This window comes from Oncorhynchus clarkii, chromosome 1 (genome assembly GCF_045791955.1).
Source record: "Oncorhynchus clarkii lewisi isolate Uvic-CL-2024 chromosome 1, UVic_Ocla_1.0, whole genome shotgun sequence".
Taxonomy (NCBI): domain Eukaryota; kingdom Metazoa; phylum Chordata; class Actinopteri; order Salmoniformes; family Salmonidae; genus Oncorhynchus; species Oncorhynchus clarkii.
This window is the reverse complement of record NC_092147.1, coordinates 38368323-38440411: the sequence shown is the minus strand read 5'-3', so window position 1 is coordinate 38440411 and position 72089 is coordinate 38368323. Positions and strand designations below refer to the sequence as shown.

Here is a 72089-nt window from a genome sequence, read left to right as displayed (position 1 = left end):
TCTTCCAATCTGTATGCATTTCTCTAAACTGAGATCAGTCTCTCTGAGTAAGAGCTCTCTTAATGGCTCACATGTGCCACACACAATCCTGTCCCTGATATGAGAGTCTATGATTACTCAGAAGTTGCAGGTTTCCACTAGAGTCCTCAATTTAGTGAGATATTTGTCTAAGCTCTCATCTTGGCAGTGACTGCGTATGAAAAAATTATATCTCTCAATTGTTTAATTTTTCTTGTGATCACAAAATGCATCCAGTGCTGCATTTACTTCATCAACAAAGAGATTGTATTTTGTACTGCCCTCACAGAGGGTCTACAAATCTCTACCTTTTCCCCCAATGAGATAATACAGTAGCTTAACTTTGTAGTGATCAGGTTTTTCTTCCATTGTAAGAGCCATGTACAAATGTAATTCCTCTTTCCATCTTTTCCAGGTAAGTGCTAAATTACAATCATCAAAGGCAATTTTTCCCAGAGGTTTCAGTGCGTTTTCCATGGCCATTTATTTGTAGAATGGAACGTTAGCTTCTCACAAATCTACTTGTGTCCAATAGCCAGTTAGCTTTTAGCACAGAGTCACTCACAATAGCCAGGCAGCGTTGACGTTTGGTGCGATGACTAGCTTGTAAATGCGGCACTTTTCCAAACTGCCATCTGGGATGTATTGTTCATTTACATACATGAGATCCAGTTTATTTTGAGTACCGCTGCTACCATGTTTCAATATGCCTCGTGTTGTAGTCACGACAGACAAAGATATATAGTTAAGGAAACTTTACTATGTATGTTGTTAACCAATATGTGAAGACGGTAGGTAACAATTTCCATGTGTAACATCAACATGAGTACAATCAATATTGCTACGGCCTAGGTGTCTTTCTACTTCTCAAAGAAGTTGGCCACAGCAAAAAGATATGGAACTAATCAGGCTAAAGAATAAAACTTAACACAAAAAAGAAAGGGAGGGTGCATCAGGAGAGAGTCATCATGTGTTTATTTTCTTTACTGTCTTTGTTCACTCCAAGAATACCAGTACAACGCCTACAGGGAAAGGCGACCGGAAACATGACTGAATACAAACAGTAGCTATTCCCTCCGAAATTGTTAGGTTAGATTACTCGCTGGTTATTACTGCGATGTCGGAACTAGAAGCACAAGCATTTCGCTACACTCGCATTAACATCTGCTAACCATGTGTATGTGACAAATAAAATGTGATTTGATTTGAAGGCAATCAAACAAACTAAGCGTTAGAATAGAGACAGAGTAGAGTTGCAATTCAACAGCTCAGACACTAGAGGTATGTGGCAGGCTCTACAGTCAATCACGAACTACAAAAAGAAAACCAGCCCCGTATTCAATCCATCCCTATCCCAGTCTGCTGTTCCCACATGCTTCAAGAGGGACACCATTGTTCCTGTTCCCAAGAAAGCTAAGGTAACTGAGCTAAATGACTATCGCCTCGTAGCACTCACTTCTGTCATCATGAAGTGCTTTGAGAGACTAGTCAAGGATCATATCACCTCCACCCTACCTGACACCCTAGACCCACTCCAATTTGCTTACTGCCCCAATAGGTCCACAGACGATGCAGTCACAATCACACTGCACATTGCCCTAACCCATCGGGACAAGAGGAATACCTATGATAGAATGCTGTTCATCGACTACAGCTCAGCATTTAACACCATAATACCCTCCAAACTCGTCTTTAACCTGTCTCTCTTTAACACTTACCCTACAACTAGTCTCCTCTTCTTGTTTGCTGTGTGTGTGTACCCTTCTTTTTGTTGTGGCAATAAAGTGTGAATTGTATCCATGTCTCCTACTGGTCATTATCAGTCCTCTTACTGGGATTCTGGGACAGTTGCACCTATAATCGAAACCTGCACCTATATTGGAGGCCACGACATGGTGGCACTCTTTTTCAGACGGGGAGGATGTGGTCATTAAGACCCTGATCACGGCCCACCCGACCCTGAGGCAGAAATACAGCACAGGCTTCCCCAGCCAGCTAGGGCACAGCTCCAGAGATCCTGGACTTTGACATCCTGCTGGATGCCAAGCTCAAACCCTGGCTCCTGGAGGTGGGTGGTGTTATGCATGGATCTGGTAACCTAGCCAGGACCTTATCAAAACTCCTGACCTTAGGCTATACGGTATGACGTGATTAATCTGTTATACAGTGCCTTGCGAAAGTATTCGGCCCCCTTGAACTTTGCGACCTTTTGCCACATTTCAGGCTTCAAACATAAAGATATAAAACTGTGAAGAATCAACAACAAGTGGGACACAATCATGAAGTGGAACGACATTTATTGGATATTTCAAACTTTTTTAACAAATCAAAAACTGAAAAAATGGACGTGCAAAATTATTCAGCCCCTTTACTTTCAGTGCAGCAAACTCTCTCCAGAAGTTCAGTGAGGATCTCTGAATGATCCAATGTTGACCTAAATGACTAATGATGATAAATACAATCCACCTGTGTGTAATCAAGTCTCCGTATAAATGCACCTGCACTGTGATAGTCTCAGAGGTCCGTTAAAAGCACAGAGAGCATCATGAAGAACAAGGAACACACCAGGCAGGTCCGAGATACTGTTGTGAAGAAGGTTAAAGCCGGATTTGGATACAAAAAGATTTCCCAAGCTTTAAACATCCCAAAGAGCACTGTGCAAGCGATAATATTGAAATGGAAGGAGTATCAGACCACTGCAAATCTACCAAGACCTGGCCGTCCCTCTAAACTTTCAGCTCATACAAGGAGAAGACTGATCAGAGATGCAGCCAAGAGGCCCATGATCACTCTGGATGAACTGCAGAGATCTACAGCTGAGGTGGGAGACTCTGTCCATAGGACAACAATCCTATGTCGTATATTCGTATAGTCGTATATTGCACAAATCTGGCCTTTATGGAAGAGTGGCAAGAAGAAAGCCATTTCTTAAAGATATCCATAAAAAGTGTTGTTTAAAGTTTGCCACAAGCCACCTGGGAGACACACCAAACATGTGGAAGAAGGTACTCTGGTCAGATGAAACCAAAATTGAACTTTTTGGCAACAATGCAAAACGTTATGTTTGGCGTAAAAGCAACACAGCTCATCACCCTGAACACACCATCCCCACTGTCAAACATGGTGGTGGCAGCATCATGGTTTGGGCCTGCCTTTCTTCATCAGGGACAGGGAAGATGGTTAAAATTGATGGGAAGATGGATGGAGCCAAATACAGGACCATTCTGGAAGAAAACCTGATGGAGTCTGCAAAAGACCTGAGACTGGGACGGAGATTTGTCTTCCAACAAGACAATGATCCAAAACATAAAGCAAAATCTACAATGGAATGGTTCAAAAATAAACATATCCAGGTGTTAGAATGGCCAAGTCAAAGTCCAGACCTGAATCCAATCGAGAATCTGTGGAAAGAACTGAAAACTGCTGTTCACAAATGCTCTCCATCCAACCTCACTGAGCTCGAGCTGTTTTGCAAGGAGGAATGGGAAAAAATGTCAGTCTCTCGATGTGCAAAACTGATAGAGACATACCCCAAGCGACTTACAGTTGTAATCGCAGCAAAAGGTGACGCTCCAAAGTATTAACTTAAGGGGGCTGAATAATTTTGCACGCCCAATTTTTCAGTTTTTGATTTGTTAAAAAAGTTTGAAATATCTAATAAATGTCGTTCCACTTCATGATTGTGTCCCACTTGTTGTTGATTCTTCACAAAAAAATACAGTTTTATATCTTTATGTTTGAAGCCTGAAATGTGGCAAAAGGTCGCAAAGTTCAAGGGGGCCGAATACTTTCGCAAGGCACTGTATTTAGGTTTAATATGGCCTTTGATGGGACCAGAGTTTTTCTAATCAGGTCACATGGTTTTTTCATACCGCCCCAATAGATCCAAAGACGATGCAATCGCCATCTCACTGCACACTGCCCTATCCCAAGTGGACAAGAGGAATACCTATGTAAGAATGCTGTTCATTGACTATAGCCCAGCATTCAACACCATAGTACCCTCCAAGCTCATCATTAAGCTCGGGGCCCTGGGTCTGAACCCTACCCTGTGCCACTGGGTCCTGGACTTTCTGACTGGATGGTGAGTGTAGGAAACAACATCTCCACCCCGCTGATCCTCAACACTGGGGCCCCACAAGGGTGTGTTCGCAGCCCTCTCCTGTACTCCCTATTCACCCATGACTGTGTGGCCATGCACACCTCCAACTCAATCATCAAGTTTGCAGACAACACAACAGTAGTAGGCCTGATTACCAACAATGACGAGACAGCCTACAGGGAGGAGGTGGGGGCACTGGGAGAGTGGTGCCAGGAAAATAACCTTTCACTCAAGCAGATCGGAGACAGGTTAAAGAAGGTTTGAGCCTTGAGACAATTGAGACATTGATTGTGTGTGCGTGCCATTTTGAGGGTGAATAGGCGAGACAAAAGATTTAAGTGCCTTTGAACAGGGTATGCTAGTAGGTGTCAGGTACACCGGTTTGAGTGTGTCAAGAACTGCAATGCTGCTGTGTTTTTCATGCTCAACAATTTCCGTGTGTGTCAAGAATGGTCCACCAACCAACTTGACACAACTGTGGGAAGAATTGGAGTTAACATGGGTCAGCATCCCTCTGGAACGCTTTCGACACCTTGTAGAGTCCATGCCCCGAAATAATTGAGGCTGTTATGAGGGCAAAAGAGGGTGCAACTCAATAGTAGGAAGGTGTTCCTAATGTTTTGTACACTCAATGTATATTCCTATTTCCTACACATCAACTATCTTCACTGCAGGTACAGTAATCACATCACACTCAATTGACTGCCCAATCAGCAGGGCAGTTCATATGGATGAGCAGGTAGCCATGCCTTGCATGTCTTGGAATGGTTACCTTGGAGATGTAGTTCTGGCAGATGATGTGCTCCTCAGGGTTGATATCCCGGGGCTGATGGTTGATGTGATTCCCTTTGCCCTGGCAACCATTTTCGAGTTTGCGGATAAAGGTCTTTTGCTTCCACACTCTTACAGTAACCTTTAAATTCAATGTACCTGCAATGCAAGGGATGTTGTGTGGTTTCAAATGATTACATTTTATAGCTTATTGGTATTTAAGGCTTTAGTTCCTTCATAATTTTCTCTTCAACCCTTGCACCCACAGTGTTGTGAACTTTGGTGCCTTTGGAAAATGTGTGTGTGTTTGCATGTGCGATTTACACAGTAGGCCAACATGCAGCTGTTCCACAGTCTCCCATGGTGAGCTCTTACCCTGCAAGGGGGCACCAGGTTTTGGGGGAGATGTTGTACTCTTTAGGGACGAGTCGAAGCATCCTATTCATGTTCCTAGCCAGTAGATCCTTCCTGCAGATCTCATTCATCCCTGGGCAAAACTGGGACTCAGGTGTAGATGTAACATAGTAAATGTAAATCCGAGACACTTCATTAGTATGATATGTTACGTTTTGTATGGTATGTACATATATTAATTTGTGGATGTCCATCGTCCATTTTGTATATGTTACAAATTACAATTCGTATGATATGTTACGAATTGTAATTTGTACATATTATAAATTGCAATTCGTATGAAATGTTACATTCCAATTTGTTGTGGCTAATGTTAGTTAGGTGGCTAATGCGAATGTTAGCTAGGTGGCTAATGTTAGTTAGGTGGCTAATGTTAGCTAGGTGGCTAATGCTAATGTTAGCTAGGTGGCTAACGTTTGCTTTTTTTTAACCTTTATTTAACTAGGCAAGTCAATTGAGAACAAATTCTTGTTTACAATGATGGCCTACCAAGAAGCAAAGGGCCTTCTGCAGGGACGGGGGTTGGGATAAAAAATGTAAAAAGTTAGACAAAACATACATCCCAACAAGAGAGACACCACAACACTACATAAAGAGGTACCTAAGACAACAACATAGCATGGCAGCAACACATGACAACACAGCATTGTAGCAAAACAACATGACAACAACACGGTAGCAACACAACATGGCAGCAGCACGACAGGGGCTAAGCTAGGGGATAGGGTTAGGGGTTAAGGTTAAAGTTAATGTTAGGGTTAGGAGTTAGGTTAGGGTTAGGGGAAGGGTTAGCTAATTAGCTAAGTAGTAGCTCAAAAGCACCATGTCTGGTGCAAAACGGCATCCAAGTGCCACTATGTTGCTGTGTCCCATCAATTGAACCTCTAGAGGGCACTCACACCTCAGCAATTCATGCAATAGGAGCTTTGAGTTAGGAGTTAAGACATAGTTAAGACATACACCACTGTAGCTCCCACAACTCATTACTTATCCTGACACCCACAGTACCAGTACATAAATGAAAACACCACACACATAGTGTGTGTGGATGTGTTTGTGTGTGTTTGGAGGGCTGTGTTATACATGATGTCCGACAGTCCATTCGTTATGAAACACTCTTGGTGTTTAAAAACACAGGACTAAATATGGCTAAGTGAATGGGTCTCAACTACTGTTTTGATGTTGCTGTGATTTATAGCACTACTGAAGACAGGGGAAGTATTTGACTAATCTAGGTGATAAATACACATATTCCTCTCTCAAAATAGCTGTCTTCTGGTGGAAATGAACGAGCTATCCGAGCTGGAAAATATGAACACAGACAAAGAACCACCCCACGAACTACATCACTGTGTCATTTCCCAGTAAGATCCAGTTTCACGGTGGTGAAAATTGTTGGTTGATGTGTCACCATGTTGAAAAGTGCTCTAAACCAATGTCTGTGATAAAGAAAGGACATTCAGTTTGACATATCATTTTGTATTTGTACCCAATTCAAAATACCTGTTGTGGTTAAATGTATGGAGTATGAATAAGCAGAACATGAGGAGGGGAGGGTAGAGGATCGGTAATGGGGAGCAAAGGGAGTTATATCATAATAGTTCAAGTTGTACAGCTACAGGGTTGGATAACAGATGTGGTTTAGCATGTTTCTTTATCGGTATATACAGTATACTCCTCTCCTCCCATAAGCACAGAAAGATACAGAGCCTTCAGAAAGTATTCATACCCCTTCCACATTTTGTTGTGTTACAACCTGAATATATATGTTTTTTCTCACCTGTCTACACACAATACCTCATAGTGACAAAGTGAAAACATGTTTTATAAATGTTTGCACATTCATAAATACAGAAATATCTTAATTTACATAAGTAATCACACCCCTGAGTCAATACATGTTAGAATCACCTTTGGCAGCGATTACAGCTATGAGTCTTTCTGGGTAAATGTCTAAGAGCTTTGCACAACTGCATTGCACAATATTTGCACAATGTTCTTTAAAAAATTCTTCAAGCTCTGTCAAGTTGGTTGTTGATCATTGCTAGACAGACATTTTCAAGTCTTGCCGTAGATTTTCAAGCCGATTTAAGTCAAAACTGTAACTAGGCCACTTAGGAACATTCAATGCAGTCTTTAGTAAGCAACTCCAGTGTATATTTGGCCTTGTGTTTTAGGTTATTGTCCTGCTGAAAGTTTTCCCAGTGTCCGATCCCTGATCAGTTTACGTCATCTCCGGCAATTGAATTTGGAAGGACTCCTGTATCTTTGTTGTGACTGGGTGTATTTATACACCATCCAAAGTGTAATTATTACCATCACCATGCTCAAAGGGATATTCAATGTCTGCTTATTTTATTTTTTACCCGTCTACCAATAGGTGTCCTTTGCGAGGCATTGAAACCTCCCTGGCCTTTGTGGTTGAATCTGTTTGTGAAATTCACTTGTGTAGGGTACAGAGATGAGATAGTCATAATACAAAATCATGTTAAATACTATTACTGCACACAGAGTGAGTCCATGCAACTTTTTATGTGACTTGTTAAGCACATTTGTATTTAGGCTTGTCATAATACATTGGTTGAATACTAACTGACAAAATTCATTTGTATTAATTTGTAAACATTTCTAAAAAACAAAGTCCACTTTGACATTATGGGGTATTGTGTGTAGGCCAGTGGAACAAAATCTCGATTTATCCCATTTTAAATTCAAGCTGTAACACAACAAAAGGTGGATAAAGTAAAGGGCTGTGAATACTTTCTGAAGGCCCTGTACATGTGCAGAAGCACGATGTGCGCAGACTCACTCACTGATACAGAACATGACCAGAGGTAGGTGGACATCTGCTCTTCGAACATCTGCAAACATGGGCATTAATATGTAGTTGCCACTACTCTGGGAAGACTTTCCACTAGATGTTGGATCATTCCTGCCGGGACCGTCTTCCATTCAGCCACAAGAGCATTAGTGAGGTCCACACTGATCTCGACAAACCATTTCTATATGGACCTCGCTTTGTGCACAGGATGTTGTCAAGCTGAAACAGGGAGAGAGCCTTCCCCAAACTATTGCCACAAAGTTGGAAGCACAGAATCATCTAGAATGTCATTGTATGCTGTAGCGTTAATATTTCCATTCACTGGAACTATGGGGCCTAGCCTGAGCCATGAAAAACAGCACAAGACCACGATTCCTCCTCCACCAAACTTTACAATTGGCACTATACATTTGGGGAGGTAGCGTTCTCTTGGCATCCGCCAAAACCAAATTTGTCCGTCGGACTGCCAGATGGTGAAGCGTGATTCATCACTCCAGCCGACACTTGGCATTGTCCATGGTGATCTTAGGCTTGTGTGTGGCTGCTGGGCCATGGAAACCGATTTCATTAAGGTCCCGACGAACAGTTTTTGTGCTGACGTTGCTTCCAGAGGCAGTTTGGAACTCGGTAGTGAGTTTTGCAACCAAGGACAGATGATTTTGACGCGCTTCAGCACTCGGCGGTCCCATCTGAGCCGTTGTTGCTCCTAGACAATTCCACTTCACAATAACAGCACTTACAGTTGACCGGGGCAGCTCTAGTAGGGCAGAAGTTTGACAAACTGACTTGTTGGAAAGGTGGCATCCTATGACGGTGCTACGTTGAAAGTCACTGAGCTCTTCAGTAAGGCCATTCTACTGCCAATGTTTGTCTATGGAGATTGCATGGCTGTGTCCTCGATTTTGTATACCTGTCAGCAATGGGTGTTGCTGAAATAGCCGAATCCACTAATTTGAAGGGTTGTCGACGTACTTTTGTATATACAGTGTAGTTACATACAGTACCAGTCATAAGTTTGGACACGCCTACTCATTCCAGGTTTTTTATTTTTTTATCCTATTTTCTGCATTGTAGAATAATACTGAAGATATAAAAACTATGAAATAACACATATGGAATCATGTGGTAACCAGAAAAGTGTTAAACAAATCAAAATATATTTTATATTAGAGATTCTTCAAAGTAGCCACCCTTTCCCTTGATGACAGCTTTGCACACTCTTGGCCTTCTCTCAATCAGGTTCAAAAGGCCTGGGATGCATTTCAATTAATAGGTGTGCCTTGTTAAAAGTTAATTTGTGGAATTTCTTTCCTTCCTAATATGTTTGAGCCAATTAGTGTTGTGACAAGGTAGAGTGGGTATACAGTAAATAGCCCTATTTGGTAAAAGACCAAGTCCATAATATGGCAAGAACAGCTCAAATAAGCAAAGAGAAACGACAGTCCATCATTACTTTAAGACATGAAGGTCAGTCAATCCAGAAAATTTGAAGAACTAAAAGTTTCTTCAAGTGCAGTCACAAAAACCATCAAGCCCTATGATGAAACTGACTCTCATGAGGACCACCACAGGAAAGGAAGACCGAAAGTTACTTCTGCTGCATAGGATAAGTTCATTCGAATGCACCTCAGATTGCAGCCCAAATAAATGCCTCACAAGTAACAGACACATCTCAACATCAACTGTTCAGAGGAGACTGCGTGAATCAGGCCTTCATTGTCGAAATGCTGCAACCACTACTAAAGGACACCAATAAGAAGAAGAGACTTTCTTGGGCCAAAAAACATGCGCAAAGGACATTAGACCGGTGGAAATCTGTCCAAATTTGCGATTTTTGGTTCCAACCGCCGTGTCTTTGTGAGACGCAGAGTAGGTGAACGGATGATCTCTGCATGTGTGGTTCCCACCGTGAAGCATGGATGAGGTGGTGTGATGGTGTGGGAGTGATTTGCTGGTGACACTGTCAGGGATTTATTTAGAATTTCAAGGCACACAACCAGCATGGCTACCACAGCATTCTGCAGCAATACGCCATCCCATCTGGTTTGCACTTAGTGGGACTATCATTTGTTTTTCAACAGGACAATGACCCCAAACACACCTCCAGGCTGTGTAATGGCTATTTGACCAAGAAGGAGAGACCTGACCTCCATAATCACCCGACCTCAACCCAATTGAGATGGTTTGGGATGAGTCGGACCGCAGAGTGAAGGAAAAGCAGCCAACAAGTGCTCCTTCAAGACTGTTGGAAAAGCATTCCAGTTGAAGCTAGTTGAGAGAATGCCAAGAGTGTGCAAAGCTGTCATCAAGGCAAAGGGTGGCTACTTTGAAGAATCTCTAATATAAAATGTTGAACACTTATTTGGTTACTACATGATTCCATGTGTAATTTCATAGTTGTTATGTCTTCACGATTATTCTACAATGTAGAAAATAGTCAAAAATGAAATCCTTGAATGAGTAGGTGTGTCCAAACTTTTGACTGGTACTGTATATTTACAGGTGTATTCGTAGTCTTATGTTTCTCTGAATCTGTTGGTTTTGGCTGTGCAGGAAATTCTCAGTCTTCTTTCTCTCTTCTCTCTCTTCCCTCTTCTTCTCCTAGATATATATCAACAGTACTAGTGTTTTTATGTTCTTTCTCAGAATACTTACACATCTTTTTTGAACAATCTAAACCTCATTTATACTTACAGTTGGAGTCTGAAGTTTACATACACTTAGGTTGGAGTCATTAAAACCCGTTTTTCAACTCCACAAATTTTCACTCCACAAATTTCTTGTTAACAAACTATAGTTTTGGCAAGTCGGTTAGGACATCTACTTTGTGCGTGACACACGTACTTTTTCCTACAATTGTTTACAGACTTCACTTATAATTCACTGTATCACAATTCCAGTGGGTCAGAGGTTTACATACACTAAGTTGACTGTGCCTTTAAACAGCTTGGAAAATTCCAGAAAATTATTTCATGGCTTTAGAAGCTTCTGATAGGCTAATTGAAATAATTTGAGTCAATTGGAGCTGTACTTGTGGATGTATTTAAAGGCCTACCTTCAAACTCAGTGCCTCTTTGCTTGGTATCATGGGAAAATCAAAAGAAATCAGCCAAGACCTCAGAAAAACAATTGTAGACCTCCACAAGTCTGGTTCATCCTTGGGAGCAATTTCCAAACGCCTGAAGGTACCTCGTTTATCTGTACAAACAATAGTACGGAATTAGAAAACACCATGGGCACACGTAGCCATCATACCGCTCAGGAAGAAGACGCATTCTGTCTCCTAGGAGGAATGAGCCATAATCCACCCAATTTATTGTGGGAAGCTTGTGGAAGGCTACCTGAAAAGTTTGATCCAAGTTAAAAGACAATGCTACCAAATACTAATTGTGTGTATGTAAACTTCTGACCCACTGGGAATGTGATGAAAGAAATAAAAGCTGAAATAAATCATTCTCTCTACTATTATTCTAAATGTCAGGAATTGTGAAAACTGAGTTTAAATGTATTTGGCTAAGGTGTATGTAAACTTCTGACTTCAACTGTACATAGGGGAACATCTATAACCATGTGTCATAGTATATCAGCAAACAAACCTTAAGTGTCTGAACAGTGCAGAAACAGCTCTGAGCAAACCTCTGCCACTGCACCTGTTTATCAAACAAGCACTGGACAACAAGCAATCACAAGACATCAGACAGAATCACCCAGACATACTCGATATATCCAAATTCATACCATAGAGTAGACATGTCACATACCCAAAACATAACATAGACAGCCATTATGTAAACTGAGTTTAGCCACCATGTTGAAACCAAACGTTTCATGAGAATAGCAGTCTAATTTGGAACCTACTCATATAAAACCACAACCAACATAGATAGATACACATCTGAGCTGCATTTCATTCTAAGAAGTTGTCTCCACTCTCCTTCTGCTCTGGTTCAGCCTCTGCACAGATCAAAGATGACTGGGTAGGTCTGAACAATAGCTTCACCTACTTTCACCTATCCGGTCCTATCAGATCTGTGAGTATCTGAGTGAATCAAGACAGCAGCTTCGCAGCCATGACCCCTGACCCCCTGGTCCTCATGACCTCATCGTGCGTATGTTCCTGTACTGGCAGAGCAGCAGCTGTCTGAAGGTGTTCTTGAAGGTGGTGTTGCACAGGGCGTAGCAGGCCGGGTTGACGGTGCTGTTGATGTAACACAGCCAGTAGCCAATGGTCCACAGCGAGTTGGGGATGCAGCTGGAGCAGAAGGTGTTGATGAGCACCATCACATTGTAAGGTGTCCACGTGGCCACGAACGCCACCAGAATGGCCATGATGGTGCGCGTCACCTTCTTCTCCCGGGACGGAGGGCCCTTTTTCTTCTTCGTCTTCCTCTTGGAGCTCTGCTTGGAGTTCCTCTTTGTCACCTGGAGACAGAAAAGTGATAGATTTTTTTAGCAGTATGAATGCATTTTTTTCATGATTCTACATTCTCCCCTACCACGTAAAATATCTTGTGCTTTTTGATTATGGTTATAAGTATACACTTAGTATACAAAACATTAGTAACACATACCTAATATTGAATTAGGTTGAGGACTACAAGGTATCGAAAGGGTTCCACAGGGATGCTGGCCCATGTTGACTAATGCTTCCCACAGTTGTATCAAGTTAGCTGGATGTCCTTTGGGTGGTGGACCATTCTTGATACAAAAGGGAAACTGTTGAGCGTGAAAAACCCAGTAGCGGTGTAGTTCTTGACACAAACCAGTACGCCTGGCACCTACTTCCATAACCCTTTCAAATGCACTTCAATCTTGTGTCTTGCCCATTTACCTTCTGAATGGCACACATACACAATCCATGTCTCAATTGTCTCAAGGCTTAAAAATCCATCTTTAACCTGTCTCTTCACTTTCATCTACACTAATTGAAGTGGATTTAACAAGTGACATAAATAAGGGACCATAGCTTTCACCTGGATTCACCTGGTCAGTCTATGTCATGGAAACAGCTGGTGTTCTTAATGTTTCGTATACTCAGTGTATATATCTTTTCACTTTACACATAATTCATATTATTATTTAATGGAAGTTGCTGTCTATTCTGTTGTGCATTATATACATATATATATCAACACCTTTAACAGCGTCCGTGTCACCAGGCTGTGTTTCTCTGTTGCAGGGGTGGAATCTGTGTTGCTGTGCGTGGCTTTGTATGTCTCTCCCTCAGGCTGGGAGTTGCTTCTGATACAGGAGAGTTTGGGCCCACAGCCTTTGGCCTGGTTCTGATAGCAACACAGCGTCTGGCTGGATTTGGCCTCACCGTTTGACCCCTTCTGTGATAGGCCAGGCTCTTTCTTTTGATTGGATGATGAGGCAAGGTTGCTGACTGTTGTGGTAGAGCTATCTCTGTCTGGCCCTTCCCCTCTGCAGGGCTCCCTGTCATTCTGCTGCTGGACCCCCTCCCCGACCTTCTCTCCATCCCCACCCTCCTCCTCCTCCTCCTCCCCAGTCACAGTGCAGTCATTGGGCTGGGCCCTGCACCCATCCTCCTGGCTCTGCGATGGGCCTTCTCCCAGGCTATTCCCTGAAGGTTTCCTGCTGTTCCTCCGTACCCGGCTGCGACTGGCCTTGGATATGCGCCAGTAGAGACTGATCATGATGGCCACAGGCAGGTAGAAGGCCGCGATGGCCGTGCCAAACGTCACCGTTGCGTTGGAGAAGAACTGGATGTAGCACTCGCCAGGCGGCACCGTCCGCCCACCCGCGAAGAACTGCCAGAACAAGATGGCAGGAGCCCATAGTACGAATGACAGCACCCAGGCCGCCGCAATCATCATCCCCGCCATCATGGTGCTGCGGCGCACCGGATAGCTGAGAGGCTTGGTGATGCAGAAGTAGCGGTCAAAGCTAATGATGAGGAGGTTCATAACTGAGGCGTTGCTGACCACGTAATCAATGGACAACCACAGGTCGCACACGACCGGGCCTAAGGGCCAGTGTCCAATCACAATGTAGACAGTGTAGAGGTTCATGGAGCACAGGCCAATAATGAGGTCAGCACAGGCTAGGCTGAACAGGAAATAGTTGTTGACAGTCTGGAGGTTCCTATTGACCTTCATGGAGAGCATACAGGAGAATATTAGAAAAGACAATGATATGTGTAGAACCAGGAGTTTTTCCTGACCATGTGATCTGGCCAAGGTCACATGGTCAGGAGTAACTCCTGACCCTAACAATGTGCAATGCATTTTGCCAATATCTTTCAATCACAACACTAAAGAATAACAGGTCTCCAGTATTTTAGGTGCACTGAATATTGGCTCTCCATTATGTGACCTTTTCAACTGTATCCTAAGAATATGATTAATTTAAAAAACTAAGTGACGGATCTTTAATCCAAACCTTTATGGAGAGCATAACCAGGATGTTGCCAATGATGGTGATGAGGCTGAGTGACCCGGCCACCAGGATGATGAGGACGATCTCTACCGTCTTATAGGGACTCCCAGAGAAGAGACTGCTGCTTTCATTGTCTGAGCTGAGGTTGGAGTAGTTGGTGAGGTTGAGCGTCTCCATCTTGTCTGGTCTTGGTTATCCTTTTCAAGTATGCTTTGGGGCCAATCTCAGAACTATAAGATACACCTGGTAATGACAAAGATTACATACGCTTTTGACAAGAGATTCTCCATTAAGCCTTCTTTTTAGTCCAGGATAAGGCTTAATCTGTGTCCAGGAAACCAGCATGAGTGCATCTCTTTTAGTGTGTGTGTGTGTGTGGGTGTAAGCATTTTCTCTGTACTCCTCACAATCAACTACCTGATGATGTTGTACTTGGTTCCTTTGTGATTTCCGACACCAGCTTCCTGACTGGTAGAGGAGAGAGCAGGTGTGTGTTCCTTTACCCAGGTGTGAAAAAAAATGGCCGGTGAGCAAATAAAGGCCCTTTCCCGTAGCTGCAGGGTTTAGAAGATCCACACAGTAGTGTCCTATATCTCAAAATGAATATGCAGTATCACCCCTGGATATTTTAGGACAGGCATGAAGGAAGAACATTCTCAGATCCAATTTACAAAGGATTATTGGTGAGCAGCAATGACCTGACTCCTAATATTTATCCACCTGCTGCTGTGTTTGTAGAAAGTAGATTTGACCTGACTGTTAACTGCTGAACACCACAGACTAAATTAAAAGTAAATAGTTGACCTAATAATTACCTAAATCACAAAATGAAATGTTTGTTTCCTTATCCTGTAAGCCTTTGGATAAGGAGGGACAGCAATCCTTTCTATGGTTTTGATTACCTGACTGCTGTCTACTAATGCTATCATTTCTGTCCAAAACCCAATGCAAGTCAATATCTCCCAAATAATTGTTTTAATTTGTTTTTTAATTTGTTTTTGTTTTGTTGATGAAACGTGTAGTACATATTCTGCTGTTCTATCGCGTCTGCAGTGAGGTCAGAGGGAAGAAGCAGTGTAGTGGTTTGCAGTAACCTCTTTGTTGTTGTAGTATCCCAAACGGACGCGGCACTTTCACCAAATAAGGATTCGATCTTAAAGTAACGTCATTGAGCTACACAGTCAATTCCAGTCACATTGGGATGATTTTGAAATATTGAAACCATTTTTTTGAATTTGGCCTTATTTGTACTGTATTTGGCTCATCTATGCTATGAGTTTGAATGCACTTTAACTGTATGGTTTCCTGGACAAGGCTCCCCTCCTGGCTCTTTGATGAACTGAAAGTACTCACTGGGATAGGAAGTGATCTGACAGGTCGAGTTAGAACACATTATTAGGTCACCCTAACCTCTAAGACAACTAATTTACATGTTCTGGTTTACCTGGAAACATACATGTTGACAGCTAATCTGATTATAAGAGCCAAGTTAATAATGTCAAGTTGTTCCCCTAATTCTATAGGCTTGTAGAAGTACAAGCAAGTAGCCTAGTGGTTAGAGCATTGGGCCTGTAACTGAAAAGTTGCTGGTTTGAATACCTGCGCCAACAAGGTAAAAACTTGTTGATATGCCCTTGAGCAAGGCACTTAACCCTAATTTGCTCCAGGGGTGCTTTACTACTATGGCTAACCCTGTAATCTTGAATCTGCACTGGCCAATAGCTAGCTACTGTCACAGCAAGAGACTACATTCATGCTGCCACTGTGGGCTAACTGTGAGGGGCAGACGTACAGATAGATAGAGGTCTATCAGCAAGCGCCTCCATGTCACGACAGCACAGATCCTATCAGGCTAAAGATGAGTAACTGGCTGTGGGAATAGGGAGGGATGCTGTCCACTTTGAGAGAGTGATGTTGGTGCAGTTGTTCATCTTCCTTGCTGTCTTTTATACTTTCTACGCTTTGTGAGACCCTAATCGCTCTCTGATCCTGTCTTGGCTCATCTCTAGCTCATCTCTGCACCAACCCAGCCCTCTTCTGTCTGACAGTAACAAAGCAGATAGCTCGATTTACAGGTATAGCAATTCCCTATGACACAAAACAAACAACACCATAACCACATTTAGCAAATGGAAGAACACCACTGTAATAGCTGCTAAGGAACGACGGCAAGAACAAAAAGTATCTACAGCACAAACATTACTCAGACAGCGATGTGATTACCTGATCTATTCGGATCTGAAAATCAATGGAAAGACACTCAGGAGAGACTTTTCAAGGATCCTTGCATGCTACTGAAGCAGCCCCATAAGCAACTCCATTAGACTATGTGATAAGATTGTACCTAATAGAGGCTTCCTTCCTGCTTTTAACATCAGCTCAAATATCATTACAGTATGAGTACCCCCATCTGTTATCCCTCAGATACCCCATTTGATTCAATTATGAAACAGTGCTGTGCTGCACTTACAGGGTCATAACCATAGAAATACAGTATAGTTATAACACTCAAAAGATCAGGAAGAGAGCCTGCTCTGCTCTATTGATATGTTTGTGTTTGAGTTGAAAGTAAGACAAACATGTTTCATATTCTTTCATTTTCTTATTATTCTGACAAACATATTTGCTCATGAATTATTCATGAAGCCCCCTCCCACTCATATGCACGTACAGTAGGTGGCCCTATGGAGAACCTCATATACAGACCTGGCATTAAATGTTACAATCGAACATTATGAATCAATCAGTGACCTGCTCGGAGTCATTGTTTTGCTTCAGGCATTAAGGGTTAATGCGGGGAGACCAAACAGCCGTTACACAACTGTCCAATTAGCTGCCTGAGTGGCAAACACATTTATTTATGAATCTACAATGAGGATAGGGGTCAGACCAATGATGTGTCTGAACATTATGCAATAATAATGTACATATGTATGTCTATGGGTCAGACAGAGCTCCTCTTTCCTCCCTCATACCATGTGCACATGTAGCCCCTCACACCCAGAGCCTCTGATTCAAACATAACAGGATGATAACAGGACAGCTCCTACTAATTGTTATGGATGGAATCTGGAGAGAAAAAAACGAAGCAGTTCCTTGACAGGCCCACTAGCTTATCTAGCGTAATCTGATTCAACAGCTGCTTGCCCCAACAGCTGGTTCCGGTAATGTGCTAGTATGACTGGCTGTCTGGCTGAGTTGGTTTTCAGGAAATAATTCTCTTCTCACTGGGACTCTGAGAAGGGCACCACATGCTGCTGCTACATTCTGTCTCACCATGTTACAGAGAATGAATCTGGGGCACTGGAACACAACTTGGAACATGTATTGGAACGTGTGTGTCCGTGTGTGTGATCTTTCTCTTTTAGACCCTCTTGTGTTCAGTCCACTCAAAGCAAGCTACTCTGTTTTTCCTTTGAGGGCCTGAATCACCTTTCTTCTCTCTGCACAGTCCATCGCAAATAAACAACGTGACAGTATACGAGGCCAATAAAATTGCCACCACTTGTTGTAACAATTTCTGGGAAGTCTGTGCTACACTGGGAGAGGTGGGAAATTTTACATCACTGTGTGCTCTGCATTGACGTAGGAGTGTAACAGAGTGTGGAAAAAACACACGCCACTCTGTATCACAGAGCCAAGCAGGAGAGACAGAAACAACCTGCTAACACCAGATTCTACCAAACAACACACCCTGAGAACAGAGGGGAGGAGGAGAGGAGAGGAGAAAGAGGAGGAGAAAACTATGGTACAGAGGAGAGGAGAAAGGGATGATCGCTGTACACACACAGGCAGAAAGACGGAGTCGGTCTATCTGAGCCAGGGCACCCTGGGGAGGAATATGAGATTTAATAGGAGAAGATTAGGAAACATAATCAGATCTACCATGTACAATTCCCAGGGAGGAGTCCGGCAGCAATCTAATTTAGCTGTTTAACACACACACAGTACAGCATGGGAGATTCCTGGTGAGAAACAATATAATTGTTCTGGCCTCACTTAACACTCTATCATTAAATCATGATATTAAAGGGTAATGGTACAGGACAAGAGTGAAGGGTTAGTCAAGGTTATATAAAGACTCGCGCCTCAGGGATATCGTGTGGAAGTCACAATGATAAGACCTGGGTGGAAAAAAGTTGTATTTTGTAGTTTATTTGAAAATACCAACTTTTCAAATACTGAGGTAGTGTAACAGTGTTTCAACTAAAAGGCAACTTTTTTATTTGATATTCAAATACAGGTCTCAGAAAAACAAATAATATTTTTAAGTATTTTGAATATCTCACAGAAAACCAAATAATACTGAAGGTATTTGAATATATACAAGTGACATTTAAAAAAACAAAAATATATTTATTTGATGGCTGCCAAATACTTGATGAAGAACCAAAAACTACAACAGTTCATTGAATTAGTCTAAATATTTGATCATAAGCACATGGTTTGGAGAACCCTTAGATATAAATCTTAATATAGCCTATAGCCTACAATGAAATACATGAGGGTCATGGAATCACCTCAACATTAGAGTAGACCACTTAGGCAGCTTCAAAATGACTAACAAATATATATTCATGAGTGAGACATCAGGAAATACAGTAGCACTTGACATCTAGTTCTTACACGTGTTGTAACCTTGGGATTATGACAATATCACATTGTTGTTACATAAGATGTTGGAAATTGCTTTATAATTGCATAATACTGGAGTTATTACACAAGTGATATAAGGAACAGTCACTATTATTCCTCTTGCAAAAACGTTCAGCTCATTGCTATCCAATTAAAATGCAATTACCAAAGTATTATGTAACAACATGCTAATATGATGTTTCTCCAATAGTACAGTTTTATTACACAAACACAAGAACAGTCATGTTCAAAAGGTCTATGCTCTCTTGAAACACTGTAAGCGACAAAGTTGTCACAAATCCATAATGTACAAGTTTATTTTTCCGACAGAAACATTGTGTTTGTACAGTCATTTTATTTCTGAGAACAGTCTCACTTCATTCAAGAAACGTAGCTACAAAACTCCACCCAAAATTGTACATGCACCCAACTTTTAAAATGATCTGTGCGTTTTTATTCTAACCCTAACCCTAACCACTTACAAACCAAACGCAGTTCGCGTAAATAATATAATATTTGATAGGATATGTTAAAGTTTGAACAGTCTCGCTGTGACAATGATTGTCCCGGACTTACCTTCGACCAGTTGAGTCAGGTGGTGGATGGATCCAGTTGTTATGCCCATATCACTGTAACCGTCCAGAAAATATAGCTTCAACAACCTGGAGAAATGTAATGGCAGATGTCGACATACTTCTCAGGCTGAAGGACAAAGGGCGACTTTGCGTGTTCGCCAGTAGCCATATGTGCGAGAGCGAGAGAGAGAGAGAGAGAGAGAGAGAGAGAGAGAGAGAGAGAGAGAGAGGGGGGGGGGGGGGGGGAGCTCGTGAATGAATCAAGACGCTGCACCATAAAATGAAATTGTATTTCGACAAGTTTATGAAGTTGAGGAAACATTGTCAACACTAAACATTCAACATTCAAGTGTAAGTTATTTTCCTTTGCAATAAGGTAGTAAAGTCTATTCCAGAACGCATTATTTGTGGCGCATGCAACATTTTGTTTAAGAACCATGGACAGTGCTCGCACGTGGTGCCAATATAAAGGCCGTGGGTAAACAACTTTGCATGCTTCACTGCATTAGCCATGACTTCATTTAAAGATAATATGACAAACAGAAAGCCTGCCAGTGCTTGAGAATCCAAGCGTGTGTGTTTACTGTGGAGTATTTATTCACAGGCATTCAAACACAGCAAGATTGTCGCGGCAGGTAGCCTAGGGGTTAGAGCCTTTTGGCCGGTAACCGAAAAGTTGCTAGATCGAATCCCCGAGCTGACAAGGTAAAGGTCTGTTGTTCTGCCCCTGAACAAGGCAGTTAACCCACTGTTCCTTGGCCGTCATTGTAAATAAGACGTTGTTCATAACTAGCTTGCCTATTTAAAAATATATATGTGAAGTTAGTTCCATTCCGTGTCCCTTGTAGATGTCTAATATCACGGCTTCTATACACATAACAGCCCTGACTTTTTAATAATTATTAAACATTCATTAATTAATTAAAGTGCCCGCTTTTTAACTTGAACAATGACAGTTAGGTGGAATATGGTGTTTGTTAAGTATACTCTATGTGACAATGCAAGCCTAGGAGTTGATTGTTATGGCTGAAAATGTACAAAATACCATTCAATAATGTACTATTCACTCAGTGGATGTAATCTGTCCCTGCATCCGTCCTATTTGCTGTATTAACCATGTATTCCATGTTAGTAGGCCTAGCTCACTTAATGCATCACAGTAATCAAATGAGGGGCTTTGCAAAAGTATTTAGAGCAAAGTTGTTATGGAAACTATATGAGGACCTAATAGTGAAAAATGATCCACAAAATGGATCCATGTAAAACAAATGGTTTTCCCTCTCAGCATAACGAGGGAACGAGATAACTCCATAGTTATTCTGTAGCCGGAGGATTTGAACCTTTATAACTCTGTCGTATTGACCTTCACCACACGTGACGTACACTGCCCCAGTCTGAGTGTGGCCTTACCCTGATGGAATTACTAGAGAGAATAACAGCCTCCACACTCAAACTATTACAGACGAGATGTGGATCTGTCATCTAACAGGCTCATACACGGCACTTAAATAGGATTCAGGCTGAGAATGTAAGAGCTCACATATAATTCTCATGTTATTCTTATCCCGAGTCATGGTTAATCGTAGCATAGTACATACTGTACATCAATGTATAACACAGTAATCTGAAATCCCACCAGATTGTGCCTCAGCTTTGGACATAAGTCGTTGTAGTTACAGTATGTCCAAAATATACACACATACAGTGTCCATAACAGATGTGTAGGATCATTATGAGTGTAGAATTAGTGTATATGGGTCATTACCATTTGTAAATTGGGTTTAGTGTTTCCATGCTGGAGTTTCTGCCTCAGACTACTACTGACCACAACACAAGCATGTCTGCAGCTTCCTCCCCATTAGACTCCATACACACATCCTTATTACCATATAATTAAATAGAAAATAATGTAGCAAAACATAATTGAATTGATCTCTATGATATGACTATGATATGATTATTACATTATGTTTATTGTTTGTGATCAGTCGTTATTACAATAAGCATCATGTTTAAAGACATGTGGACATCGTCTCTCCATGGCGAGAAACAATTCTAACGTTGGTGACGACTCTCACACTGGAAATAAATAATAATAGGAAATGAAGATTAGTGTAACGTGAGTCGGGCTAAAACTGATGGGGATTATGTCATTCAACCCTGATTAGCATTAGTGATTGGTGTTTTAGACACAGCGCATTGAGATGGTCACAAGCATCTGAAGCATAAACCAATTTTCAATGACAGTAGTACAACGGGATATGGGACCCACAACCATATATAGAGACATATGATGATGCCTATGTTCATCACTGTCATAATATCACTTGAGAGGGACAGCTTTATTGTATGCCTAAGAGGAGAGCCAGTGGATGGACGGTTCCTGGTTCGAATTCCAGGTCTGGCACGATTACCTGTAGGGGTGTGAGTGTGCAACCTGAGGGTTGCTGCTGATATCACTGTCTCAGATGTTATCTACTGCCAAGTAAGAAACGTAACCCATCAGCTGCTCCAGTGGAGCATCTCTGTGTCTGCTTCCAACTTTGTGTATGAGTAGGTTACGTTGTGTCCCAGGGTGTTGGGTATTGTATTGTGACAGGAAAAAGTAATTTATGTTTAACAATGAATAATAAATGCCAAAAGGTGCATCATGCTGTGTTTTCTGTTACAGTGCTTGTGTAACACAGGTAGTTTCTCTGATGATTCACCTTTGCCTGAGACCTGAAGTGTTAGCTCCCAGCTCTTACACCTAGGCTTCGGCTCAGTGTGTTAATACAGTCTTGAGTAACGTAGATTTCCTAGATTTGATAAATGGTTGGTTAGACTAGTGAGACGACTGAGCCAAGCCTCCCGATCAACTACATGTCAGGCCTTGGGTTTGTCGCCCTGTTATTCTCTGTTGGATTTCTATCTGGGATTTCCTTTCCATTATTGTGTGTATGCGACAGTGCCTTTATGTTGGGTGCTCTTTGATGAAGATGGTATGTGACTATGAGTGTGCAAATACCACAAAGTACCGTTTACTTTTGGAGGAAATCTGTTCCTGTATTAGTTCTATTGGCCATTGGGGCAATAGGCACTGGACTCATTCCATAATAAACCTGTGCGAGAGGGATATAGCCTTCAGTAATATTTTTGGGATAATAATACAGTGCTTCAGAAATTATTCATATATTAATAAATGTTGTTGTGTTACAGCCTGAATTCAAAATTGATTAAATTGTTGTTGTTTTTTCTCAGCCATCTACACAAAATACCCTATAATGTCAAAGGGAAAACATGTTTTTAGAATAATTTTTCTAAATGTATTTAAAATGAAGTACAGAAATATCTAATTTACATAAGTATTCACACTCCTTTGCTATGACACTCCAAATTGAGCTCAGGTGCATCCAATTTCCTTTGATCATTCTTGAGATGTCGTTACAACTTGATTGGAGTCCACCTGCGGCCAATTTAATTGTTTGGGTATGATTTAGAAAGTATCACACCTGTCTATACTGTATAAGGTCCCACAATTGACAGTGCATGTCAGTGTTACGGTGCGTGAATGAGGACCCAAAAGCGAATTAACTTAAACAGAGCTTCTTTAATTACCAAACATAGGTAGGCTCAGACGGACCGGCAGATTCCGACAGGACAAGACAAGGTTACAGCAAACATGACGACAGTCTGGTTCAGGCATGAAACACAACAAACAAGAATCCGACAAGGACAGGAGCAGGAACAGAGAGAGATATAGGGACCTAATCAGAGGGAAAAAGGGAACAGGTGGGAAAAGGGGTGACGAGGTGGTTAGGAGGAGACAAGGCACAGCTGGGGGAAAGAGGGGGAGAAAAGGTAACCTAACAACGACCAGCAGAGGGAGACAGGATGAAGGGAAAGGACAGAGACAAGACACAACATGACAGTACATGACAGTACCCCCCCACTCACCGAGCGCCTCCTGGCGCACTCGAGGAGGAAACCTGGCGGCAACGGAGGAAATCCTCGATCAGCGCACGGTCCAGCACGTCCCGAGAGGGAACCCAACTCCTCTCCTCAGGACCGTACCCCTCCCAATCTACGAGGTACTGGTGACCACGGCCCCGAGGACGCATGTCCAAAATTCTACGGACCCTGTAGATGGGTGCGCCCTCGACAAGGATGGGGGGGGGGGGGGGGAAGACGAGCGGGGGCGCGAAGGACGGGCTTGATGCAGGAGACATGGAAGACCGGGTGGACGCGACGAAGGTATCGCGGAAGAAGAAGTCGAACTGCGACAGGATTAATGACCCGAGAAATACGGAACGGACCAATGAACCGCGGGGTCAACTTGCGAGAAGCCGTCTTAAGGGGAAGGTTCTGAGTGGAGAGCCAAACTCTCTGACCGCGACAATATCTAGGACTCTTAGTTCTACGCTTATTAGCAGCCCTCACAGTCTGCGTCCTATAACGGCAAAGTGCAGACCTGACCCTCTTCCAGGTGCGCTCGCAACGTTGGACAAAAGCCTGAGCGGAGGGGACGCTGGACTCGGCGAACTGAGATGAGAACAGCGGAGGCTGGTACCCGAGGCTACTCTGAAAAGGAGATAGCCCGGTCGCAGACGAAGGAAGCGAGTTGTGGGCGTATTCTGCCCAGGGGAGCTGTTCTGACCAAGACGCAGGGTTGCGAAAAGAAAGACTGCGTAAGATGCGACCAATAGTCTGATTGGCCCGTTCTGCTTGACCGTTAGACTGGGGGTGAAAGCCGGAAGAGAGACTGACGGAAGCCCCAATCAAACGGCAAAACTCCCTCCAAAATTGAGACGTGAATTGCGGACCTCTGTCCGAAACGACGTCTGACGGAAGGCCATGAATTCTGAAAACATTCTCGATGATGATTTGTGCCGTCTCTTTAGCAGAAGGAAGCTTAGCAAGGGGAATGAAATGAGCCGCCTTAGAGAACCTATCGACAACCGTAAGAATAACAGTCTTCCCCGCTGACGAAGGCAGTCCGGTGACAAAATCTAAGGCGATGTGAGACCACGGTCGAGAGGGAATAGGAAGCGGCCTGAGACGGCCGGCAGGAGGAGAGTTACCGGACTTAGTCTGCGCGCAGACCGAACAAGCAGCCACGAAACGACGCGTGTCATGCTCCCGGGTGGGCCACCAAAAACGCTGGCGAATGGAAGCAAGCGTACCCCGAACGCCAGGGTGGCCGGCTAACTTGGCAGAGTGAGCCCACTGAAGAACGGCCAGACGAGTAGGAACGGGAACGAAAAGAAGGTTCCTAGGACAAGCGCGCGGCGACGGAGTGTGAGTGAGCGCTTGCTTTACCTGCCTCTCAATTCCCCAGACAGTCAACCCGACAACACGCCCCTCAGGGAGAATCCCCTCGGGGTCAGTGGAGGCTACTGAAGAACTGAAGAGACGAGACAAAGCATCAGGCTTGGTGTTCTTAGAGCCCGGACGATAAGAAATCACGAACTCGAAACGAGCGAAAAACAGCGCCCAACGCGCCTGACGCGCATTAAGTCGTTTGGCAGAACGGATGTACTCAAGGTTCCTATGGTCAGTCCAAACGACAAAAGGAACGGTCGCCCCCTCCAACCACTGTCGCCATTCGCCTAGGGCTAACCGGATGGCGAGCAGTTCGCGGTTACCCACATCATAGTTACGTTCCGACGGCGACAGGCGATGAGAAAAATACGCGCATGGGTGGACCTTGTCGTCAGAGAGGGAGCGCTGAGAAAGAATGGCTCCCACGCCCACCTCTGACGCGTCAACCTCGACAACGAACTGTCTAGAGACGTCAGGTGTAACAAGGATAGGAGCGGATGTAAAACGATTCTTGAGGAGATCAAAAGCTCCCTGGGCGGAAACGGACCACTTAAAGCACGTCTTGACAGAAGTAAGGGCTGTGAGAGGAGCTGCCACCTGACCGAAATTACGGATGAAACGACGATAGAAGTTCGCGAAGCCGAGAAAGCGCTGCAGCTCGACGCGTGACTTAGGGACGGGCCAATCAATGACAGCTTGGACCTTAGCGGGATCCATCTTAATGCCTTCAGCGGAAATAACAGAACCGAGAAATGTGACGGAGGAGGCATGAAAAGTGCACTTCTCAGCCTTCACAAAAAGACAATTCTCTAAAAGGCGCTGGAGGACACGTCGAACGTGCTGAACATGAATCTGGAGTGACGGTGAAAAAATCAGGATATCGTCAAGGTAAACGAAAACAAAGATGTTCAGCATGTCTCTCAGGACATCATTGACTAATGCCTGAAAGACAGCTGGAGCGTTAGCGAGGCCGAAAGGAAGAACCCGGTATTCAAAGTGCCCTAACGGAGTGTTAAACGCCGTCTTCCACTCGTCCCCCTCCCTGATGCGCACGAGATGGTAAGCGTTACGAAGGTCCAACTTAGTGAAAAACCTGGCTCCCTGCAGGATCTCGAAGGCTGAAGACATAAGAGGAAGCGGATAACGATTCTTCACTGTTATGTCATTCAGCCCTCGATAATCTATGCAGGGGCGCAGAGACCCGTCCTTCTTCTTGACAAAAAAAAACCCCGCTCCGGCGGGAGAGGAGGAGGGGACTATGGTACCGGCGTCAAGAGCTACAGACAAATAATCTTCGAGAGCCTTACGTTCGGGAGCCGACAGAGAGTATAGTCTACCCCGGGGGGGGGTGGTTCCCGGAAGGAGATCAATACTACAATCATACGACCGGTGTGGAGGAAGAGAGGTGGCCCTGGACCGACTGAACACCGTGCGCAGATCGTGATATTCCTCCGGCACCCCTGTCAAATCACCAGGCTCCTCCTGTGAAGAAGAGACAGAGGAAACAGGAGGGATAGCAGACATTAAACATTTCACATGACAAGAGACGTTCCAGGAGAGGATAGAATTACTAGACCAATTAATGGAAGGATTATGACAAACTAGCCAGGGATGGCCCAAAACAACAGGTGTAAAAGGTGAACGAAAAATTAAAAAAGAAATGGTTTCACTATGATTACCAGAAACAGTGAGGGTTAAAGGTAGCGTCTCACGCTGAATCCTGGGGAGAGGACTACCATCCAGGGCGAACAAGGCCGTGGGCTCCTTTAACTGTCTGAGAGGAATGTCATGTTCCCGAGCCCAGGTCTCGTCCATAAAACAGCCCTCCGCCCCAGAGTCTATTAAGGCACTGCAGGAAGCTGACGAACCGGTCCAGCGTAGATGGACCGACAAGGTAGTGCAGGATCTTGAAGGAGAGACAGGAGTAGTAGCGCTCACCAGTAGCCCTCCGCTTACTGATGAGCTCTGGCTTTTACTGGACATGAAGTGACAAAATGACCAGCAGAACCGCAATAGAGACAGAGGCGGTTGGTGATTCTCCGTTCCCTCTCCTTAGTCGAGATGCGGATACCTCCCAGCTGCATAGGCTCAGCTCCCGAGCCGGCAGAGGAAGATGGTAGTGATGCGGAGAGGGGGGCAACGGAGAACGCGAGCTCCTTTCCACGAGCTCGGTGACGAAGATCAACCCGTCGCTCAATGCGAATAGCGAGTTCAATCAAGGAATCCACGCTGGAAGGAACCTCCCGGGAGAGAATCTCATCCTTTACCTCTGCGCGGAGACCCTCCAGAAGACGAGCGAGCAAAGCCGGCTCGTTCCAGCCACTGGAGGCAGCAAGAGTGCGAAACTCAATAGAGTAGTCTGTTATGGATCGATTGCCTTGACATAGGGAAGACAGGGCCCTGGAAGCCTCCTCCCCAAAAACAGATCGATCAAAAACCCGTATCATCTCCTCCTTAAAGTCCTGATACTGGTTAGTACACTCAGCCCTTGCCTCCCAGATTGCCGTGCCCCACTCACGAGCCCGTCCAGTAAGGAGAGATATGACGTAGGCGACACGAGCAGTGCTCCTGGCGTAAGTGTTGGGCTGGAGAGAAAACACAATATCACACTGGGTGAGGAACGAGCGGCATTCAGTGGGCTCCCCAGAGTAACACGGCGGGTTATTGATTCTGGGCTCCGGAGATTCGAAAGCCCTGGAAGTGGCCGGTGGATCGAGGCGGAGATGGTGAACCTGTTCTGTGAGGTTGGAGACTTGGGTGGCCAGGGTCTCAACGGCATGTCGAGCAGCAGACAATTCCTGCTCGTGTCTGCCTAGCATCGCTCCCTGGATCCCGACGGCTGAGTGGAGAGGATCCGAAGTCGCTGGGTCCATTCTTGGTCGGATTCTTCTGTTACGGTGCGTGAATGAGGACCCAAAAGCGAATTAACTTAAACAGAGCTTCTTTAATTACCAAACATAGGTAGGCTCAGACGGACCGGCAGATTCCGACAGGACAAGACAAGGTTACAGCAAACATGACGACAGTCTGGTTCAGGCATGAAACACAACAAACAAGAATCCGACAAGGACAGGAGCAGGAACAGAGAGAGATATAGGGACCTAATCAGAGGGAAAAAGGGAACAGGTGGGAAAAGGGGTGACGAGGTGGTTAGGAGGAGACAAGGCACAGCTGGGGGAAAGAGGGGGAGAAAAGGTAACCTAACAACGACCAGCAGAGGGAGACAGGATGAAGGGAAAGGACAGAGACAAGACACAACATGACAGTACATGACAGTCAGAGCAGAATCTATACCATGAAGCCCATGGAACTGTCCGTAGATCGCCAAGATAGAATTGTGATGAGGCATATATCTGGGGAAGGATATAAAATAATTTCTAGAATTTCCAAGAGCACAGTGTTCTCCAACATTGGGAAATTGAAAATATATGGAACAACCCAGTCTCTGCCTAGAGCTGGCCATCCAAACCAAACTGTGGAAATCTATTTAATCCATTTTGAATTCAGGCTGTAACAGCAAAATGTGGAATAAATCGAGGGTTATGAATATATTCTGAAGGCGCTATATTTCACAATGGAGTTACATAATCCCTGTTACTCAATGGAGGTGCAAACATTCAGAAAAAACAACTGCTGTGTATGGTGTGTTGTGTGTACATATATGAGCTCTGATGAATGTGTTTTCAGAGGTAAAACAGTGGAAATATTATCATTATAAAAGCGATGCAGTTGTGCCGAAGGGGCATGAACTATTACATAAGACTCAGTGATGACACCACTTTGACTCTACAGTGCCTTGCGAAAGTATTCGGCCCCCTTGAACTTTGCGACCTTTTACCACATTTCAGGCTTCAAACATAAAGATATAAAACTGTATTTTTTTTGTGAAGAATCAACAACAAGTGGGACACAATCATGAAGTGGAACGACATTTATTGGATATTTCAAACTTTTTTAACAAATCAAAAACTGAAAAATTGGGTGTGCAAAATTATTCAGCCCCCTTAAGTTAATACTTTGGAGCGCCACCTTTTGCTGCGATTACAGCTGTAAGTCGCTTGGGGTATGTCTCTATCAGTTTTGCACATCGAGAGACTGACATTTTTTCCCATTCCTCCTTGCAAAACAGCTTGAGCTCAGTGAGGTTGGATGGAGAGCATTTGTGAACAGCAGTTTTCAGTTCTTTCCACAGATTCTCGATTGGATTCAGGTCTGGACTTTGACTTGGCCATTCTAACACCTGGATATGTTTATTTTTGAACCATTCCATTGTAGATTTTGCTTTATGTTTTGGATCATTGTCTTGTTGGAAGACAAATCTCCGTCCCAGTCTCAGGTCTTTTGCAGACTCCATCAGGTTTTCTTCCAGAATGGTCCTGTATTTGGCTCCATCCATCTTCCCATCAATTTTAACCATCTTCCCTGTCCCTGCTGAAGAAAAGCAGGCCCAAACCATGATGCTGCCACCACCATGTTTGACAGCGGGGATGGTGTGTTCAGCTGTGTTGCTTTTACGCCAAACATAACGTTTTGCATTGTTGCCAAAAAGTTCAATCTGACCAGAGCACCTTCTTCCACATGTTTGGTGTGTCTCCCAGGTGGCTTGTGGCAAACTTTAAACAACACTTTTTATGGATATCTTTAAGAAATGTCTTTCTTCTTGCCACTCTTCCATAAAGGCCAGATTTGTGCAATATACGACTGATTGTTGTCCTATGGACAGAGTCTCCCACCTCAGCTGTAGATCTCTGCAGTTCATCCAGAGTGATCATGGGCCTCTTGGCTGCATCTCTGATCAGTCTTCTCCTTGTATGAGCTGAAAGTTTAGAGGGACGGCCAGGTCTTGGTAGATTTTCAGTGGTCTGATACTCCTTCCATTTCAATATTATCGCTTGCACAGTGCTCCTTGGGATGTTTAAAGCTTGGGGAATCTTTTTGTATCCAAATCCGGCTTTAAACTTCTTCACAACAGTATCTCGGACGTGCCTGGTGTGTTCCTTGTTCTTCATGATGCTCTCTGCGCTTTTAACAGACCTCTGAGACTATCACAGTGCAGGTGCATTTATACGGAGACTTGATTACACACAGGTGGATTGTATTTATCATCATTAGTCATTTAGGTCAACATTGGATCATTCAGAGATCCTCACTGAACTTCTGGAGAGAGTTTGCTGCACTGAAAGTAAAGGGGCTGAATAATTTTGCACGCCCAATTTTTCAGTTTTTGATTTGTTAAAAAAGTTTGAAAGATCCAATAAATGTCTTCCACTTCATGATTGTGTCCCACTTGTTGTTGATTCTTCACAAAAAAATACAGTTTTATATCTTTATGTTTGAAGCCTGAAATGTGGCAAACGGTCGCAAAGTTCAAGGGGGCCGAATACTTTCGCAAGGCACTGTATATGGAGAAATGCCCTGAGGTACCAAAGGAAATTAGGTCACTCTGTTACGATCTACAGTAGCTGCTTGAATGCAGAAAGGCCACATATAACTAGAGCAGGGGTGTCAAACATACGTAGGTGATTTAAGTAAAAAATGTACAATTATAAAAGTTTTTTATATATACCACTGTATATATATTCTCACTGGTCAGTTTATTAGACACCGACAGGGAGATTAAATTAAGGGGTTTACTGTTAAGATGGGTGGAACCAAAGCAACCCAATGAAAAAATGTGGACTCTTTTATGATATAATAATTGGTTGACGGAATACGTTTACAATCAGGGCACCATGATCATGTAGGCTACATTTCACCTGCTGGCTAGATCAGTTGTGTTTTAAGGACACCACTGCCATCTAGTGGATCATTATTTTAATATTTTAGTACTGACAGGACACCACCAGCATTGACTGATAGCAGTGATGGGAGTCAAGACTAGAAGAACCTTCAAGACCCAGACAAGAATCAGACTTGACCAATACCAGATCTGACCAAGACCAAACCAAGACAACCTCTTCAGACACAGAGACCAACAATACCCTGTTTATCCAGACTAAGACCACTTTCATTGTGGACAGACAAGACCCAGACTTAGACTGGAGACCAACACTCTTGACCAGCATGGCCATTCATAGTAGAAACATGGTCAAGATTAGTAAGTAAAAAGGATGACATTCTCAGTTCCAAAAGACCAACAGGTTGTGGTAAATCTTACTACCACACGGGGACACTGTTTCACAATACAACGTGATGGCGCAATAGCAGTTCGATCTCATGACAATCTGTGTTACTCTCTCAGACAGTGATTTGTCTTCATGTTAACCCCAACACCCCTTTCATCATGTGTAAGTGTATTTGAATAATTATACGGGTATAGTATAAGCTGCAGTTATAAATGTTTTTTAACTGGCCAACCCTGGTTTTAGAGGGCTGCTGTGGGGACAGCTTTTGTTCCCACTCAGCACTACAAACACACCTGATTGAAATAATTGACTAATCATGGTCAATTGATCATTTAATCCAATGTTTTAAAGCTGGGTTGGAACAACATTCTGCACACACTGGTTCTCCTCTGGACCTGGTTTATCCACCTCTGCTGTACAGCAATGAGTTACTGGATCTGGAGTGAGGGAGAAAAGGGGGTAGAGTAGAAAGAAACATCAGAAATGGATATAGACAGAGCATCGAGAGAGGGTGGAGAGAGATCGAGAGGGAGAGAGAGTATACATTATCTCATCCCCCAGTTGGAAGACCAAGTAATCATAAAGGAGCCCTAAAGGAAATTGAATAGAAGCATATGGGCTGACTGCGCATCTCGCTCCACCCTATGGGACCCTGTGCACATCACACACAAACACACACACACACACACACACACACACACACACACACACACACACACACACTAATCAGTCCCACATGGAGGCCAAGTTCTCTTATGAGCATAATGAGTACCACAGTGCTAACAAGGCGCTAATTTAAACTCTCCATTCACCTCACACATACTGGGAATGCTATCACTTACTGCTAAAAGAAAACAAGGCATAGCTGGGACCTTAGTGATAGGGTTGTTCACATGGCATCCAGAAAATGGCACAACTGCTATTCTCAAATTGAACTCACTGTGTTAAAGACTCATGAAAAATCACAGACTTTATACTTTATAACAAGTTTGTTTACTCAGAATACAGTAGACACTGGTATGGTGTTGGCGATATGGTGGTAAGACTAATGAGAGCACAGGGGTGTGAGACAACAGTTTAAAAGGAAATTAGGCTTTGTGTTTGATTGTAAGCCCCTTGTGTTGATCCCTACTGAGCCTTTGTTTTAGTCTGTGCTCTCTTACCCTGTGTGGTTGCTTAGGAAAATCTTTCACCGTGAGTGGATTGGACAAATTATGCCACTAGTTTGCATAAAGCCCCATCTGAAATGGAAATGCCATGTAAAGCAAGGAGGTGGATTATGACCATATCTTCCATTGCCTTTATATACTCTATCCAATGCAATGTTCATAACCAAGTGGGAAGGTGATATTTACCATATACAACTGGAAGAAATCCACTTGAATGCCTCTCCAACTCATAATTACTATTGGGAAACTCGTCTATTGTCCCAGAGCTCCGACTTCTCCCACATGCTGACTTATGACGTGACCTACCAAGGAAATTACCACGATAACAGAATTTTTGGCAGTTAAATGTAATAACAAAACATGATTTATAAAAAGCAATCGAGTGGTATGTTTTTTTTTAACACTATCATTTGTTTATAAACATAATAGCTGTACTTTTAGTTTATGGTTGACACAGCTTGTTGGCCACTAGCCCATCTGCGTTTCTCAATGAGTTCAAGCACGTGAATGCATCCAACTGGTATTTACGACTTCACAACTGGTAATTACCACCTTCCCACTTGGTTATGAACACAGCATTAGCAGTGCACCTGCATGACAAGGGCATAATACTGAAGCCAAAGATATAGAATCAATAGAATAGAGCCTCCTATTTACACAATACTTAATAGAACTTGTATATGCAATAGCTGCAGGTGAAGCAAGGAAAGATGCTCAGTATTCTGAGCAATGAGATAAACTGCAATTAATCAAACATTCCAAATGGTCCACTGTGACCCAATATGGCTGTGGTGGTCCATACACCACAGAGAATTGCTTTGAATGGAATGTCCATTTTTTATTCTACTTCTATGACTGAAGTTCACTCTCTATGTATTCTATGAGTCATTAGGCATCTGTCAGGATACAGTCATTTGAATGTCTAATCCCTCTGGATGTGGTTGGAGTGAAATAACTACCCAAGGGTTATGACCCTTATGTCATAGCTATTCCTGTCCAATAAGAAAGCTTATTTTCATTCTCAACCAATGGCTCTGAATAGCATCTCTGTCTGACAGTATATAGGGCTGCTGTGTATAACACTTCATATTATTGTGGCTGTAGCTTTCAATGCAAATCTGCTACTGCTCATAAACTCTGTCAGTTACCATGACAGGATCTATGAAATATTAGTTCAAACCTCCACAAACACTTGCACACAAACATGTACTACGAACACACACGTCCACATTGAATGAAGATTCAAAATTTGGACCAACATATATGACTGTTAAACATTGGCTACTGTCTTCAGATATATTCATATTCCGATGTATTAACAGTGACAAGCAGCAATGGTCTGCAATGGTTATTGTTTTACGGCCGTTCTGCTGCCATAGGTGAGCCAAAAAAATGTATCCCCCGCAAAACTAGAATAGTCCCAGTAAGCAAAATTACGTTGAAAAGACATCTAAAATACGTATTTTCCAGAAGTTGAAGTTAGGTTCAATTTAGGTTCTGAATGAAAGGTGAAAAGATATTCAAATCAAATCAAATTGTATTTGTCACATGTGCCGAATACAACAGGTAGACCTTATCGTGAAATGCTTACTTACAAGCCCTTAACCAATAATGCAGTTTTAAGAAAATAAGAGTTAAGAAAATGCCAATAGTCCGGGTGGCCATTTGATTAATTGTTCAGCAGTCTCATGGCTTGGGGGTTGAAGCTGGGGGTAAGGAGCCTTTTGGACCTAGACTTGGTGCTCCGGAGCAGTTGCCAAACCAGGCAGTGATGCAACCGGTCAGAATGCTCTCGATGGTCCAGCTGTAGAACTTTTTGATGATCTGGGGACCCATGCCAAATCTTTTCAGTCTCCTAAGGGGGAAAAGGTGTTGTCGTGCCCTCTTCACAACATTCTTGGTGTGTTTGGATCATGATAGTTTATTGGTGATGTGGAGACAAAATAACTTGAAACTCTTGCTCATGTTGAGGGAGAGCTTGTTGTCCTGGCACCACACTGCCAGGTGTCTGACCTCCTCCCTATAGGCTGTCTCATTGTTGTCAGTGATCAGGCCTACCACCACTGTGTCGTCAGCAAACTTAATGATGGTGTTGGAGTCGTGCTTGGTCACGCAGTCGTGGGTGAACAGGGAGTACAGGAGGGGACTAAGCACGCACCCCTGAGGGGCCCCGTGTTGAGGATCAGTGTGGAAGATGTGCTGTTGCCTACCCTTACCATCTGGGGGCGGCCAGTCAGGAAGTCCAGGATCCAGTTGCAGAGGGAGGTGTTTAGTCCCAGGGTCCTTAGCTTAGTGATGAGCTTTGTGGGCATTATAGTGTTGAATGCTGAGCTGTAGTCAATGAACAGCATTCTCACATAGGTGTTCCTTTTGTCCAGGTGAGAAAGGGCAGTGTGGAGTGCGATGGAGATTGCGTCATCTGTGGAATTGTTTCTGGGATGATGGTGTTGATGTGAGCCATGACCAGCCTTTCAAAGCACTTCATGGCTACCGAAGTGAGTGCTTCGGGGCGATAGTCATTCAGGAAGGTTACCTTCACTTTCTTGGGCACAGGGACTATGATGGTCTGCTTGAAACATATACAGTTGAAGTCGGAAGTTTACATACACCTTAGCCAAATACATTTGAACTCAGTTTTTCACAATTCCTGACATTTAATCCTAGTAAAAATTCCCTGTTAGGATCACCACTATTTTAATAAGAATGTGAAATGTCAGAATAATAGTTGAGAGAATGATTTATTTCAGCTTTTATTTCTTTCATCACATTCCCAGTGGGTCAGACATTTACATACACTCAATTAGTATTTGGTAGCATTGCCTTTACTTGTTTAACTTGGGTCAAACGTTTTGGGTAGCCTTCCACAAGCTTCCCACAATAAATTGGGTGAATTTTGTCCCATTCCTCCTGACAGAGCTGGTGTAACTGAGTCAGGTTGTTAGGCCTTTTCAGCTTTTTCAGTTCTGCTCACACATTTTCTATAGGATTGAGGTCAGGGCTTTGTGATGGCCACTCCAATACCTTGACTTTGTTGTCCTTAATCCATTTTGCAACAACTTTGGAAGTATGCTTGGGGTCATTGTCCATTTGGAAGACCCATTTGCAACCAATCTTTAACTTCCTGACTGATGTCTTGAAATGTTGCTTCAATATATCCACATAATTTTCCGTCCTCATGATGCCACCTATTTTGTGAAGTCCATTCTGCAGCAAAGCACCCCCACAACATGATGCTGCCACCCACGTGCTTCACGGTTGGGATGGTGTTCTTCAGCTTGCAAGCCATTATGATCGTTATGGCCAAACAGTTCTATGTTTGTTTCATCAGACCAGAAGACATTTCTCCAAACAGTACAATCTTTGTCCCCATGTGCAGCTGCAAACTGTCGTCTGCCTTTTTTATAGCGATTTTGGAGCAGTGGCTTATTCCTTGCTGAACAGCCGTTCAGGTTATGTCAATATAGGACTCATTTTACTGTGGATATATAGATACTTTTGTACCTGTTTCCTCCAGCATCTTCATAAGGATTCTTTGCTGTTGTTCTGGGATTGTTTTTCACTTTTCGCACCAAAGTACATTCATCTCGAGGAGACAGAACGAGTCTCCTTCCTGAGGGTTATGACGGCTGCATGGTCCCATGGTGTTTATACTTGCGTACTATTGTTTGTACAGATGAACGAGGTGCCTTCAGACGTTTGGAAATTGCTCCCAAATTGCTCGCACTAGACTTGTGGAGGTCTACAATTATATTTCTGAGGTCTTGGCTGATTTCTTTTGATTTTCCCGTGATGTCAAGCAAAGAGGCACTGGGTTTGAAGGTCAGCCTTTAAATAAATCCACAGGTACACCTCCAATTGACTCAAATTATGTCAATTAGCCTATCATAAGCTTCTAAAGCCATGACATCATTCTCAGGAATTTTCCAAGCTGTTTAAAGGCACAGTCAACTTAGTGTATGTAAACTTCTGACCCACCGGATTTGTGATACAGTGAATTATAAGTGAAATAATCTGTTTGTAAACAATTGTTGGAAAAATTACTTGTGTCATGTACAAAGTAGATGTCCTAACCAACTTGCCAAAACTTTAGTTTGTTAACAAGAAATTAGTGGAGTGGTTGAAAAACTTCCGACTTCAACTGTAGGTATTACAGACTCGGTCAGGGAGAGGTTGAAAATGTCAGTGAAGACACTTGGCAGCTGGTAAATTGATGGCTATGAAAAATATAGATGAAAACTCTCTTGGTAGATAGTGTGGTCTACAGCTTATCACAAGGTAATCTACCTCAGGCGAGCAATACCTCGAGACTACCTTAATATTAGACATTGCGCACCAGCTATTATTGACAAATAGACACACACCCCCACTCCTCATCTTACCAGACGTAGCTGTTCTGTCCTGCCGATGCACGGAAACCCAGCCAACAGTATATTGTCCATGTTGTCATTCAGTCACGACTCGATGAAACATAGGATGTTACAGTTTTTAATGTCCCGTTGATAGGATAGTCTCAAATGGAGCTCATCCAGTTTATTCTCCAGTGATTGCACGTTGGCTAATAGAACAGATGGTAGAGGCGGCTTACCCACTCACCGACGAATTCTCACAAGGCACCCTGATCTCTGCTCCATGTATTTCCTTATTTTCTTCATGCGAATGACGGGGATTTGGGCCTTGTCTGGGAGCAACATTATATCCTTCACGTCTGACTCATTAATAAAAAAAATCTCTGTCCAGTTCATGGTGAGTAATCGTTGTTCTGATATCCAGAAGCTCTTTTTGGTCATAAGAGACGATAGCATCAACGTTACAGTGCATTTGAAAAGTATTCAGACCTCTTGACTTTTTCCACATTCTATTAAGTTTCTGCCTTATTCTAAAATGGATTCAATAGTTTTTTCCCTCATCAATCTACACACAATACCTCATAATGGCAAAGCAAAAACAGGTTTGTAGAAATTATTGCACATTTTTATTCAGACCCTTTACTCAGTACTTTGTTGAAGCACCTTTGGCAGCGATTACAGCCTTGAGTTTTCTTGGGTATGATGCTATAAGCTTGGCACACCTGTATTTGTGGAGTTTCTCCCATTCTTCTCTGCAGATCCTCTCAAGCTCTGTCAGGTTGGATGGGGAGCGTCGCTGCAAGGCTATTTTTGGGTCTATCCAGAGATGTTTGATCGGATTCAAGTCCGGACTCTGGCTGGGTTGCTCAAGGACATTCAGGGACATGTCCTGAAGCCACTCCTGCATTGTCTTGGCTGTGTGCTTAGGGTCGTTGTCCTGTTGGAAGGTGAACCTTCGCCCCAGTCTGAGGTCCTGAGCACTCTGGAGCAGGTTTTTATCAAGGATCTCTCTGTACTTTGCTCCGTTCATCTTTGCCTCGATCCTGACTAGTCTCCCAGTCCCAGCCGCTGAAAAACATTAGACCAGATCATCTTGTTTCTCATGGTCTGAGAGTCATATAGGTGCCTTTTTGCAAACTCCAAGCGGGCTGTCGTGTCTTTTACTGAGGAGTGGCTTCCATCTGACCACTCTACCATAAAGGCCTGATTGGTGGAGTGCTGCAGAGAGTTGTCCTTCTGGAAGGTTCTCCCATCTCCACAAAGGAACTCTGGAGCTCTGTCAGAGTAACCATCGGGTTCTTGGTCACCTCCCTGACCAAGGCCCTTCTCCCCCGATTGTTCAGTTTGGCCGGGCAGCCAGCTCTAGGAAGAGTCTTGGTGGTTCCAAACTTCTACCATTTAAGAATGATGGAGGCCACTGTGTTCTTTCGGGACCTTCAATGCTGCAGAAATGTTTGATACCCTTCCCAAGATCCTGTCTCGGAGCTCTAAGGACAATTCCTTTGACATAATGGATTGGTTTTTGCTCTGATATGCACTGTCAACTGTGGGACCTTATATAGACAGGTGTGCCTTTCCAAGTCATGTCAAATCAATGTAATTTACCATAGGTGGTAAATTTACTTAAATTTACTTACGTAAATAAGGTATTTCTGTTTTTTATTTGAAATACATTTGCAAACATTTCTAAAAACCTGTTTTTCCTTTTTTATGTTGGGGTATTATGTGTAGATTGATGAGGAAATTATTTTATTTATTCCATTTTAGAATAAGGCTGTAACGTAACAAAATGTGGAACAAGTCAATGGGTCTGAATACTTTCCAAATCCACTATATATACAAAATAAGTTACAAACAATGTGAAAAAACACACGAAATAGCACAATTGGTTTGGTAAAATGTCAGCCATCCCCTCCGGTACCATTCTTCTACAGTACGTTGACATCTGTGATTGGTTCAGATTTGGTCCTTACCGGACTAAAGATCTATGTCCATGGACATTGAAATCAAGGCCTGTCTGGATCTCACCAAATCTGGAACCAAACATTGACGTCTATAAATGATTTATTTTCAACTTTCAACTTTTTGGGGTACTTGCCTGTTTTCTTGTTATTTTGGCATTAATACCTGTGTCACGACTTCTGCCGAAGTTGATGCCTCTCCTTGTTCGGGCGGTGCTCGGTGGTCAACGTCGCCGGTCTTCTAGTCATCGCCGATCCATTTTTTCGTTTTCCATTTGTTTTGTCTTGTTTTCCCACACACCTGGTTCTCATTTCCCTCATTATGTGTTGTGCATTTAACCCTCTGTTTCCCCCATGTCTTTGTGTGGTATTGTTTATTCTGTTTCATGTTATGTCACTCATGGGGACACTATGTCACCGCCAAGTCTTAGGGTAGAGCTCGAAAATTCAAGCCCAATGGGAGTTGCCATAGAGTTACATTAAAAGTGCCCATCCAAGAAGGCTCAAGGTCATTGGCAACAAATAAAATGACGTCAAATCACGTTGTAGCTACAATAGCTTTGATTGAACTGTCAACATCATACTTTCAAAATCTTAGCTTGCAGTCATCATCATGAATCAAGTTGACAATCTACTGGCACATCCTTTTTAATCTTTGTCATATGAAAATAAATAATGAAAAGAAATTACAGATAAAACATATAGGTGCTCATCGGCCATTGGACATAAACACAGTAGTGGAAAAAGTAAAGATAACTTAATAGAAAATGACTCAAGTAATAGTGAAAGTCACTAGTAAAATACTACTTGAGTATAAGTCTGAAAGTATTTGGTTTTAAATATACTTAAGTATCAAAAGTAAAACTATAAATCATTTCAACTTCCTTATACTAAGCAAACCATTATTGACAGATAGCCAGGGGCACACTCCAAAACTCAGAAAGAGTTTACAAAAGAAGCGTTTGTGTTTAGTGATTCCGCCAGTTCAAAGGCAGTAGAGATGACCAGGGACGTTCTCTTGATTAGTGTGAAACTGACCATTTTCCTGTCAAAATTAAAAGAGTACTTTTGGGTGTCAGGGAATATGTATGGAGTAAAAAGTACATTATTTTCTTTAGGAATGTAGTAAATGTAAAAGTTGCCAAAAATATGAATAGTAAAGTAAAGTACAGATACCCCCCAAAAATTACTTAAGTAGTACTTTAAAGTATTTTTACTTAAGTACTTTACACCACTGCATAAACATTACACAACAAGTTGGAAATCGCAAATTCAATAATGAGGGGTTTGGAACGAATCAGTGGCTAACTGCAAGCATTGCAAAGCAATCATTATCCTGCTGTTCAGTGGAGTGGCTGTGTGGTCCCAAGTCTACGATTAAAGGTCTCTTTTCTTAGTTTAAAATTAGAAACATTCAACATTGGCCATGCTGTCAATGAAGCATGATTTGTGCCGCGCTCAAAACAACTGTTGACCTGAAACTGCAAAATCTGACTTCAGTGAGTTGAAGACAACTGGGAACTCGTGAAAATATTCCAACTCCAACTCAGAATTGTAAATCGGGAACTCAGGCCTCTTTCTAGAGCTACGACCTGAAGGTCACTGACGTCATCATGATTCAACCTTTTTTTTCAAGTTTCCACTTGTCTTGAAAGCACCATGAATCCAGAGAATGTCAGACTTTGATGATAAAGTTTGATAAACATATTTGCCCACGAAGGACCGCCGCACCACCTTCCTGTTCAAGTGAGCACAGCACAACAAGGTGAGTCCAAAAATGTACTGTATGCTGCTGCATAAATTATGTAATATGCCAGGGAGATATGTATACTCTAGCTAAAGAAGTAATACTAGTGTATGCTGTGTAGTAAGCTGTTAGTAGCCCTAATGCCTCACCCTAATAATTTGGTCTATTTGCACCTCTTAATTTTGCCTACTGTTCTGACTTGGTGGTGCACATGTAGCCTATAAACTGTTTTTGAGAAATGTAATCATTGAATATTGTAAGAGCTTTCATTGTCGGCTTATATCCCCCCTTTATTTATCCTACAGTTCTGACTTGGTGTACAGGGAGAACACTGTAAGAACAGCCCAGGTTCTGAATTCTGTCACTGTACATTTCAAAAGTGCTGAACAAATAGTTATAATGACTTCGTCCATCCTGGCTTGCTCATTCGTGTCTTAATCGAAAATACGGATTGCCCCTTATCCGCTTGTCGTCCCCTTATGCCATAGTTTGTACATCTCAGTTGTCAATAGAAAACACATTTGTTTAAGCAAGTCAGCCATATGCTTTTTTTAAAGGCAGTAAATGAGGCTGAATGAACTGTTTCACTGCTAGACAAGGCTCCGCTCGTAGCCAGGTGTAGCAGTGGTAAGATGTTGGGAACGCTGTCTGGACTCTGCTGTTGCAACAGTTTTATGTAAGCCCTAACAGTTTGTGGGCACTGTTTGTCACCGTTATAGTGCAATTAATGTATTGTTTCGTGTTGTGTTGTGTAGTAGCTTTGCTGGCATTCATCACACATTTTTGCGGGGGATGCATGCCCCACCAAGATGTACATGCTAAAATCGCAACTGACCCTATCCTGTATCCGCTACATGATTTATGTTAGATAATTTTCTTGACAGAACATTGGTGGAGCACTTCAGAGATGCGTCTCTCCAACAGCACCATGGAGAGGCGCGCTGGGAATGGACAAGCAAAATATTTAGCGCCCCTGCCTTTGACAAAGTGGTCACTGATTATCAAAGAGCGGCATCAGCGCTCACCTTAAAAAATCCACATGGCACTGGTTGAGAGAAATTGTCATTGTTTTGGGGCAGTACTATGTGAGGTTTTATGTATTGACGTTGGAGATGCGTCTTGGTCAGTTTAGCTCAGAAAATGCTACCTTCGTCAATCTGCCACCATAGGCGACCGCCTAATCCTGCCTAATGAGCGGGCCGGCCGTGCCTAGGATCCATAAAAACATTACAAAGTGTCATCATCTAATTGGCTGAGCATCTATACTGAGCACAAGCCACCCACCGCAGCCAACAAACAAACAGCCAGGCAAAGCCATTTATTAACTCAATGCCTAATCTCCATTAGTCTCCGTTAACTCTCCATAATCCATTTTAGATTACACTGGCTAGCCTCTCTGGATCCATAGGCCCTACACATTCAACCCCCAGCATTGGCGTTATAAAGCATATCATCACATAATTGAACTATAGTGTGAATTATTTGCATTGTCAAAATTAGGATTTAACATTGATGGAATACAATGACTATTATGGTGCAATAAATAGACCTTTATCCAGATATCTACCCTGTTTGTTGGCTATATACTCATATCTCTGGCCCAGGCTCTGAAACCTGGCACTGCACTATTAGGTAGGTGGGCTACTTTCTTGACTTCTGCATTTCTGTAAAGATAAAACAGAGATAGATATGATATTGCATATAATGCACGCAGCTGCTTTTTGAACCTGTCATGTATGTTATAAACTCACAGGTACAAAATGTTGCCTTCATCTCAATGGGTTCAGGGCATCACCTCAAGAGAGCAGCAATATTATCAGTTTGGTGCCAGACAGAAAATATAATTTGATGCGGGTGCTGCGCGCTATCACGCATGCGCATACATTGGGTATTTGAAGAACAGGAAACAAACCTTTCAACAGCGTAAAGAAACGTGAAAATTGTGAACGCTGCCGAAACATCAGAATACGTATACATCGGCAGATAACAGAGATAGAAACAGCAACGAAAAGTAGTTTTCAAGTGAAGTAATAGTGCTGCTGAGAAACAATTTGTTTGGCTAGCCTGGGTGCGAGGCAAGGGTTGTGTTTGAATCTCCGACTCGAGGGAGTCGCCCTCCTTTTAGCTTGTGCATGTTGAACGTTTTATCTTTTTAACTTTTACACCTTTTGGGGAATCTGCTTGAAGATGGGGTGTACTCTGAGCACGGGTGATAAGGCGGCGCAGGAGCGCAGTAAAATAATCGACAGGAATTTACGGGACGACGGGGAAAAAGCAGCACGAGAAGTCAAGCTGCTTCTGCTCGGTGAGACCAAGACGGAGTGTCGAACGAATGTTTGAATGAAAAGTTAGCTTGCTGGCTAACCTGAGCTAGCTTATATTGCTTAACTATATATCGAACAGTCTTATACAGTTGGTGTACAATAGTTTGATAGTGTTAACATTGATAACTTTGCTGAATGAAATTCAACAAATCCAAATTGCTAGCTAGTTAACGTTAGTCTAGTCAATAGCTCGCTAACAAGCTACTTAGCTAGCCCTTGTTGGATAGCGAACTACTGGCCATGCAGCTAGCCAAGTACCCCATCCTTAGTTAGCTTTTAACTGGCTAGCTAATCTCTCTCCGGTGTCACGGCCATCTAACTGTTGTCTCAATCAGGGCCCCGTTTCCCTATAGCGATGGAATTGATTCTTTTGAGTGTTTTTAACTCTGCATATTTCCTACAACGGCCGTACTGTAATTGCGTTTCCCAAAGCACCACGCAGAGAAATCGGTCGTCAAGTGCTTTGTTGGAGCATGTCTTTACTGATAGCGAGATGAAAGGGAGCGCTGCTCTCGGATCATCTTTCTCAATTCAAATATTTCCTTAATATTATAAATATTTCACACTACTGACGACGGAACATCTCCTAGAGTTTACCCAATACATTTGATAAGTCACCGATTTGGAACATTGTGCACATGTTAGGCTACACATCATGAAATGGGCATATATTGAGACAAATTAGACAGTAGCCTAAAATAAGCAAATAACTCGATTGAACATGAAATGTATTTAAACATGCCTATTTTAATAAAGTCCGTTCGCTTTTCATTTGAAGCTTCTCTTTATACGTCGCTTGTTTGTATCAGTTGCAGACATCGGCAATGTGATATTGGTAGTCAACTAGTACTCCGCGGCCACAGAGACACGGATAAACCATGTTATTCCATGTTTAGCGGAGATCTTTGTATAGAGTGACGCGGAAGGGCAGGAAAGCAACCAACTACGCATTCATGGTACTTTCAAGAGAACTGGGAGTGGGAAAATCGAGGTCAAATCGTCCGTGATCTTAGAGGCCGAAGTTTCCAACTTGGAATTCCGAGTCGGATGACCGGGGTTACACGATTTCCCCCCATGTGTTTTTTCCGTTCCCAGTTGTCTTGAACACAATTCGAAAGTCGGCCATTTCCGAACTCCCAAGTTGTTTTGGACGCGTATTGGCTGTAATGCCTAGTTTACGTCGACTGGTGATGCATTTCATTACGCCGTACATCTTCAGTCTTGCCTCGCTACCGAACGTACAAGTGGCGTGTTTGTAACGCAAGATGGCGAGCCTGGCCATTTCTTTCAAGACAGGATTCATGTATTGTTTCAGGTGACAACTTGTTTTTCCTCAACTTGTTTCTCTAACTCCATAGGAAGTCAAGCTAGCCTGCACTGTAGTGCACCTAGCTAAAGCTAGTCTAGGTTGAAGATGCCATTGTTTATGATGGTAATGCCGTTTGTTTTTGGTTATAGTTATTAGGTAGAGGTCGCTAGCTACAATCGTATCTTCAGCCTAGCTTTTAGCTAACTAGCTGCTCTGCAGTATACGCTAGCTTGACTTGCTATAAACTTTGAGGAAAAGTATCTAAACAAAACATGTTTTATTATTACCAGAAACTATATATTTATCCTGTGTTGACAGTTTGCGGTGGAATACATGAAGTTGCATGTACTTTTTTAGAACTATAAACTAATATTTTCATAAGCATATTGTTTTTCCAGTAGTATATGATTTCTTTCATTACCGATTCCTCTAACCACGTTGAGCCTCATATTGCCACAGAGAATGACACAGCAGCGTTGGTGACTGTGTACATTGACCTGGCCTAACCTCAAATTCCAAGACTTTCACAGCCTTAGTCCTGGGGCCTGATGAGGTTTTAATATAGGGCTCATCAGGCATTAATTTTCATGCCGATCGAAGCTCTAATCAAATCCAGACATTTATATGCCGGGATAATATTTTATATATTCTTGGGATGGAACATTTGTAAAACAAAGTATTCAACCATAATGTAAACTCACCCCATGCCGTACAAATGTGCGCAACCGCAACATTCAAACGCGGCTACAAAGAAAACTAATGGGACTGTTGACTTCAAAATCGGGGGTGTGAACTAGGTTTCTATTCAAGCGTTGATGGACATGGTAATGGCTCTGTAGTATTGGAGAAAAGTCGAAAAAAACAGACCCTCCCGTTACATTGGGACATGTCATGTCGGAACGTACAGCACGCATAAAGCAATTATTTCTGTCTTACAATCTCTCTCCACCAGGTGTAGCACGTCTCTCATCGTTTAGAAACAAGAAATGGACAGTGACGGGGGTAAGGGTGGGATACCTAGTCATTTTTTGCGTCGTCATTGCATGCGATCATCATTCTCAAAGCCGCTGTTTACTTCTAAGATCACTTTAGCACTGCCCGAAAAACCAGACTCAAATTCGACACAAACCTTCAAATAGGTATGTAATGACACATTATATAAACTCTTTATAGTGTTTTATTTACATTTTAGTGACGATAAGTTGGACAGATCCGAGTGATTAAGTGAAAATAAAAAAAAATCCCACACGACAGCTCTCCTTCTCATGCATTAGTTTCGCTTCCCCGTCCGCCATTTTTAAAAAGACCCGACGGGGCTCATTGCCTGCTTGAATTATGCAGAAACGGGCAGCGTTTAGGTCATGTAATTTATTCTGTTGGAAAGGGGAGAAATTGTGCTTTACAATGGTATTGACATTACAGTTGATCTGGAAGTATTACATTTTGGGGGTGCTAAAATCGGGGCAATTGTACGGACCTAGGCTATGTACGAGTTTACGTTAGTTGAAAACCCAATTTTTTTTTATTTCAAAACTTATTTGAGAGCAAAAGTGCAAGGGCAACAATATACTGTATTTGGTACAACTGTAGTGAACGTTAGAATCTAGTAGCAGCCAAATGACATCACACTAGCTAAAATATGAATCCATAACAATCTCGCTGGAAATGGACACCGATTCTTCTACTCTCCTTTTTGCTATAAATGATTCCCACAGCATAAGAATACTTTTTGTTGTCAGTCAACTACCCAAGTTATTTGTGGTGTGAAGTTCACAGGCTTTATAGTTTCTTCGTTTGCTTCCCAAATAGACTTATGTTTTGTGTATACTACTGAAATATTAGATATGTTTTATATTTTGCAATTGTATTGCTGTTGGGTTTTGTCCATAGGGACTGAACTCAAGCTCTGGATTTCTCATTTTCATTAGAAGTTTTTCTTTTTTCTTCTCCTGAGTGTTTGAAAGTGAAACCTGAAGTCCATGCGTGCTGTCTGTGTGATGTGTTTACATGCAAATACTCTGCAGCCCCCAACCTGGCTTCCCAGAAAATGTCCTTTGGCAGCTCAGGCAGTCTAGAAGAAGTGTGTACCCTTGTGCACAATTTAAGGCACATTCCAAGGAAGATGGATAGTGTCATGTTTATGATTCTGGTCTTGGGGTGGTTTTTGATACATTTTGTCAATGTAACATACAATGATTACTAGCGCTCACTAACAAGCTACAGTACATTTGCAAAAAGTGCAACCCAAAGTCACTGTAGGAAACTTCATAATAGATCATTTGGATGATAACATGGAAGTCTTCTCTAATCTTGTGATTTTAGCCTAAACTTGGATGGCCAAGATGTTAACTGAGTAGCTTGTCACTTTCCTCACCCTGTTGGTTGTCTTGATTCTCTACAACAGGCGGTTGCTTGGCAACATGCACAGGCTGGTTCACATTACCAGCTGTGAGGGAAACTGTGGGCTAAACAAATGCAACTGGGGCATAATGAAGCACTCTCACCTGACTGCTTCTGGAAGACCTAGCGCGGTTAACCAAACACGCCCGACTCAAAGACTTGGGGATTAACCAAATGTTACCTGGGCAGTGGCTCTAAGACGAGGCACGATGACCCAAACTTACATGGCTCTAAGAGTATGGGATGAATCTAACTTACCTGCCTACCCCTATGAGCCAGTAGGGTCTTTGGCACAAAGCAGCTTTCCCCCAACCATTAGGTGCTCTGCATCCCAGGCATGTTCCAGTCCAGGTCGTGTTAGTTGCAGTATCAGATCTCACACCTGGGGCATAACGCAATGTGTGTTCTATAGGGCTATCTTGGTCCACCGAAAGTCGTCTGTTCTTTCGACTAATTGATTGGTTGAAATGTTAGTGTATTTTTCCATGTAGGCACACCCTGTGTTTTCAATTAGCCCCCAATCTATGGATTTCACGATTGGGCCAGAGGTGGGCCTGGTAGGGCTTAGGCCCACAATCTTAGGAGCCAGGCCCACCTACTCAGAATGAGTTTTTCCCTACAAAAGGGCTTTATTACAGCCAAATACTCCCCAGTTTCATCAGCTGTCCGGGTGGCTTGTCTCAGACGATACCGCAGGTGATGAAGCCGGATGTTGTCCTGGGCTGGCATGGTTACATGTGGTTGTGAGCAGGGCTCGCAAATAACTTTTTCCCTCGCCATCCCAAAATTCAATTTCAACGGTCCCAAACTGAACGTGAACAGTGACAGATATATAGAGAGAGATATATATATGTGTGTGTGCCAACATGGGTCTAGGTCATTTGCAGTGGTTTTAAAGTAATTGGTGTATTTCTAAAACAGTCTATATTGCTTAAACTTGTTTATAAACCTTTTTGCATCTTAATGAAAACAGAAAAATAACCATTACATTTAATAATTATCATTGATTAATTGAAGATGTATACAATATCTCAGAACAATGTTATTGTGAACTGGTTACTGAATTAACTTAAGTTAGAGATGTTACATTCGACCACCAGCTGCCCCATTTTTAAACAAAATAGCTCAAATATAAAATGCTTTCACTTTCTCTGCTTCACCCTCGCCTTGACCTTGTTGAGAGCTTGCTAGCAGCCAGGGTCTAAAATCTAAAATTAACCTTTTGGTACACCAGCCACTGTGGCAGGTAGATAATTAAAATAAAATGCATCTAGTAGCCACAATTTTTAGCAACTAGAATATATTTAGCTGAAATTACACAAATGGATTAGCATGCATTGTAAGGTTTTGAAAACGATGTATTTATTATTAAGTAATGTGAAATATTTCATTTTTTTGTGATCCTAGCCTTTTAACCAAAATATCAGATAAGACAAATGTTCACCTTCCACTTTTTAAGGGTGGGAGGTTTCCGTGGTAATGTGACTCAAGTCATGTTTGTTCCTGAGCGATCGAGTCTGACTTGTATCCACGTTGCTTCTCTTCCCTAGCATTTTGAAAGTCTAACATTGTTTTGTTCACAAGCTAGGTTGTTTTTATTTTAAAAAATGGCCAAGGAACACAAGGACAACGTCTCACTTCAGTAGACTTACATTTCAAGTAAATTTAAACTTTTATGCCTGTGTGCAGTGCTTTTAAAAAATAAATCTGACTCTCTGTGCATCATGTGTGCACGCACAGCCCCCAGCCAGGCAGTGTTGCAGCGCAAGGCAGAAATACTTTGCACATTTTATTGTGCTTTTGGTTCAGGTCAGGTAGATGCAACCATATTCTCTAGAATATCATAGGAGCTATCCATAGCCTACATACTATGCAAATGCACATGAAACCTCAGCTCTGGGCCGGCGGGCCCGCAGACAGACTGGGAGAGTAAAATGTGTATACTAATAGGCCTATTTGCTCAACATTGGAATGATATTATACATTTCCATAACCAAAATATTTAAATTTGCGATTCCTAGGCAGCCATATCATCGTTTGAAACCTGGACGTTTTACATAGCCTATCTTACCTTGGCGCCGGAGAGGATGGCTGCTGTTTTTATTGGCTCTTAACCAGAGCTAGTTTTAGTTTTTTAACTTTGTGGAGATGATGTTGCTGCTACTGTCTTTTCTGACCGAAAAGAGCTTCTGGACATCAAAACAGCGACTACTCACCCCGAATTGGACATCTTTTTATTTTATTTTAATAAGTCGGATGGGAAGGATATACTCAACATCCTAACTATTATAGACTACAAAGGGAAGCACAGCCGAGAACTGCCCAGTGACATGAGCCTACCAGACGAGCTAAATAACTTCTATGCTCGCTTCGAGGCAAGTAGCACTGACACATGCATGAGCGCATCAGCTGTTCCGGAAGACTGTGATCACGCTCTCCACAGCTGATGTGAGTAAGATGTTTAAACAGGCCAACATTCACTAGGCCGCAGGGCCTAATGGATTACCAGGACGTTAACTCCGAGCATGCGCTGAAGAACTGACAAGTGTCTACGCTGACACTTTCAACCTCTCCCTGTCGGAGTCTGCAATACCAACATGTTTCAAGCAGACCACCATAGTCCCTGTGCCCAAGAACACGATGGTAACCTGCCTAAATGACTACTGACCCGTATCACTCACGTCTGTAGCTATGAATTGCTTTTGAAAGGCTGGTCACTGCGCACATCAACACCATTATCCCAGAATCCCTAGACCCACTCAAATTTGCATACCGCCCAAACAGATCCACAGATGATGCAATCTCTATTGCACTCCACACTGCCATTTTCCACCTGGACAAAAGGAACACCTATGTGAGAATGATATTCATTGACTACAGCTCAGCATTCAACACCAGTGCCCTCTAAGCTCATCACTAAGCTAAGGACCCTGGGACTAAACACCTCCCTCAGCAACTGGATCCTGGACTTCCTGACGGGCCGTCCCCAGGTGGTAAGGATAGGCAACAACGCATCCTCCATGCTGATCCTGATCCTAAGCACCACTGTTGTCATCGGAAAACTTATGATGGTTTTGGAGTCGTGCCTGGCCGTGCAGTCATAAGTGTACAGGGAGTACAGGAGGGAACTGAGCACACTAAGGGTGCATGCTCAGTCCCCTCCTGTACTCTGCTCACTCATGACAGCACGACTCCAACATCAAGTTTGCTGATGACACAACAGTGGTAGGCCTGATTTACAAACAACGATGAGACCGCCTATAGGGAGGAGGTCAGAGACCTGACTGTGTGGCTCAAGGACAAAAACCTCTCCCTCAACGTGATCAAGACAAAGCAGATTGTGGACTACAGGAAAAGGAGGACCGAGCACGCCCCCATTAACATCGACGGTGCTGTAGTGGTGTAGGTTGAGAGCTTCATGTTCCTTGGTGTCCACATCACCAACAAACTAACATGGTTCAAGCACACCAAGACAGTTGTGAAGAGGGCACGACTAAACCTGTTCTCCCTCAGGAGACTGGAAGTATTTGGCATGGGTCCTCAGATCCTCAAAGTTCTACAGCTGCACCATCGAGAGCATCCTGACTGGTTGCATCACTGCCTAGTATGGCAACTTCTCGGCATCTGACCGCAAGGCACTACAGAGGGCAGTGTGTACGGCCCAGTACATCACTGGGGTCAAGCTGCCTGCCATCCAGGACCTCTACCAGGCGGTGTCAGAGGAAGGCCCTAATAATGTTCAATGACTCCAGCCACCCTAGTCATAGACTGTTTCTCTAAGTCTAGGTCCAAGAGGCTTCTTAACAGCTTCTAACCACCCCCCCCCCAAGCCATAAGACCTGAGGTTCTAATCAAATGGCTACCCAGGCTATTTGCATTGCCCCCCACGTTGCTGCTACTCTGTTGTCTAAGCATAGTCACTTTAACTCTACCCACATGTACATATTACTTAGACACCGGTGCCCCTTGTATTTAGCCACATTGTTATTTTACTGCTGCTCTTTAATTATTTGTTATTCTTATCGCTTATTTTCTGTATTTTTTTTAATGGCATTGTTGGTTAAGGGCTTGTAAGTAAGCATTTCACTGTTAGGTCTATACCAGTTGTATTCCTTGCATGTTGACGCATACGATTTGATTTTAATAGCCTACAGCCAAAATCTGACCATAGATAACAAGCAAAGATTTCCTGATATGCCATTAAAACCAGCATTTATTCTACTATCCAAAGGCAGTAAGGCACAATCCTTGTTACATTTTTAGATATTCCCTCTAAGTTTCTACAATTAGGCTGTATATCCATCCCTGTCACATAAATTTAAAAACGCTCGCATCAGGTGCGTGTTTTAGAATGGTGTTCTCCCATAATAGCATTTTGGAACATTCACGCAAATGGCTGAGATGAGGGAACACATTGCAGCGCCTGTAATGTAAATTATTCATATTTTATCAATTTTTAAGCTATATGTTGTGATTTTTTTCATCACTCTTCTTTGTTTAAACATTTTAGTATGGCAAATCAAATCAAATAAAATTTATTTATATAGCCCTTCGTACATCAGCTGATATCTCAGTGCTGTACAGAAACCCAGCCTAAAAACCCAAACAGCAAGCAATGCAGGTGTAGAAGCACGGTGGCTAGGAAAAACTCCCTAGAAAGGCCGAAACCTAGAGAGGAACCAGGCTGTGGGGTGGCCAGTCCTCTTCTGGCTGTGCCGGGTGGAGATTATAACAGAACATGGCCAAGATGTTCAAATGTTCATAAATGACCAGCATGGTCAAATAATAATAAGGCAGAACAGTTGAAACTGGAGCAGCAGCACGGCCAGGTGGACTGTGGACAGCAAGGAGTCATCATGTCAGGTAGTCCTGGGGCATGGTCCTAGGGCTCAGGTCCTCCGAGAGAGAGAAAGAAAGAAGGAGAGAATTAGAGAACGCACACTTAGATTCACACAGGACACCGAATAGGACAGGAGAAGTACTCCAGATATAACAAACTGACCCTAGTCCCCCGACACACAAACTACTGCAGCATAAATACTGGAGGCTGAGACAGGAGGGGTCAGGAGACACTGTGGCCCCATCCCCGGACAGGGCCAAACAGGAAGCATATAACCCCACCCACTTTGCCAAAGCACAGCCCCCACACCACTAGAGGGATATCTTCAACCACCAACTTACCATCCTGAGACGAGGCTGAGTATAGCCCACAAAGACCTCCGCCACGGCACAACCCAGGGGGGGGGGGGGGGCAACCCAGACAGGATGACCACATCAGTGAATCAACCCACTCAGGTGACGCACCCCCTCCAGGGACGGCATGAGAGAGCCCCAGTAAGCCAGTGACTCAGCCCCTGTAATAGGGTTAGAGGCAGAGAATCCCAGTGGAAAGAGGGGAACCGGCCAGGCAGAGACAGCAAGGGCGGTTCGTTGCTCCAGAGCCTTTCCGTTCACCTTCCCACTCCTGGGCCAGACTACACTCAATCATATGACCCACTGAAAAGATGAGTCTTCAGTAGAGACTTAAAGGTTGAGACCAAGTTTTTGCATCTCTGACATGGGTAGGCAGACCGTTCCATAAAAATGGAGCTCTATAGGAGAAAGCCCTGCCTCCAGCTGTTTGCTTAGAAATTCTAGGGACAATTAGGAGGCCTGCGTCTTGTGACCGTAGTGTAGGTATGTACGGCAGGACCAAATCAGAGAGATAGGTAGGAGCAAGCCCATGTAATGCTTTGTAGGTTAGCAGTAAAACCTTGAAATCAACCCTTGCCTTGACAGGAAGCCAGTGTAGAGAGGCTAGCACTGGAGTAATATGATCAAATTTTTGGGTTCTAGTCAGGATTCTAGCACTAACTGAAGTTTATTTAGTGCTTTATCCGGGTAGCCGGAAAGTAGAGCATTGCAGTAGTCTAACCTAGAAGTGACCAAAAGCATGGATTAATTTTTCTGCACCATTTTTGGACAAAGTTTCTGATTTTTGCAATGTTACGTAGATGGAAAAAAGCTGTCCTTGAAATGGTCTTGATATGTTCTTCTGGCACCACTGCCTTATGCACTTTTGCGGCACAAAGGTGTTTAGGGACCTTGGAGAGAATGCAAGAACTTTAAACTATTTTCGATGCAAAATTTCCAAATTACATCAGTTTGACCGGTTTGTAAGTTAATAGAAGGTTGTGAAAACAACCCAACATATTTCTGCTAAGATTTCAGTTTAGCTTGGATGCATATTTTATGTGGTTTGAAATAGTATCAATCTTTATAAGCAAGTTTATCATAACTGCACATTCACTCAAGATGCTGAAAGAAATCACGTTTCTTCACTCGTGTTCCTGAATAACGATTACGCTTACATTTTGGTATATCACTTTACTGCAAGAAATGGTCTAGATTTCAGTTCCCCTTTAACACCTCTGAACAGTAGGCTACAGTTCCATTGACGTGCCATAGGCCTGCGTGCCTTCAGAAAGTATTCATACACTGGCTTATTCCACGCTTTTGTTGTTACAGCCTGAATTCAAAATCTATTAGTCTCATCTACACAGTACCCCATAATGTCAAACCCAACCATTTTTTTGTTGACATTTTTGCCTGCATTTGGCTTAGGGGTGGACGATATGCAGTAAAATTCAAATCACTATTTTCCACTGTCCGCACAATAACAATATATATTTTTTTAATTGAGTGGCAGAACGACAGATTTTCACCTTGTCAGCTCGGGGGATCCAATCTTGCAGCCTTATAGTTAACTAGTTCAATGCAATAACGACCTGCCTCTCTCTCGTTGCACTCCACAAGGAGACTGCCTGTTACGCAAATGCAGTAAGCCAAGGTAAGTTGCTAGCTAGCATTAAACGTATCTTATAAAAAACAATCAATCATAATCACTAGTTAACTACACATGGTTGATGATATTACTAGATATTATCTAGCGTGTCCTGCGTTGCATATAATCTGACTGAGCATACAAGTATCTGACTGAGCGGTGGTAGGCAGAAGCAGGTGAGTAAACATTCATTCAAACCAGCAGCTCTTCATTGTACGTCAAGCATTGCGCTGTTTATGACTTCAAGCCTATCAACTCCCGAGATGAGGCTGGTGTAACCGAAGTGAAATGGCTGGCTAGTTGGCGCACGCTACTCTCTCTGAGCCTTGGGGTGGTTGTTTCCCTTGTTCTGCATGGGTAACGCTGTTTCGATGTGGTGGCTGTTGTCGTTGTGTTGCTGGTTCGAGCCCAGGGAGGAGCGAGGAGAGGGATGGAAGCTATACTGTTACACTGGCAATACTAAAGTGACTATAAGAACATCCAATAGTCAACGGTTAATTAAATACAAATGGTATAGAGGGAAATAGTCCTATAATTCCTATAATAACTACAACCTAAAACTTCTTAACTGGGAATATTGAAGACTCCTGTTAAAAGGAACCACCAGCTTTCATATGTTCTCATGTTCTGAGCAAGGAACGTTAGCTTTCTTACATAGCACATATTGCACTTTTACTTTCTTCTCCAACGCTTTGTTTTTGCATTATTTAAACCAAATTGAACATGTTTCATTATTTACTTGAGGCTAAATAGATTTAATTGATGTATTATATTAAGTTAAAATAAGTGTTAATTCAGTATTGTTGTAATTGTCATTATTACAAATACAAAAATAAAAAAAATAAAACAATTCGGCCGATTTAATCGGTATTGGCTTTATTGGTCCTCCAATAATCGGTATCAGCGTTGAAAAATCATAATCGGTCGACCTCTAGTCTGTATGTTTCTCAGTTCACCATGTAACAGTTCACTACAAGTTCTGTCCCAGGAACACCAGCCTATTGACAGTTTCTGGCTTCAAAGTTGCCCTGTGGTTTGTGACCACACTGCCCCCAGTGCTAAATGCCCTCTGAGGGTGAACTTGTGGCAGGGATGCCTAATGTAAGAAGCTTCCAAGACTCTACAATCGACTTATTTGCTGATTGTGGAGCAGTGGCAGCTTCTTTCTCTGTCTTGTCCTCTTCAAGAGCGAAGTCTCCCACAGCTGTGTTCCCTACCAGGAAGGCTTCTGTCTCGGAGGCAGTTCACCTCCACCAGCTTCTCGGTGGTCATGAACCTTGGATCCAGAAAGGTAGCCATGATGAGCAGCTCATCTGTTTCAGGGTCGGTCGGTGTATATGTCATTCAAGTAATTGAGGACCCTCATCTTAATCTCTCGGGTCAGTTTGGCTTCGCCTTAATTTGATTTCAGAACATCGTCTTAAGCAACATGGAGAACCGGCTTCAGGTAAGACACACACGTATGTCTCTCCTGACAGGGCATCTGTGAAAAGCTGGAGAGGCTTAAGTGCTGCCGTGGACTTGTGTGATGGCCTTTTCCTGCTCCAGGACTCTTTCCATCTGCAGTCGGGATTCTGTGATGTGCTTGTGGAGGGGCAGGCTCAGTTTATCCTGTGCACTTGTCAGGGCCTTCTGCCTCTTCCAACTCTGAAAATGTGCTGAACACTTGCTCACTTCTGTGTCCTGGGAAACCCGAGGTTAGTTTTGGACGCTCCTCTCTGAAAAATTAAATGGTGAGAAATAATTACGTATGAATCACAATCATTCAATAGAAATAACATTGCATCTGATGTAATTATTTATTTATCCGTTATTTTACCAGGTAAGTTGACTGAGAACACGTTCTCATTTGCAGCAACGACCTGGGGAATAGTTACAGGGGAGAGGGGGATGAATGAGCCAATTGTAAACTGGGGATTATTAGGTGACTGTGATGGTTTGAGGGCCAGATTGGAATTTAGCCAGGACACCGGGGTTAACACCCCAACTCTTACGATAAGTGCCATTGGATCTTTAATGACCTCAGAGAGTCAGGACACCCGTTTAACGTCCCATCCGAAAGACTGCACCCCAGTGTCCCCAATCACTGCCCTGGGGCATTGGGATATTTTTTTAGACCAGAGGAAAGAGTGCCTCCACTGGCCCTCCAAACCACTTCCAGCAGCATCTGGTCTCCCATCCTGGAACTGACCAGGACCAACTCTGCTTAGCTTCAGAAGCAAGCCAGCAGTGGCATGCTGCTGGTAATTACAACAATTTACAGCATGGACACTGGACTTGATTACAAATTTAATTCATCTATAGATTTACATAGCGCTCTCACAATCACTACAGCTGTATGTTGCTTTAGAAAACATTTATTGAGTAGGCTATTAGGATGTATTGAAACCATAGGCTAATGTATCAATTATAAATAAAAGCAATGTCATGTTTGTATATTGCACACTCTTACAAATTATAGATTTGCATAGCTGTATATATTTGGCTTAATGTATAAGAAGGATCCGACAGGGTAGTCAGCTATAACTTCTAAGCAGAGATCAGGAATACAATAGTTGTGTATTTTAAGTTATTTTTCTACGAGACTTTACCGCTAGCAATGTGTAGCCTGTCTGAAATACCCTAGTCTTGTCCATTTGTTCAGCTCCAATGCTTTGGCGGTGTTCTGTCGGTAGTCATACATACTTTGCGCTACTCTTTCAAGCCCCAGGATGAAAATGCATCCCTCAGCACAGATCAGTCTGAGTAGACTTTGCAAATTCACTGTCAAGCAGCCTCTGAGTGTTAAGAGGGAAAATGGAGCAGAGCTTCGCCACAGGTATGCTTGTAACTTTACAGCAAAGACAACTGCTTGTCTCTAGCCTAAACGGTGCTTGCTTTCTGCTCATTTTATAGAAATTCACAAACCATGTTGCGGGCCGTTTTAAATTAATCCCGGGTCACAGATGGTTTTGATAACAAACGTTCAGCTATGTTAACTAGCTAGCTAACAACCTATTAACTTGACAATAAGTTTAGGCACATTTTGATTTGGCACAGGAAAAGAGAAATGTTCTGCTACCCATGAGTAGTGCTTCAAAAGGTTGTTCATATAGGCCTAAACTATATATCAATTTCTTTCTGGTGCGTAATATTTAAAAAGGGAGCAATGTGTGTTTGTGAGCGACAGGTGTGTATGAGAGTGAGGGAGACGGTGTGTGTGTCTGTTATCTGAAGAGTGACAGTTTCATGCAGTGTTTTCTCCTTACTGACACAATGACATGCAGATCATTTATACGTGTATATCACAGGAGGTTTGTGGCACCTCAATTGGGGAGTACGCGCTCGCGGTAATGGCCGGAGTGGAATAGTGTCAAACATGGTTTCGATGTGTTTGCCATTCCAGCCATTTATTATGACCCGTCCTCCCTTAAGCAGCCTCCACTGATGTATATTCCTTCCTCTCATTCCTCCAGCCAAATCACAGGTAGGCCTTTGCAAATATTAGCAAATCTGCCTCTCTATGCCGTATTCTATTATACACTGAACGTTGTGAAGTTCAGTTCAATGTGTAGTATTGAGTGGAAGTGCGCTTTATTTTCTCTCCTCACTGAGGTATTGCGATAATACTCAGTATCATGATACTTGGCCTGGTGTCGTTGTAAAACACTTTTTTTTTTTTTTCAATTTAAAGTTTTATTAAGTTTTCTTGTTTTTCAATCAACCAACAGAACACATTCCACATTCACATATGTGACAGGCTTTAAAAAAAAACAAAAAAAAAAAACAATAATACTTTTGAAAAAATAAAAATACAATTAAAATGAATGATAAAGTCAAATAAAAGCATTTATTTTTCTTAATCTATATATTTTCCTTGGTACATATATATATATATATACATACATACACACATACGTACGTACATACATACGCACACACACACCTACGCACACGTACTCAAAAACTAAATAAAAAAAATAAAATAAAATAAATAAAAAAAAACATAACCCTTGCAGCAGCACTATCAAGGTTCTTATCAGCTATTTCTAGCCTTCGCTGAGACGACGAGACAATAATTCGTTTTTAGGTTTTACAGCACCTTACACAACATGTATCTGCACATTTCCCTAGTCACCCCGTTCACTCTGTCCAGTTTGAAATATAGTTGAATAGTGGAGACCAGAGTCTATCAAACTTGGGCTGTCTCTTGTGGAGGTCATAAGTGAGCTTTTCAAGAGGAAGAAAGTCAACAATCTGGTCAATCCACATTTTAAATGTAGGAGGGGTATTTGAGGCCCACAATAGAAGAATACATTTCTTAGCAAAGTATGTAATAGTCATAAGCAAATTTTCTCTGTCAGGATCAAGAACAAAGTCCTGCTGGGCATTAAGAAGATAGATACACGGGGTCATATCAAACTGTACCTCTAGTATTTTCTGTGCAGCAGTATGTACAGATTGCCAGAATCTGGCAATCTCCCTACAGCTCCAAAATACATGCATATAGGTTCCACTTTCAGAGGTACATCTTTTACAGTTAGGAGACATATCTGTTTTCATTCTATGGAGTCTCAAAGGAGTATAATAAAATTTGTAATTAGATTCTTTCATTTTTACACTGGTAGAGGAGCAGTATACCCTGTCGCAAACCTCCGCCCATAATTCATCACTGATAGTCAGACCAAGGTCCTTTTCCCAGATTATTTTCAAAGGAGTAAAGGAGGAGCTTCCTTTCTCAGAAAGGAGTCTATAGATGTAAGATATTTTGCCTTTAATGGATTGTGCTGTGACAAGAAGGGTTTCAACTGAGTTCTAAACCTCCTCTTGGAGGTAAATGAGGAAATGACATGTCTAATTTGAAAAAATGGGATCTTGGCACATTGAATTCACTGCAGAGCTCTTGAAAGGATTTCAGTGTAGTGGTTTTCTGATGAAATGGGTCTGAAAAGGTCCTGATTCCTAGAGTATGCCAAAGATTAAAGTTGGCATCCCTCAGGGCTTTTGGCAAGTCTGGGTTGCCTACTATAGGCGAGTGAGAACATATTTGGGAGGAAATGCCCAGGTATTTCTTACAGTCCCTCCACGCTAGTAGGGTGCTGTAAATCGCAAAGGTTTTGGCTATGTTGCCCACTTCACTAAAGTTATTAATGAATATAATTGAGCTTAAGGGCAATGAACCACAGGATTGGGCTTCTATCTGAATCCACGTTGACTCTTGTCTGTTTGTGATCCATGTTAGCATGTTGCGGATTTGGGCAGACCAGTAGTACAGTTGAAGGGAGGGAAGGGCAAGACCCCCTTTAGATTCAGGTTTTGATAAAGTGGAAAACTTGATCCTAGGTTTTTTTATTGCCCCATATAAATTTGGTGATGCTTTGGTTAGTTGTTTTGAAGAAGGAAACTGGGAGATAGCATGGGAGCATCTGAAATAAGTAGTTTAGTCTAGGGAGGACGTTCATACGGATTACATTAATTCTTCCTACTAAGCTAATTGGGAGGGAGATCCAGGTTTGGAGATCGTTCTTGATTCGATCCAGGAGTGGAAGATAATTTTCCTTAAAAAGGCTATTCAGATCTGGTGTTATGAAGATCCCGAGGTATTGAAACCCCTGTGTTTTCCATTGGAAAGGACAAAGTGTCTTCATAGAGCTGGTGAGTGTAATATTGAGAGGGCAGACAGTGGATTTGTTAAAATTGATCTTAGAACCTGAAAACTTGCCATACTGAGAAATTGTGTCTAAAATGAGAGGGAGGGATTTCTCAGGGTTGGATATGTAGAGCAAGACATCATCCGCGTAAAGCGAAATCTTGTGCTGCAGTCCGCCTGCAGAAACACCCATAATACTTGGATTGCTCCTTATCAGCTCTGCCAGAGGCTCCGCCCCCAACAAGTAGAGCAGCGGGGACAGCGAGCACCCTTGTCTTGTGCCCCGTTCCAGAGGGAATCTGTCAGAGTTCAGTCCATTAGTAGTCACCATGGCATTTGGATGAGAGTATAGTGATTTGATCCATTTAATAAAATTTGGGCCCATATTGAACTTTTCTAAGACTGAAAACAGAAAGCTCCACTCCATCCTGTCAAACGCCTTCTCAGCATCCAGTGAAGCCAGCAGGACAGGGGTCTTTTGTGCGTTTACTTGATCAATAATATCAAAAAGACGGCGAATGTTATCAGAAGAGTATCTGTCTCTAATAAATCCAGTTTGGTCCGCTTTTATTATTTTGGGAAGAAGAGTGTTTAGTCTTTTGGCGAGCAATTTGGTAATTATTTTATAGTCGAAATCCAACAAGCTTATGGGCCGGAAGGACGAGCAGGATAGGGGGTCCTTGTCCTTTTTTAGCAACACTGTAATGCGAGCTGTGTGCATTGAGTCTGGGAGAACTCCGTTTTTGCAAAAATCCTCCAGCATTGGCATGAAGATAGGGCTGAGCTGGGGCCAAAAAGCTTTGTAGAACTCTCTGGGGAATCCATCTGGGCCTGGGGACTTATTAGGTGGCATGGAGGTAATTGCCTCCAGGATCTCCTCAGGAGTGAAGGGGGAGTTGAGATCTTCCTGGTCGGTCTCTGATAGTTTAGGTAGCGAGATTCCCTCTAGGAAAGAGTGGAGCTCTGCCTCCGTGTGTTTTCTCTCAGAGGTATATAGTTTGCAGTAAAAATCATAAAGTTAAATTGATCTTTTTTGGGTCATATGTGACCTCGTCCTCTGCTGTTCGGATAGCCATGATTGTACGCTCTGACTGCTCCTTTTTTAATTGGTAAGCAAGCAATCTACTGGGCCTATTGCTATACTCATGGTATTTCTGTTTAGTAAAGAAAACTTTTTTTTTTATCTCCCGAGTGTAGTCCAAATTCAGTTTGGCTTTGGCTGCTTTAAGATGACTCCAGGAAGTGCTGTCTAGGGATTGTTTATGTATTTTTTTCACAGCATTCCAGCTCCCTCTCAAGATCTAGCCTGTGTGCTTCCATTGCTTTTTTCTTAGAGGAAGCATATGCAATTAGATGACCTCTTAGTGTGGCTTTAGCAGCGTCCCACATTGTGGCCGGAGAAACAGGAGAATCTTTATTGTCTTGTGTGTAGTTGTCTATCCATGTAGTTACCAATGTATGGAACTCGTCATTTAATAGCATGGAGGTGTTGAATTTCCAGCTCTTTGACCTCGGGATGTTTTTGCAGAGGTCAAAGCGGAGGTGGACAAAGGTGTGATCTGAAAGTGCTATGGGTCCGATTGTACATGTGGCTGAATTTATGAAACTCTTTGGGATAAAAATGTAATCTATACGGGAGTAGGTGTTATGGACATTAGAGTAGTATGTATAGTCCATAGATGAGCTATTATTCTCTCTCCAGATATCTATCAGTCCCATCTCTTTAGTAAGAGACTTCAACATCTTTGCAGATCTAGGATTTGTGGTGGGGACTTGAGATGATTTGTCTAGGGTTGGGTTAAGGGTACAATTAAAATCTCCAGCCACCACGCCAAAGGAGACACAATGCTCATTGAACAGGGTTATGATTTTTGACATGAAGGCAGGAGTATCTGTGTTAGGGGCGTATATGTTTAATATAGTAATTGGTTGACCATATAGTGACCCAGTTATCAAAATAAATCTCCCCTCCGGATCAGATATGTTTTTGTCAATTATGAATGGAACATTTTTATGGATAAGTATGGCTGTGCCTCTACTGTTTGATTTGAAAGATGAGAAATACCTGTCCCACCCAAGCTCTGCGGAGTTTGGCATGTTCAGCATCACAGAGGTGTGTCTCTTGTAATAGCGCAATGTCTGCTTTTTCCTTTTTTAGAGCACATAGTATCTTTTTTCGTTTTATTGCATGTCCTAGACCATGGCAGTTGTCAATAGATTTAAGGTACTAGTCATCGTCATCGAGCAGCAATCGAACTTTAGTGCAAGTCATCGCTGGGTAAAAGTGGATAGTAATTACAGCTGCGTTCACATAAAAGGAAAATAAATGGTGTACATAAAATAATAATCTCTGAACACCCCAGCCGAGTTCCCAAACAACTCGACACATCCCGTTGGATCTATTACCCCCCCGCTCTGTCTCAATTCTGTGTTCCGAATAAAACAAAAACCGGGAACAGTTAGCAACGCACAACGTCCCCCTCTCCCCACCAAATAAATGCCTCATCCTCTCCACCCCGCATTGAGTAAATAACACAGTTGCCCTCGTCCAGACCACAGTAAAAGAGGGGAGAAAAATAAAAATCAATAGCCCAGCCTACATATACCTCCCCAAGGGACATGGGGAACCCCAGGTAATAATAGCAACAACAACAAAAAACAGGGAAATAAAAGTAGGCTGAAACATTAGTAGGCCTAGGTTAGGCTATACAGCCCACCCCTCTCAGTTAAAGGACAATAAATATAAATTGGACGGCTATAATGACATTTAGGGGGTGGATCTCTGGATATCGGCTATATGTCGTCTTACCTCCTTTAGTAATGGCATTAATCGCATTTAGTCATTGGTCTGTTTCTCATTGGCCAGGATTGTCTTTCAAAAAACGTTTTGCCTCTTCGGGAGTTTTGAAGTGTCGCAAGGCTCCTTGGTGAAGAATCCTGAGCTCGTTTGGGTATTTGAATCCCCTGAAGATGCCTCGGTCAATGGAGTATTTCTTCACTTCGTCAAATTCTCGGCGCTTTCGGCGTATTCCAGCTGACAGGTCCTGGTGTAAAGCGAGTTTGGTGTTTCCCACTGTGATGGTGTTGTTTTTCGCCGCCTGTAGGACTCGTTCCTTGTCGGTGAATCTCAGGAAACGTATGGTGATTGGGCGCGGTGGTTGTCCGGCTGCTGGAGGGGGCCTCAGTGCTCGGTGAGCTCTCTCGAGTTCTATGGGCCTGTCGGTGGGCAGGTGGAGCCACTCGGGAAGTTTGTCTTGCAGGTAGCGGATCAGTGGCATGTTTCCCTCTTCTTTTTCGCCCAGATTGAATAGAACACAATTATTCCTTCGCCCCCTGTTTTCCAGGTCCTCTGTTTTCTCTTCCAGATGCTCGATTTTCTTTTTAGCATATGCTATTGTTTCCATGGCATCTGTCAATAAGTTTTCCATGGATAGGATTCGCCCCTCTGCCTCGTCCAGGCGCCCCGCGTTTATGGTTATTTTGTTGTTGATGTCAGGCAAAGCGTTTTCCAGGATTGTCACCTTGCCCCCTATCGCACTGAGCTGAGAATTAATGGCATCTAATTTAGTGTTTAGTTCTGTACGTTGGGATCTCATCTCAGAAAGGATATCTTCGACAGAGTGCGAGGTTGGCATTCGTTGTGCCTCGTGGCGGAGCGGGTTCTCTTGCTCCTGGCTAATGGCGCTAGTTTTTTCTGAAGCTAGCTTCTTCTTGGAGGCTTTTTCCGTCGCTAATACTCGAGTCCGGGTAAAAATGTCACCTGTAGTGTCGCCTTTTGTAGCCGCCATGACTTTTTCTTGCTAAAGCTAAATGAGTGTGAACTTGGGGTGGAGGTAAGATTAGGAATTGGAAACTACTTGTGCGGAGCTCTTAGTTCATGCGGCCATCTCGTTCAAGGGTCACGTGATCCCCCCCCCCCCCGTAAAACACTTTTTAAAATTATCGTGACATTGCTACTCATATCAGTCGTTGCCAAAGTGGATGTGACGCTGTGGATGGTGTACACAACCAGTTAGTCAGAGTATAATGTGGGATGCTAAGTCTTCAGCATGCCAGAGCTATAAGCTCATTGGTAGGAAGGTGCAGTTAATTAATCCTATTAAACTAGAGCCTGATGAACTCCCTTTAGGGCAGATCAGAAACTTCGTTTCCCAACGCTGAATACCTATGAGCTACTCAGTCCCTGGACAGGTTAGTCTCATAGGGCCTTGTGCAAAGCGTGAGTTAGGCTTACATGTGTGGATCTCAAGTTAGGATCTAGCCCAATAGCTCAAGTCAAAACAGCCATGAATGAATGGAGAATGTTAAGTCTATCACTCGTTAATTGGCCTCCTTCCTTCTCTTTCCCTCTGTCCTGGTCTCTCAGGTGCTGGGGAGTCAGGGAAGAGTACCATTGTCAAACAGATGAAGTAAGTTTCTCGTTATCTAAATAGAAATGTTCACTTTACATGTATCAATGTCGTTTCAAAACACATTTGAATAACAAGCAATAGGCCTAGTTGTTTATTCATGCTTTCTTTCTCCTGTTGTCCTACTCTGCCACGTCTTGCTACTTTCCCTCGCTCTCTCCCTCCCCTCCCAGGATCATCCATGAGGCGGGCTATTCAGAGGAGGAGTGTAAGCAGTACAAGGCAGTGGTGTACAGCAACACCATCCAGTCGATCATCGCCATCATCAGAGCCATGGGGCGCCTCAAGATCGACTTCGCTGAAGCAGCCAGAGCGGTGAGTGGAGTAGGACACTGGGAGATCTACATAATGATTCAAGAGCAGTTTTGTGCTTTTTAAAAATATATGTTTTTTTATTCCTTATAGTTAAGATTAGGTTTTGTGAGGGCAAGCTGATCCTAGATCTGTGCTGGGGAGTTCAGGAGTGGTGATGGTTAGTCTATGGGGTCAAATGGCAGGGGATAGGGTCTGGCTATAAGAGGCATGGGGAGGGTTGATGGTAGTTTTTAATGGAGAGGTGAAGAAAAGTAATTCCCAGCTCAACCTCTAGCCCTGACCTCAAAAAGATACAAATTTGTGCTATTTCATAGATGGAAGAAGTTAATGGGTGGAAGTAAACAATATAGCTCAACTTCACCCACCCAGGTTACCAGAAGGTCTGTGTGGAATCTTAGGTTTAAAACAAAAGGGAGAATGTCTGAATAAACCCTACCTTACTGCTTCTGCCTCCTAACCGTTAGTTGTTTCATGTCCCTTACCAGGATGATGCTCGTCAGCTGTTTGTGCTGGCGGGATCGGCAGAGGAGGGCTTCATGACCGGTGAGCTGGCCGGAGTCATCCAGCGCCTCTGGAAGGACGGTGGGGTCCAGGCCTGCTTCGGCCGCTCACGAGAGTACCAGCTCAATGACTCCGCTGCCTAGTGAGTAACACACACACACACATAGTCCTGCTTCAGAAAGTACATTAACCTCCTCCATACAACTGCGACATTCAACAAACTGCGGACACTGACCTCCCTATCCATCATTCTCTCCCAGTTATCTGAATGACCTGGACAGGATAGCCCATGGAGCGTACGTGCCCACCCAGCAAGACGTGCTGAGGACCAGGGTGAAGACCACCGGCATCGTGGAGACTCATTTCACCTTCAAAGACCTCCACTTCAAGTGAGACAGTCCCCAGTGTACCCACTCTAAGGGTGCATCTTAATAGTGTCTGAAACTACCTAATTTAACAGCTGTACCCACTAGTGCTCCTTTTTGACAAACACCAATGTTACACTAGTGTATACACCCTTGTGTTATACAAGGAAAATTGTGACAGTAAAGACTTGTGAAGAGCAGCATCAAAACCTCTGCATAATCTAAACCTCTACTTTGTGAGAAGGTGTTAAAGTTCAGTTAGCCATTATGTGAAAGACCAGTGGCCTGGCTTTGGCCCCATGTGAGAACAGGTATGTCATTGCCATGGTCCAGTGAGGCACGTGTGCCGGCCCACGTAGATGGAAACAGGAAAGTCTCAAGCCTTGTGGGTAAAACACTGAGGTAAATCCTGTATGGAGATACGCCATAAGGGGGTTTCTCAACAGGCCAAAAGGTGTCGGCATGCTTCAATTCGGCCGGTGGCAAAGCGAACCGAACGAATGTGCTCGCATACTCCCTTAAAAGACCTTCGCTTGGAAAAACTAGAACAAAACAACAATAGTACTTTGTCCATTTTGAGACACTGTAGCCAGTATACACTTCCTCAAAGTCAGAATGAATCTAAGTACTCTGAAATCTGTCATTAATTTTTAACTTTTTGCCAAGGAGATCTTTGTCGTGCAATTTTACATCTAAGATGTTTGGTGTAGTATTTCTCAATGGAGGAAATGTCCATGAAAACGAGTCGTCTCGTTGAATGACAAATAAGACCTTACTGAAGAATCCCTACAGTTGACCAATCAGATAAAGGGGCGTAGATTTCGGCTCCCGACTTCAACTAGCTTCAAAAAAACAAAAACTAAAATCTGTTCTCGAACAACCCCCTAAAAACCTTACTGACTTCCAAAACTAACAAACGTCAAATGTTATATTTGCACAAACTCTTCCGAACTGTTTTGGCTGGGAAGCATGCAGACGCCTTAAGCCAGCTGATGACACCCTCTAGTCTACAGAGGGTTCAGTTCAGGGCTAAAGTTTGCCAGCTGTAGTGTTCATGAGGAGTGTGATGGTTTGTGAGAGAATGCAAAACGTTTAATGTGGAGATGTTTGAAAATACTTTTTGAAAGTTTTGTGTGCGTGTTTGCTCATGTATACTAACAAGTCCGTATGTGTATTTTCTCCCCAGAATGTTTGACGTGGGGGGTCAGAGGTCCGAGAGGAAGAAGTGGATACACTGCTTTGAGGGAGTCACCGCCATCATCTTCTGTGTGGCGCTCAGTGACTACGACCTTGTGCTGGCCGAGGATGAGGAGATGGTGAGACTCATCCCTTGCACATCAGTCATTGATATTGCTCTCCCACACTCTCCCTCTGTAATCCTTATACACTCTCACTCACGCTTCGGTCATCTTTCTCATCTCATTTACTGCAATCCCTCAGTCATCTTTCATTCTTTCTCATATGAAAAAAGTGTTCATTTATCCACAAATCGAGTTTCACATTTTCTGACCCTATTGCGTCAGGAAGACATCATCAGAACCATAGCAACAGTTGTGAAATATCTGTTTTATATGCCTTTTAAAAAAACATTTTTATTTCAAAGAACAAACTTGCATGGTGTGATACACATGTTTGTGGGTAATTAGAGCATTGTGCGGTTGTCTTTCTGTCCCTCAGAACCGGATGCATGAGAGCATGAAGCTATTTGACTCCATCTGCAACAACAAGTGGTTCACAGACACCTCCATCATCCTCTTCCTCAACAAGAAGGATCTGTTTGAGGAGAAGATCCAAAAGAGTCCGCTCACTATCTGTTACCCGGAGTACGCAGGTAAGAGACAGTGATATATCATTATCAGCTACTCTACAAATCATCTTCAATCCCAGATTTTAGTGAACGGTGCTAAGCCTTGCTCAGGTTGAACGCACAGCGAGTTCCAGGTCATCTTAATTGGAGTCATGTTGTGAAGATTATCAGATCTCACCACACCTGCTGTCAATTCTGTTTTCCAGTGTTTTTATATCATACTGTAAAACAGCTGATGAAACTAACATTTCAAAAGTGTAAAAACATTTGTTCAGTGTTATTTCCTGATAGTTGCTGGTTGAAAATACACTGCTCAAAAAAATAAAGGGAACGCTTAAACAACACAATGTAACTCCAAGTCAATCACACTTCTGTGAAATTAAACTGTCCACTTAGGAAGCAATACTGATTGACAATACATTTCGCATGCTGTTGTGCAAATGGAATAGACAACAGGTGGAAATTATAGGCAATTAGCAAGACACCCCCCAATAAAGGAGTGGTTCTACAGGTGGGGACCACAGACCACTTCTCAGTTCCTATGCTTCCTGGCTGATGTTTTGTTCACTTTTGAATGCTGGCGGTGCTTTCACTCTAGTGGTAGCATGAGACGGAGTCTACAACCCACACAAGTGGCACAGGCAGTGCAGTTCATCCAGGATGCCACATCAATGCGAGCTGTGGCAAGAAGGTTTGCCGTGTCTGTCCGCGTAGTGTCCAGACCATGGAGGCGCTACCAGGAGACAGGCCAGTACATCAGGAGACGTGGAGGAGGGCAACAACCCAGCAGCAGGACCGCTACCTCCACCTTTGCAAGGAAGAGCACTGCCAGAGCACTGCCAGCGCCTCCATTACAGCCCAACACCGTTTGGCATTTGCCAGAGAACACCAAGATTGGCAAATTCGCCACTGGCGCCCTGTGCTCTTAACAGATGAAAGCAGGTTCACGCTGAGCACATGTGACAGACGTGACAGTCTGGAGACGCCATGGAGAACGTTCTGCTGCCTGCAACATCCTCCAGCATGACCGGTTTGGCGGTGGGTCAGTCATGGTGTGGGGTGGCATTTCTTTGGGGGGCCGCACAGCCCTCCATGTGCTCGCCAGAGGTCGCCTGACTGCCATTAGGTACCGAGATGAGCTCCTCAGACCCCTTGTGAGACCATGTGCTGGTGCGGTTGGCCCTGGGTTCCTCCTAATGCAAGACAATGCTAGACCTCATGTGGCTGGAGTGTGTCAGCAGTTCCTGCAAGAGGAAGGCATTGATGCTATGGACCGCCCGTTTCCCAGACCTGAATCCAATTGAGCACATCATGTCTCGCTCCATCCACCAACTCCACGTTGCACCACAGACTGTCCAGGAGCATGCTCGGGCATTGTAGGGAGGCCATATAGGCACGTGGAGGCCACACACACACTACCGAGTCTCATTTTGACTTGTTTTAAGGACATTACATCAAAGTTGGATCAACCTGAAGTGTGGTTTTCCACTTTAATTTTGAGTGTGACTCCAAATCCAGACCTCCATGGGTTGATAAATTTGATTTCCATTGATAATTTTTGCGTAATTTTTGTTGTCAGCACATTCAACTATGTAAAGAAAAAATGTATTTAATAAGAATATTTCATTCATTCAGATCTAGGATATGTTATTTTAGTGTTCCCTTTATTTTTTTGAGCAGTGTACATTCTACACAGGACCTTCTAATCAGCAGGTTTGCATGGGCAGAGGTTACAGCTTTCCATGGTGACATCACCATGTGCTTAATTGTTTAATAGACCAATAGCGGCTAGTTTCCAGTTCTCTCCACTCAGGCCACTCCCAGACAGTCTGAGCAAAATTCTTGCTTGAGAAATATTTAGCTAACAAGCTATTTTTGCCCATTTTATTTTTATGGAAATCTATTACAGTAAGGTACTTCATTGTTACCCAGAAATGATTTGAAATTGATATAATGGCTGCATAGGGCCTTTAACATCTCAGGAACTCACAATGGTGACGGTAAAAGACAACAAATTTATGGGTATCTCTCTGTCTCCCTTTGTCCTTGCTCCAACTTTCCAAGGCTCCAACACGTACGAGGAGGCAGCAGCCTACATCCAGTGTCAGTTTGAGGACCTGAACAAGAGGAAGGACACCAAGGAGATCTACACCCACTTCACTTGCGCCACCGACACCAAGAATGTGCAGTTTGTCTTCGACGCAGTCACCGATGTCATCATCAAGAACAACCTGAAGGACTGTGGCCTCTTCTAGGGTAGTCTGAACATTATATCTTATAACATGTTAGAGACTCAATGATCTTGAAAGGCAATTACATGTTGTAATAATAAAGGGGTTGTATTAAGACTGTCTAGAGTCTGGCCTGGACAGATGCTCAATTCCAAATCAGCCCCCCTAGCCTGATGCCATTGTGTAGGTCTGAAACGATTGCATAGGCATTATGGCATGGTACCTAGTATAGCAGCGATGTTTTCTAAACATTGTTTTACCCTCTTTCTATACAGGCAGTGTGGTGGCCAGCGTGTGTTCAGTGACCATTTTCTTTGGGATGTCTGTGGCTGGAGGGGGTTGGATCATGGACACTTTGTAGAGAACTTCACTTTTAACCTCTTAACTTCAAACTCCGTTTTTAAAATGCCATGTAGAAAAATGTTTGTGTAAAATATTTGTACAACTGTCACTATGGCTGGAGATTTTCACTGTTTTTAAGATTTTGTTTTAACCGGTCAAGTTATTTAAAGGATGGAGGGGGGACTTTGCATTTGTTTCTTCTAGGAAAGGAATGGACACATTTTTCTGTTTAGGTACTTGCGCCTTTGCATGCCTTAGTTCCAGTGTTTTGTTTTTTGGGCTAGATGGTAGATGTTATAATTGAATAACCCCCCCCCCTCAAAAAAAAACATCTCAATATTTTGTTTCTGTGACTGATGGCTTCTGAGAATTAGTGTCCATGGAAATAATGAAATAGACCAATTTTTAAGACCAACTTGCTCTTGATAGACCAATTCACACTGACACTGTGAGCACTGTGTGTCTGTGCGCATGACTGTGTGTGAGTGCCTTTGCTGCATCACTGTTTGCTTGTGTGAGTGCGTGCAGCTGTGTGACTTAGTGTGCATGAATGTGTGTGGACATACAGAATCAGTGAGAAGTTTTGACACCTACTCATTCAAGGGGTTTTATTTTTACTATATTCTACATTGTAGCATAATAGTGAAGACATCAAAACAATAAAATAACAGATATGGAATCATGTAGTAACTAAATGTGAATCAATCTATTTAAAATGTTTGTTTCTTTGAAGTAGCTACCCTTTGCCTTGACAGCTTTGCACACTCTTGGCATTCTTTCAACTTGGTTCACCTGGCATGCTTTTCCAACAGTCATGAAGGAGTTCCTACATCCTGGGCACTTGTTGGCTGCTTTCATTCCCTCTGCGGTCCAACTCATCCCAAACCATCTCATTTGGGTTGAGGTCAGGTGATTGTGGAGGCCAGATCATCTGATACATCACTCGCCTTGGTTAAAAATCCCTTACACAGCCTGTAGGTGTGTTGGGTCATTGTCCTGTTGAAAAACAAATTATAATACCATTAAGTGCAAACCAGATGGGATTGTGTATTGCTGTGATAGCCATGATGGTTGTGTCCCCTGAATGATAAATCACGACAGTTTCACCAGCAAAGTCCTATCACACCACCACCTCGATGCTTCATGGTAGGAACCACGCATGCAGAGATCATCTGTTCACCAACTCTGCATCTCACAAAGACCAACACGGTGGTTGGAAAGCAAAAATCTCAAAATTGAACTCCATCGGTCTAATGTCCATTGCTCATGTTTTTGGACCAAGCAAGTCTCTTCTTATTGGTGTCATTTTTAGTAGTAGTAGAACAGTTGATGTCTGTTACTTGAACTCTGAAGCATTTATTTGGGCTGCAATTTCTGAGGCTGGTAACTGAGTCTTCCTTTCCTGTTGCGGTCCTCATGAGAGCCAGTTTCATCACAGCGCTTGATGGTTTTTGCGACTGCGCTTGAAGAAACATTCAAAGTTCTTAATTTTCTGCATTAACTGACCATGTACGCCGTAAAATATTGAACTGTCGTTTCTCTTTGCTTATTTGAGCAATTCTTGCCATAATATGGACTTGGTCGGACTGTCTTCTGTATACCAACTGTGGTCACAACACAACTGATTGGCTCCAACGCGTTAAGGAAAGAAATTCCACAAATCTACTTCGAACAAGGCACACCTGTTAATTAAAATGCATTCCAGGTGACTACCTCAAGAAGCTGGATGAGAGAATGCCAAGAGTGTGCAAAGCTGTCAAGGCAAAGGGTGGCTGCTTTGAATAATCTAACTTTTTTCGTTACGACATGATTCCATGTGTTATTTCTTCACTATTATTCTACAGTGTAGAAAATAGTAAAAATAAACCCTTGAATTAGTAAGTATCAACTTTTGACTTGTACTGTAAGTACAAAGGGACTCTTACTTTTACTTGTCATCCTCTGTCTGGTTTTTGGAAAAGTGACCAAAAAGGCAACTTAAAATGTAATTTGACGTCACATCGTTGAGGTGATGTTGCAGGCGGTAACATTCCTACACCAAATCATTTTAAAGAAACTTTGAAAAGAGGATGACAACTACAGCATTGTAGCAGACAGGATCATAGATATAAAGTGCAAAGTTAGACAAAGGGAGGTGGATGGGTGGGAGTGCACTGTTATGATGACGAAGACGATATGATTCGTAATGGTTTCAGGTTACATATCTGCCCCCACCCCTCGGTTTCCATTGGATGGGGACGTTAGTGAACTAATTTCCATAATTTTGCTAATAAATAGTTGCTGTGGTGAAACCACAGCATCCTTCACAATGATGACCTGTGTTTCTTGTCAATTTTGGGTGACTGAAAAACAAACTGCCACCTTTTGGCTTGCAACATTGACATACAACGAGTATACCAAACATTAGGAACACGTTCCTAACGTTGCAGTTCTTGACAGACTCAAACAAGCGCGCCTGGCACCTACCACCATACCCCGGTCAAAGGAAACAAAATCTTTTGTCTTGCCTATTCACCTGTAATGGCACACATACACAATCCATTTCTCAATTGTCACAACTTAAAAATTCGTATTTAACTTGTCTCCTCCCCTTCATCCACACTGATTGAAGTGGATTTAACAAGTGACATCAATAAGGGATCATAGCGTTCCCCTGATCAGTATGTCATGGAAAGAGCAGGTGTTCTTAATGATTTAAAGTGGGAAATGCACTCCACAAATTTGCATTGAACAATACATGTGGTCATTTAGAACATTAGTTCACAGCACCATCTATAGGTGATCAATGCATACTACATACTATACTGCTGGTCTGTTGTAGTCGGTCATACTGTAGGTAGTAGCACATTAACATCAGTGATTTTTCTTCTGCAAAAAACAAGCACACAAGGAATCCTCAAGAAGACTAAACTGATGGGCATCACGGATACATTCAGAGGAAGTTATCCACTCAGTTGTTCTACATCTACAAGACAAACCCAGAGCTAAATTTGTAGATATGCCAAACAGCCATTATGACTTGTTACTCACTTTGTTCTCTAGCATACACTTTAACCCACATGCATGTCTGTGGCAATGGTTGGTTGGATTTTGGTCCCTAGACCACTCAAGTCTCAACAACACCTTTCCCTTGTGTAAGTTCAACTTCTCAGGGACCACATTATGATAAAGAATTATGCATGCACACATATCAGTAGATTGCTATGACACTGATGTGGTTCCTGAGAGTTTAAAACTAATTTCCAGGGAC

The 72089-nt window shown here is 42.9% G+C and overlaps 2 protein-coding genes across 3 annotated transcripts; one reads left to right on the top strand and one right to left on the bottom strand.

The window, feature by feature from the left end:
- Window positions 1-12218: 12218 nt before the first annotated feature.
- Window positions 12219-14702, bottom strand: LOC139416183 (muscarinic acetylcholine receptor M2-like). The gene is made up of 3 exons (XM_071164547.1): window positions 14529-14702; window positions 13262-14239; window positions 12219-12548 (listed from the first exon to the last, which is right to left on the bottom strand). Exons 1-3 carry the CDS (start codon window positions 14700-14702, stop codon window positions 12219-12221), a joined length of 1482 nt encoding a protein of 493 aa, XP_071020648.1.
- Window positions 14703-42257: 27555 nt separating this feature from the next.
- On the top strand, window positions 42258-71154 carry LOC139406764 (guanine nucleotide-binding protein G(i) subunit alpha-1-like). Of its 2 annotated transcripts, XR_011634023.1 has the most exons (10): window positions 42260-42689; window positions 63236-63278; window positions 63452-63593; window positions 64079-64236; window positions 64355-64483; window positions 65646-65775; window positions 66137-66290; window positions 68331-68522; window positions 68773-69444; window positions 70607-71154. XR_011634023.1 is itself a non-coding variant. In XM_071149787.1 (9 exons), the coding sequence occupies exons 1-8, from the start codon at window positions 42572-42574 to the stop codon at window positions 68519-68521; spliced, it is 1065 nt and encodes a 354-aa protein (XP_071005888.1). In that variant the 5' UTR covers window positions 42258-42571; the 3' UTR covers window position 68522; window positions 68773-71154. The 2 variants fall into 2 exon arrangements, 1 of the variants encoding a protein (XP_071005888.1); XM_071149787.1 differs by having other exon boundaries at window positions 42258-42689; window positions 68773-71154.
- Window positions 71155-72089: the final 935 nt, after the last annotated feature.

Bases quoted from the DNA above. Each gene is read 5' to 3' on its own strand.
- LOC139416183 (XM_071164547.1), bottom strand. From the start codon at position 14,702: ATGGAGACGCTCAACCTCACCAACTACTCCAACCTCAGCTCAGACAAT. The intron at 14,240-14,528 runs GTTTGGATTAAA...CTCTCCATGAAG, and splicing joins TGGTTATGCTCTCCATAAAG to GTCAATAGGAACCTCCAGAC. The intron at 12,549-13,261 runs GTGTTGATATAT...TTCTGTCTCCAG, and splicing joins TGACACGGACGCTGTTAAAG to GTGACAAAGAGGAACTCCAA.
- LOC139406764 (XM_071149787.1), top strand. From the start codon at position 42,572: ATGGGGTGTACTCTGAGCACGGGTGATAAGGCGGCGCAGGAGCGCAGT. The intron at 63,594-64,078 runs GTGAGTGGAGTA...GTCCCTTACCAG, and splicing joins TCGCTGAAGCAGCCAGAGCG to GATGATGCTCGTCAGCTGTT. The intron at 66,291-68,330 runs GTAAGAGACAGT...CAACTTTCCAAG, and splicing joins CTGTTACCCGGAGTACGCAG to GCTCCAACACGTACGAGGAG.